Here is a 72,089-nt window from a genome sequence, read left to right as displayed (position 1 = left end):
CTTTTCCAGTGTCAGTTATTTTGAGTATGTTCAGAGCATGTCTTCTCTGAGCCTTTGAATAGAATAATAGGCTTAAGATCTAAAATCAGAGTGTCTTTTGAAAAACCTGGGATTCAATTTTCACTGTTTGTGTAATCTTGGATTTGACATTTTTAATCTAGGATATTGGTCCTCTCATCTAAAATGGGAACATAAATAACATGACCAACCATAAGGTGTGTAGCTTGGGGAAAAAATTGTTTTTGCAAGATTCTTTGGCAATCAAATCCGATAAAATCATTCAAAAATACATAATTATAAGGTACTGGCTACAGGAGTAGTAATTTGTTTCCAAGGCTGTCTTTCTGGATCCAGGGTTCAGCCACAGGACCTCAGGACAACTTCATTTGTGAGCACAAGTCCTGGAGTTCTTTGGGGCATCGAGTGGGCCCGACATGCAAGGAAGAGGGTAAGAAAGAACCATGAAGGGGTGAAATAGAAAGCGGAGTCCATATGGGCACAGGACCAGCTCAGGGCTCCCTGGCCACGTGGTACTGCTGGCTCCAGCCATCCCCATCACCAAAGTGGAACCCAGAAAATTTTGAGAAAACACACCTTAAGATGTAAGGCCAGAGGTTGGGGCTTTATTTGTCCTCATCTGAGGGTGTGGTATTGTAATGAGGATCTAATAAAATTATGCAGATAGAGCATTCTGCTATGCCAAACCAAAATTAATATCTAATTTATGTCACATTTTACTAATTTTTATGTTACCATGTTGTAACTGTCATTTCTTTATCTTTCTGCTACTTTATAAACTACTTTATTAACTACATGAAAGACACCATGAATGCTTGCCATGCACCTCAATCCTGCCACTTCTCCTTCTTTCTCTACCAGTACTGCTTCCATTTCTCCTACATATTCCCACTGATGCCCGTGATATTAATATACCAAGCCCCTCAAAGAGCCAAGGTTGTGTGCATGAGTGGTGGTAAGATTGATGCCGTTGCCGGAGGAACAGGGTCCAGCTGCTTGCTCTCATGGTTCAATGATGAGATACAGGTGAACTGGGAAAGAAGCGAGTTTATTTTTGTAACCAGCCACAGGGAGAAGGTCGGAGTAATTTACCAGACCAACTAAAAGTTATGAGTTTTTCCTTTAGTATATATAAATGAATTTCAAGCTCTATGCCTACATGCAGGAATATTTCTACTTAGCCTAAATCTAATCTTTAACTAGTGGTCTGTGGGCTGGAAAGTTTCTTAATTTTACGTGGGTCCTGGTATGGTTTGTATGTGCATGAATGCTTTTATCACTCAATCAGGATTGAGGATGCGAAAGCCCAGGTAGGGTCTTAACGGGTTTGTTTCTGCATTCCAGGTCTCCTACTCAGGCACCAGTTTCTCTAGTTCTTCAATGTTTAACTTACACATTTATCATTACAGCAAAGGGCTTATGGAGACTTGGTTGCTTGTGGAGATTCAGCCTGCCACAATGACGCCCTTTAGTTTTTTATTTTGGTCTCTTTTGGAATACTAAACCAGTGCTGCCCTCAAATTTGTTTGCTTGCTTTTAAATCCTTTCTCTTCACTTTCATTCCTGGCTCTGTATTATAGAAAGTTGACTTTTTAAAATGTGGTTTCCAGGCTTCCTTGCTTCCAGGCTTCCTTGCCAACTGCATCTGATTAAGTTAAGCCAGGGGAAGGCACAGGTGAAAGAGTGGAGAGAGAGAGAAAAGGAGAAGGGATATGTCTCCCTCTCTCCAATTCAGGAGCTATCTTGGGTAGTGGCTGCACCCTCTCCAAGGCTCATCTCCTTTCGGAAAGGTCCTTTATCTGTGGTTCCCCCTGTGCCACGCAGGCCAACATTGTTCCAGCTTTTACTGCATGGCCCCAGCTCCTAGACCCCACCTTCTCATCACTGTCCTTCCTGATCTAGAAGGAGTAACAACTTTCTGCATTTTCTAATCTCAGAGTTGATTCATCTTCTGCTTGGTTGCTTTAACTGCATTTCTAACACTTTGTAAATTACCCTACATGTTGAATTCTTTCTGTGTGGTCACTTGGTATGGTTTCAACTTTTTGGCTGGACTCTGACTGACACAGCATCCTAAAATATTGTAGCGCTTTCAGTAAAAAATAGGTTCTCCAGTTTCTAAACTGACTTCTTATAAATGCCAAGTTATAAATCCATGAGGGATAGGACCGAGGCCTCCTCAGGTGAAATATAGCATTACACATGCAGAAATGCTTCTCTCCTTTAACCTCTGAAATGATTGGTACTGTATCAGGCTTCTCTGCTGGTCCTAGAGGGCAAGTTCTTTCCAGGAGATTCCTGAGACCCCTGGGCAAATAGATTTCTGTTGGGTCTATCTAGTAGTCAGCCAGACATGCAGTCTTGACTGGAACATACATAAAAAACATCAACTCAAAAGCACCCACAAATATCCACATACATATACATATATGAATAGTAGTATGTATATGTGTGTACATGCAAATCATATTATGCATACACACATAACCATCAAGCACTATTGTTTTCACTCATTTGTTCAACAAATGTTTATTGAGTATCCATTGTGTGTCAGGCACTGTGTCAGCAATTAGGACTAGTGCAGAAAACCAGACAAGCAAATTTCTTGCCTTCCTGGAGCTGACAATGTAGTGAGATACACAGGCAAGAAACATGTAAACAAACAGAAAACACTAGTGGTTAGTGCTGTGAAGAAGCAAATAGAAAGCTGTGATAGACAACAAGTGGATTGGGGGTATGCTCAGAATTGAAAACAGACTTGGACTTGTTCACTTCTGGGCTTCCTATGTTTTGAGCCATTGTATTAATCATGTCTTTTAATTCTGTATTTTTAATGTTTTGACCCCTTGGGGCCTTGCTGACCTTGAAAGGACTGCCCTTCCCAGGACTAGCTAATTCCTAGAGATATCACCAGGAGCATGCCTTTCATATGCAAATTAACCAATCCAGAGCCCAAAGCCCCAACGACCTTTATTGGGCTTGTGCACTGTGGGCCATTATTCCCATGCCTTAATCACCCCATGACCAACTAGGGACAGCCCCAAGACCCGAGAGCCCACCAAAATTATTCAAACTAGCCCATTTAAAACCTGCTTACCCCATCTCTCCTGTCTTCCTTGTCTTCCTTCAGAAACCAGAATAGACTCCTGCTCATATTTTCCTCCACTCCATCTGTCTCTTGAATAACCCTGGTATTTCCCATGTGCCTCCAGCCCCATGGTGTGTCATGGCCCCTTGTATTGGGTTCTGAGCACACTAAAATCTCCTTTCAACAGCAGTCAACTCCTGATCTGTTCAGAAGAAGAATAGAATCTACATTTTAAATCAGCCATGAGCCTTTTCTTGTGCCTTTGTTATGGTATTGTTACTGTAATCGCTCAACAGATTCACCTTGCCTGCTGCCTAGACAGAGCCAATGTATGAAGACAGGGGAATTGCAATAGAGAAAGAGTTATTCACTTAGAGCTGGCTGTGGAGGAGACTGGAGTTTTATTATTACTGAAATCAGTCTCCTTCGGCATTCAAGGATCAGGGTTTTTAAGGATAACTTGGTGGGTGAGGGGCCAGTGAGTCAGGAGTGCTGATTGGTTAGGTTGGAGATGAAACCAGAGAGAGCTGAAGCTGCCCTGTTGCACTGAGTCAACTCTTGGGTGGGGCTACTGTCAGGCCTCTGAGCCCAAGCCAAGCCATCGTAACCCCTGTGACTTGCACCTATATGCCCAGATGGCCTGAAGTAACTGAAGAATCACAAAAGAAGTGAATATGCCCTGCCGCACCTTAACTGATGACATTCCACCACAAAAGAAGTGTAAATGGCCGGTCCTTGCCTTAAGTGATGACATTACCTTGTGAAATTCCTTCTCTTGGCTCATCCTGGCTCAAAAAGCACCCACTGAGCACCTTGCCACCCCCACTCCTGCCCGCCAGAGAACAAACTTCCTTTAACTGTAATTTTCCTTTACCTACCCAAATCCTATAAAACGGCCCCACCCTTATCTCCCTTCGCTGACTCTTTTCGGACTCAGCCCACCTGCACCCAAGTGAAATAAACAGCCATGTTGCTCACACAAAGCCTGTTTGGTGGTCTCTTCACACGGACACGCGTGTAATTTGGTGCCATGACTCGGATCGGGGACCTCCCTTAGGAGATCAATCCCCTGTCCTCCTGCTCTTTGCTCCATGAGAAAGATCCACCTACCACCTCAGGTCCTCAGACCGACCAGCCCAAGAAACATCTCACCAATTTCAAACCCGGTAAGCGGCCTCTTTTTACTCTCTTCTCCAACCTCCCTCACTATCCCTCAACCTCTTTCTCCTTTCAATCTTGGCGCCACACTTCAATCTCTCCCTTCTCTTAATTTCAATTCCTTTCATTTTCTGGTAGAGACAAAAGAGACATGTTTTATCCGTGAACCCAAAACTCCGGCGCCAGTCACGGACTGGGAAGGCAGCCTTCCCTTGGTGTTTAATCATTGCAGGGACGCCTCTCTGATTTTACACTCACGTTTCAAGGGTGTCAGACCACGCAGGGACGCCTGCCTTGGTCCTTCACCCTTAGTGGCAAGTCCCACTTTCCTGGGGCAGGGGCAAGTACCCCTCAACCCCTTCTCCTTCACCCTTAGCGGCAAGTCCCGCTTTCCTAGGGGGCAAGAACCCCCCAATCGCTTATTTCCACACCCCAACCTCTTATCTCTGTGCCCCAATCCCTTATTTCCGTGCCCCAACCCCTTCTCTGCTTTTCTGGAGGGCAAGAACCAACCCCCCAACCCCTTCTCCGTGTCTCTACTCTTTTCTCTGGGCTTGCCTCCTTCACTATAGGTAAGCTTCCACCTTCCATTCCTCCTCCTTCTCCCTTAGCCTGTGTTCTCAAAAATTTAAAACCTCTTCAACTCACACCTGACCTAAAACCTAAATGACTTATTTTCTTCTGCAATGCCGCTTGACCCCAATACAAACTCAACAGTAGTTCCAAATAGCCAGAAAACGGCACTTTCAATTTTTCCATCCTACAAGATCTAAATAATTTTGTCGTAAAATGGGCAAATGGTCTGAGGTGCCTGACGTCCAGGCATTCTTTTACACATCAGTCCCTTCCTAGTCTCTGTGCCCAGTGCAACTTGTCCCAAATCTTCCTTCTTTCCCTCCCACCTGTCCCCTCAGTACCAACCCCAAGCATCGCTAAGTCTTTCTAATCTTCCTTTTCTACAGACCCATCTGACCTCTCTCCTCCTCCACAGGCTGAGCTAGGTCCCAATTCTTCCTCAGCCTCCGCTCCTCCACCCTATAATCATTTTATCGCCTCCCCTCCTCACACCTGCTCCGGCTTACAGTTTCATTCTGTGACTAGCCCTCCCCCACCTGCCCAGCAATTTATCTTAAAAAGGTGGCTGGAGCTAAAGGCATAGTCAAGGTTAATGCTCCTTTTTCTTTATCCCAAATCAGATAGCGTTTAGGCTCTTTTTCATCAAATATAAAAACCCAGCCCAGTTCATGGCTCGTTCGGCAGCAACCCTGAGATGCTTTACAGCCCTAGACCCTAAAATGTCAAAAGGCCATCTTATTCTTAATATACATTTTATTACCCAATCTGCTCCCGACATTAAATAAAACTCCAAAAATTATATTCCGGCCCTCAAACCCCACAACAGGATTTAATTAACCTCGCCTTCAAGGTGTACAATAATAGAAAAAAGTTGCAATTACTTGCCTCCACTGTGAGACAAACCCCAGCCACATCTCCAGCACACAAGAACTTCCAAACGCCTGAACCGCAGCGGCCAGGCGTTCCTCCAGAAGCTCCTCCCCCAGGAGCTTGCTACAAGTGCCAGAAATCTGACCACCAGGCCAAGGAATGCCTGCAGCCCAGGATTCCTCCTAAGCCGTGTCCCATCTGTGTAGGACCCCACTGGAAATCGGACTGTTCAACTCACCTGGCAGCCACTCCCAGAGCCCCTGGAACTCTGGCCTAAGGCTCTCTGACTGACTCCTTCTCGGCTTAGCAGCTGAAGACTGACACTGCCCAATCACCTCGGAAGCCCTGTAGACCATCACGGATGCCGAGCTTTAGGTAACTCTCACAGTGGAAGGTAAGCCCGTCCCCTTGTTAATCAATACGGAGGCTACCCACTCCACATTACCTTCTTTTCAAGGGCCTGTTTCCCTTGCCTCCATAACTGTTGTAGGTATTGACGGCCAGGCTTCTAAACCTCTTAAAACTCCCCAACTCTGGTGCCAACTTAGACAATACTCTTTTAAGCACTCCTTTTTAGTCATCCCCACCTGCCCAGTTCTCTTATTAGGCTGAGACACTTTAACTAAATTATCTGCTTCCCTGACTACTCCTGGACTACAGCTATATCTCATTGCCACCCTTCTTCCCAATCCAAAGCCTCCTTTGCGTCCTCCTTTTGTATCCCCCCACCTTAACCCACAAGTATAAGATACCTCTAATCCCTCCTTGGCGACCGATCATGCACCCCTTATCATCTCATTAAAACCTAATCACCCTTACCCCACTCAACGCCAATATCCCATCCCACAGCACGCTTTAAAAAGATTAAAGCCTGTTATCACTCACCTGCTAGAGCATGGCCTTTTAAAACCTATAAAATCTCCTTACAATTCCCCCATTTTACCTGTCCTAAAACCAGACAAGTCTTAAAATTTAGTTCAGGATCTGCGCCTTATCAACCAAATTGTTTTGCCTATCCACCCCGTGGTGCCAAACCCATATACTCTCCTATCCTCAATACCTGCCTCTACAACCCATTATTCTGTTCTAGATCCCAAACATGCTTTCTTTACTATTCCTTTGCACCCTTAATCCCAGCCTCTCTTCGCTTTCACTTGGACTGACCCTGACACCCATCAAGTTCAGCAAATTACCTAGGCTGTACTGCCGCAAAGCTTCACAGACAGCCCCCATTACTTCAATCAAGCCCAAATTTCTTCCTCATCTGTTACCTATCTCCGCATAATTCTCATAAAAACACACGTGCTCTCCCTGCCAATCGTGTCTGACTGATCTCTCAAACCCAAGCACCTTCTAAAAAACAACTCCTTTCCTTCCTAGGCATGGTTAGCGCGGTCAGAATTCTTACACAAGAGCCAGGTCAACACCCTGTAGCCTTTCTGTCCAAACAACTTGACCTTACTGTTTTAGCCTAGCCCTCATGTCTGTGTGCAGTGGCTGCCGCTGCTTTAATATTTTTAGAGGCCCTCAAAATCACAAACTGTGCTCAACTCACTCTATACAGTTCTCGTAACTTCCAAAATCTATTTTCTTCCTCATACCTGACGCATATACTTTCTGCTTCCCGGCTCCTTCAGCTATACTCACTCTTTGTTGAGTCTCCCACAATTACTGTTGTTCCTGGCCCAGACTTCAATCTGGCCTCCCACATTATTCCTGATACCACACCTGACCCCCATGACTGTCTCTCTGATCCACCTGACATTCACATTTCCCCAAATTTCCTTCTTTCCTGTTCCTCACCCTGATCACGCTTGATTTATTGATGGCGGTTCCACCAGGCCTAATCGCCACACACCAGCAAAGGCAGCTTATGCTATAGTACAAGCCACTAGCCCGCCTCTTAGAACCTCTCATTTCCTTTCCATTGTGGAAATCTATCCTCAAGGAAATAACTTCTCAGTGTTCCATCTGCTATTCTACTACTCCTCAGGGATTATTCAGGCCCCCTCCCTTCCCTACACATCAAGCTCGAGGATTTGCCCCCACCCAGGACTGGCAAATTAGCTTTACTCAACATGTCCGGAGTCAGGAAACTAAAATCTTAATCTCTCCCACTCTAGGTTCCCACGCTGCCCCTAATCCCACTTGAAGCAGCCCTGAGAAACATCGCCCATTCTCTCTCCATACCACCCCCCAAAAATTTTCACCGCCCCAACACTTCAACACTATTTTGTTTTATTTTTATTATTAATATAAGAAGGCAGGAATGTCAGGCCTCTGAGCCCAAGCCAAGCCATCGCATCCCCTGTGACTTGCACGTATATGCCCAGATGGCCTGAAGTAACTGAAGAATCACAAAAGAAGTGAATATGCCCTGCCCCACCTTAACTGATGACATTCCACCACAAAAGAAGTGTAAATGGCCGGTCCTTGCCTTAAGTGATGACATTACCTTGTGAAGGTCCTTTTCCTAGCTCATCCTGGCTCAAAAAGCACCCCCACTGAGCACCTTGCCACCCCCACTCCTGCCCGCCAGAGAACAAACTCCCTTTAACTGTAATTTTCCTTTACCTACCCAAATCCTATAAAATGGCCCCACCCTTATCTCCCTTCCCTGACTCTCTTTTTGGACTCAGCCTGCCTGCACCCAGGTGAAATAAACAGCCAAGTTGCTCACACAAAGCCTGTTTGGTGGTCTCTTCACACGGACGCGCATGAAAGCTACAAGATCAGATGAGCCAGTTTATCCATCTGGGTGGTGCCAACTGTTCCATCAAGTGCAGAGTCTGCAAAATATCGCAAGCACTGATCTCAGGTTTTACAATAGTGATGTTATCCCCAGGGGCAATTTGTGGAGAGTCAGAATCTTTAATCTTTACATGACTGCTAAACCATAATTTCTAATCTTTTGGCTAATGTTAGTCCTACAAAGACATTCTAGTCCCCAGGCAAGAAGGGGAAGTAGGGGTGTTGTTTCCCTTTTGTTTCAGTCTTTCTTCCCTCAGGCTTTTTCTGAGGGTAAAGGAAACTGTCCCCCACCCCGCCATCACTCTTGGTGGTTAGGGATATCAGCCTCAGTCCAAGCCAGGCTTTCTATGACATTTTCCTGATTTGTCTGGAATGAACAGGTGAGCAGCAGCTCTCTGCCCCACTCCCCTCCCGGAAGAGACTGGGGCTCATGGCCCAAAGGCCACATGTGGCAGGCTGGCCAGTGTTCCTAGCCACACATCCACAGTGTCTTCCCCTCTCCTGGCTGAGGGCTCTAGCTCCATGCGAACCCCAGGGAACAAACAGCAATTAAGTTTCTCTCCCTCTTGGAGAAACCATTTGCATAAGAATAAGAGCTTCTTCCCTCAGGCATCTTTCCAACCCTGCACTTTGAGGGTCTTTTTTTTTTTCCTTTTCTCAACCCTGTCAGCAGTTAACACAGCCCTGCACTTTAAGTTGGGGTTTTTTTTCTTCTTTTCCATGGGTCAACAGTTGTGTGAAAGGCTTTTGTTCATGTGCATCCATTTGAAGAGACCACCAAACAGGCTTTGTGTGAGCAACATGGCTGTTTATTTCACCTGGGTGCAGGCGGGCTGAGTCCAAAAAGAGAGTCAGCGAAGGGAGATATGGGTGGGACCGTTTTATAGGATTGTGTAGGTAAAGGAAAATTACAGTCAAAGGGGGTTTGTTCTCTGGCAGGCAGGAGTGGGGGTCGCAAGGTGCTCAGTGGGGGTGCTTTTTGAGCCAGGATGAGCCAAGAGAAGGAATTTCACAAGGTAATGTCATCACTTAAGGCAAGGACCGGCCATTTACACTTCTTTTGTGGTGGAATGTCATCAGTTAAGGTGGGGCAGGGCATATTCACTTCTTTTGTGATTCTTCAGTTACTTCAGGCCACCTGGGCGTATACGTGCAAGTCACAGGGGATGCGATGGCTTGGCTTGGGTGCAGAGGCCTGACATTCCTGCCTTCTTATAGTAATAATAAAAATAAAACAAAATAGTGTTGAAGTGTTGGGGCGGTGAAAATTTTTGAGGGGTGGTATGGAGAGAGAATGGGCGATGTTTCTCAGGGCTGCTTCAAGCAGGATTAGGGGTGGCGTGGGAACCTAGAGTGGGAGAGATTAAGCTGAAAGGAGGACTTGTGGTAAGGGGTGATATTGTGGGGATGTTAGAAGAAACATTTGTCGTATATAATGATTGGTGATGGCCTGGATACGGTTTTGGATGAATTGGGAAACTAAATGGAATAACAGAAGGAGAAAAACAGGTATAAAAGGTCTAAGAATTGGGATGACTCAGAATAGCTGATTAGAGAGTGCCTAAGGAGATTCAGCATAGTCTTGCCAGCAAAGATTATTTATTTACTTCAAGAGTTAAGAGTGGCAGTTTGGGGATAGCTCCAGGAGATATCAGCTGTGATGGCTTGGAAAAACAGTGTAAACCGGCAGTGTAAACAAGAGCAGGGCATGTATGAGTAGTTGAGAACGGTGAATAGGAGTATGACTAGACAGAAGATAGTAAGGATGACAAGCTTTTTGGGGACACAGTCTAAGTTGGTCTGGTGTCTGGAATAAGACTGGGGCCTAATAAAAAGAAGCGTCTATACAGGAGCTTAAATGGGCTGTATCCTGTAGCATTCTGAGGACAGGACTGAATTCTGAGAAGGGAAAGTGGTAAAAGTATTGTCCAGTTCTTTTTAAGTTCGTGGCTGAGCTTGGTGAGCTGTGTTTTTTAAAGACCTTTAGTCCATTCTACTTTTCTTGAAGATGGAGGTCCATAAGGGATATAAAGGTTTCACTGAATACTAAGAGCCTGAAAAACTGCTTGGCTGATTTGACTAATAAAGACTGAACTGTTACCAGACTGTATTGAGGTGGGAAGGCTATACTGAGGAATTATGTCTAACAGAATGGAAGAAATGACTGCGGTGGCCTTCTCAGACCCTGTAGGAAAGGCCTGTACCTATCCAGTGAAAGTGTCTACCTAGACTAAGAGGTATTTTAGTTATCTGACTCAGGGCATGTTGAGTAAAGCTAATTTGCCAGTCCTGGGTGGGGGCAAATCCTCGAGCTTGATGTGTAGGGAAGGGAGGGGGCCTGAATAATCCCTGAGGAGTAGTAGAATAGCAGATGGAACACTGAGAAGTTATTTCCTTGAGGATAGATTTCCACAATGGAAAGGAAATGAGAGGTTCTAAGAGGCGGGCTAGTGGCTTGTACTATAGCATAAGCTGCCTTTGCTGGTGTGTGGCGATTAGGCCTGGTGGAACCGCCATCAATAAATCAAGCGTGATCAGGGTGAGGAACAGGAAAGAAGGAAATTTGGGGAAATGTGAATGTCAGGTGGATCAGAGAGACAGTCATGGGGGTCAGGTGTGGTATCAGGAATAATGTGGGAGGCCAGATTGAAGTCTGGGCCAGGAACAACAGTAATTGTGGGAGACTCAACAAAGAGTGAGTATAGCTGAAGGAGCCGGGAAGCAGAAAGTATATGCGTCAGGTATGAGGAAGAAAATAGATTTTGGAAGTTACGAGAACTGTATAGAGTGAGTTGAGCACAGTTTGTGATTTTGAGGGCCTCTAAAAATATTAAAGCAGCGGCAGCCACTGCACACAGACATGAGGGCTAGGCTAAAACAGTAAGGTCAAGTTGTTTGGACAGAAAGGCTACAGGGTGTTGTCCTGGCTCTTGTGTAAGAATTCTGACTGCGCTAACCATGCCTAGGAAGGAAAGGAGCTGTTGTTTTGTAGAAGGTGCTTGGGTTTGAGAGATCAGTCAGACACGATTGGCAGGGAGAGCACGTGTGTTTTTATGAGAATTATGCGGAGATAGGTAACAGATGAGGAAGAAATTTGGGCTTGATTGAAGTAATGGGGGCTGTCTGTGAAGCTTTGCGGCAGTACAGCCTAGGTAATTTGCTGAACTTGATGGGTGTCAGGGTCAGTCCAAGTGAAAGCGAAGAGAGGCTGGGATTAAGGGTGCAAAGGAATAGTAAAGAAAGCATGTTTGGGATCTAGAACAGAATAATGGGTTGTAGAGGCAGGTATTGAGGATAGGAGAGTATATGGGTTTGGCACCACGGGGTGGATAGGCAAAACAATTTGGTAGATAAGGCGCAGTTCCTGAACTAAATTGTAAGGCCTGTCTGGTTTTAGGACAGGTAAAATGGGGGAATTGTAAGGGGATTTTATAGGTTTTAAAAGGCCATGCTCTAGCAGGCGAGTGATAACAGGCTTTAATCTTTTTAAAGCATGCTGCGGGATAGGATATTGGCGTTGAGTGGGGTAAAGGTGATTAGGTTTTAATGAGATGGTAAGGGGTGCATGATCGGTCGCCAAGGAGGGATTAGAGGTATCTTATACTTGTGGGTTAAGGTGGGGGGATACAAGAGGAAGACGCAAAAGAGGCTTTGGGAAGAAGGGCGGCAATGAGATATAGCTGTAGTCCAGGAATAGTCACAGAAGCGCATAATTTAGTTAAAGTGTCTCAGCCTAATAAGGGAACTGGGCAGGTGGGGATAACTAAAAAGGGGTGCTTTAAAGAGTATTGTCTAAGTTGGCACCAGAGTTGGGGAATTTTTAGAGGTTTAGAAGCCTGGCCGTCAATACCCACAACAGTTATGGAGGCAAGGGAAACAGGCCCTTGAAAAGAAGGTAATGTTGAGTGGGTAGCCTCCCTATTGATTAAGAAGGGGACGGGCTTACCTTCCACTGTGAGAGTTACCCGAAGCTCGGCGTCCGTGATGGTCTACGGGGCTTCCGAGGTGATTGGGCAGTGTCAGTCTTCAGCCGCTAAGCCGAGAAGATCTGGGAAGGAGTCAGTCAGAGAGCCTTGGGCCAGAGTTCCAGGGGCTCTGGGAGTGGCTGTCAGGTGAGTTGAACAGTCCGATTTTCAGTGGGGTCCCACAGAGATGGGACAAGGCTTAGGAGGAATCCCAGGCTGCGGGCATTCCTTGACCCAGTGGCCAGGTTTCCAGCACGTGTAGCAAGCTCCTCTGGGAGGAGGTTCTGGAGGAATGCCTGGCCGCTGCCGTTCAGGCATTTGGAAGTTCTTGTGTGCTGGAGATGTGGCTGGGGTTTGTCTCACAGTGGAGGCAAGTAATTGCAACTTTTTTCTATTATTGTACACCTTGAAGGCGAGGTTAATTAAATCCTGTTGTGGGTTTGTGGGCCGGAATTTAATTTTTGGAGTTTTATTTAATGTCGGGAGCAGATTGGGTAATAAAATGTATTTTGAGAATAAGACGGCCTTTTGACATTTTAGGGTCTAGGGCTGTAAAGAGTCTTAGGGTTGCTGCCAAACAAGTCATGAACTGGGCTGGATTTTTATATTTGATGAAAAAGAGCCTAAACGCTATCTGATTTGGGATAAAGAAAAAGAAGCATTAACCTTGACTATGCCTTTAGCTCCAGCCACCTTTTTTAGAGTAAATTGCTGGGCAGGTGGGGGAGGGCTAGTCACAGAAGGAAACTGTAAGCTGGACGAGGTGTGAGGAGGGGAGGTGATAAAAAGATTATAGGGTGGAGGAGCAGAGGCTGAGGAAGAATTGGGACCTAGCTCGGCCTGGCAAAGAGCAGCCTGGGGAGGAAGGGACAGGTTAGATGGGTCTGTAGAAAAGGAAGATTAGAAAGACTCAGCAACGCTTGGGGTGGTACTGAGGGGACAGGCGGGAGGGAAAGAAGGAAGACTTGGGACGAGTTGCACTGAGCACAGAGACTAGGAATGGACTGATGTGTAAAAGAATGCCTGGATGTCAGGCACCCTCAGACCATTTGCCTATTTTATGACAAGAATTATTTATATCTTGCAGGATGGAAAAATTCAAAGTGCCATTTTCTGGCTATTTGGAACTACTGTTGAGTTTGTATTGGGGTCAAGCGGCATTGCAGAAGAAAATAAGGCATTTAGGTTTTAGGTCAGGTGTGAGTTGAAGAGGTTTTAAGTTTTTGAGAACACAGGCCAAGGGAGTAGAAGGAGGAATGGAGGGTGGAAGGTTCCCATAGTGAAGGAAGCAAGCCTAGAGAAAAGAGAGAGTAGAGAAACGGAGGGAAGGGGTTCAGGGGTTCTTAACTTCCAGAAAAGTGGGAAAAGGGCTTGGGGCGCAGAGATAAGAGGTTGGGGCATGGAAATAAGGGATGGGGTGCAGAAATAAGAGGTCGGGGCATGGAAATAAGGGATTGGGGTGCAGAGATACAACGTTGGGGCACGGAAATAAGGAATTGGGGTGCAGAGATATAAGAGGTTGGGGGCGGAAATAAGGGATTGGGGCACAGAGATATGAGATTGGGGTACTTGCCCCTTCTCTAGAGAAGTGGGACTTGCCGCTAAGAGTGAAGGAGAAGGGGTTGAGGGGTACTTGCCCCTCCCCCAGAAAAGCGGGACTTGCCACTAAGGGTGAAGGAGAAGGGGTTGAGGGGTACTTGCCCCTCTCCCAGAAAAGCAGAGAAGGGGTAGAGACAAGGAGGGGTTGGGATACTTGCCCTGTCCCCGGAAAAGCAGAGAAGGGGTAGAGACAAGGAGAGAAGGGGTTGGGGTACTTGCCCCTTCCCCAGAAAAGCGGGACTTGCCGCTAAGGGTGAAGGACCAAGGCAGGCGTCCCTGCGTGGTCTCACACCCTTGAAACGTGGGTGTATAATCAGAGAGGCATTCCTGTGATGATTAAACACCAAGGGAAGGCTGCCTTCCCAGTCCATGACTGGCGCCGGAGTTTTGGGTCCATGGATAAAACGTGTCTCCTTTGTCTCTACCAGAAAATGAAAGGAATTGAAATTAAGAGAAGGGAGAGATTGAAGTGTGGCACCAAGATTGAAAGGAGAAAGAGGTTGAGGGATAGTGAGGGAGGTTGGAGAAGAGAGTAAAAAGAGGCCGCTTACCGGATTTGAAATTGGTGAGATGTTTCTTGGGCTGGTCAGTCTGAGGACCTGAGATCGTAGATGGATCTTTCTCACGGAGCAAAGAGCAGGAGGACGGGGGATTGATCTCCCAAGGAAGGTCCCCCGATCTGAGTCACGGCACCAAATTTCATGCACATCCCAGGGGATGCGATGGCTTGGGCTCAGAGGCCTGACACTTTTTATCTTCCTTTTAGATGATATTTTACTAGGCCAGGACTCCAGTTTTCACTGTTTATATTCTCTGTAAAGTTTTAATTATGATAAAGAATTTTTGAAGTTGTTCGTAGGCTGTAGCCAATCTGATGTGCTTTGCATGTCTTTCTATATGATCAGTAGCAAACTTTGCTACAAGCCTCCATCTTGGTTTACATCCTTGGGAGCATGACCTGTTACCTCATGGCAATGCTTTTTTTTAGTCTCCATCATTCTACAACAGCACCCAGGTTAAATCCTGGCTTTGGGAATGAGTCCTTTCTGGTTTGATATCTGTGTGACCTTTGCCATTTGTTGATTTTCTTTCCCTCAGTGAACTGTCTTGAATTTTCCTTTCTTTGAGCACCTGTGAGGTTACCTTTAATAAAAGTGTGGAAACCAGAAAATTGGCCATTTGGTGTGGCTAAAGTCAGGTAATACAGGATTTAAAAGGATTTTCTTAAAGAGCGCTCAGCTTAGTTAAAAGTGGATATCCAAGTTATAGGTATAGTTAAAAGGCCTTTATGTTTTTCTATTCTTGGATCTTGTTTTGCCAGAAAAAGGTTTCTTCTCGGCTGACTAAACTATTTTTCTCCATTTTGTGTTGCCACTCTTAATGCTTGCATGAGAGGCCCTAAGATAATTTCTTATGGCCTGTGACTTCTTTAGGAAAAACAGAAGAGGCACCTTGAATTTCATTTTGGGAGAGACCTCTGTTTTCCTCACAGAGCCCTGGGATTTAGAGGTAGATGGATCCCTCTCAAAATCTGTTTTGTCTTCCACCTGTACCTGTTTATTAGCCCCTAGAAACTGCATGGGTTCCTAGCCTTGCTCTTAAAGGGCTCTACCCAGAGGCCTGTAATCCAATTAGGATATTGGCAAATGAAAAATCTTATAGCTACTGGATCTTCTGCCTGTCTGTGTAGTTGTGTGTGTGATGTCTATAAAAAGAGCTCTAATTAATTGACTTAAAGAAGGATAAACACTTAGACAAAATATTTTTTAAAGGAAAGATAAAAGCAGTGGTACCTTTTGGTTCACATGAACTTAATCTTTGAGAAATAAAAGCAGCCTTAAAGATTATTGGTAAAATGCAGATGTCATCAAAATGCAAATTTTTTCTTAGGGTTAAAGGATTGTTTTGAATTAGATAAGATAAAGCTAACAGTTTAAACAAGTTATGGAAGGTTTCTATAAAATTAATCTTGCAAAACAAATTCTGTTGCAAAGATTGAAATTCAAAAAGGTTATAAATTTTTTTTGGTTTTTAAAAAATTTCTGAGTCATGATTTTGGCAAAATAAATAACTAGTGGAAATCTGGAATTCTATTTCATAATGTCAAGTATTTTAAACCTCTAAGATTTAACAAGCTTCCCAAAATCAAACTTCAGTTTCAAAATTATCCTTCCTAACACCTAGTTTTTAGGTGCTGCTGAGAGCCCTGGGAGAATCCAGAAAAGGTAAACAGGATTACGTGACATGTTTAGGTACATGGGATTTCCAAAATGATGTTTAATCTTCAGGTTATATTTTATGGAATATATTAATATATGTTCCAAAACTGTATGGGATTTCTAAAATTATAATGTCTCAGTATATGTTATCAGTCACAGTTACGTTTGTTATGCTAAGTTATTGTAAGCCACAGAGACAATCACATTTTTTTGTCAACCATGTTTCTGACTGTAATCACCCTGGACATTTTGTTATTCACAGACAATTGTTGTCGTGTTTATCCTCTTAAAAAGATGGTTTATAATCAGCTATAGAACTTTGACAGCTGTTCTCAAATGCAGCTTTCTGATAACTTTGGAGATTTTGACATTGGAATGAAGGAAAAATATACAAGACTCATGAAGAGCTGAAATGTTCAAGCAAAACGAGAGTTAACTGAATGGATTGAACTAATAGAAAACTGAAGTAATCTTTTTGACTTTTGCTTGGAATATTGCTGATCCTTGTTTTATTTTTCAGAATCAAGGGAATTTATTTTGAGCTATTTACAGCCTTGAATAATTGAGTAAGTTATATTCCTGTGAACAAAATTTGGAGCATGTTTGTCTCTATCTCTCTGCTTTGACTTCTCCAGAATTTGGAAACTAGTTGTGAGGATTTTTAACTTATGGCAATATAGTTGTTTCCATCCATGCAGTAAGAATCCATTTTCTTTTGCAATTGGACTCAGTTGGAGAAACTGGTTGTTTCACCAAAGCTTTGACTAGAAGGGTATGCTTCCCTTTAAGAAGACAGACTCAACTTGCAGAGCCTATCAGAGCCCTTGGGAAAACTGACTTCATATCTTGTACAGGGTTTCTAACCTGAAGTGAGTAAAGAATATCACTTTGTAACAGGCCCAGGAACCCCATGCTCTTGGGACTTCAAGAAGAAAGTTTACCCAAGTCACAGTTATTTGAGGGTAAAAACTCATGGCTGGACTTGGCTTTAGGAAGTCCTGTCTGAGATTCCTTGTGGAACAGGGTTCCATCAAAGCCAATATAAAAGGTCTACGTAAAAATAATTATTCTTGTTGCAGTTTATGCAAATAATCAGTCCAAGTATAAGACTCAAGTCTAATTTGCAAACAACTTGGTCTTATTATGATTTGCTTTTTAACAAAAAGGAAGATTTGAGAGAGACAAATTATGTTTCAAAACTTATCATAGATTTGTCATTAAATTCTAAACTCATTAGTTGTTTTTAAGTTTTTGCCTACATTTTAGACTAATGTTCTTTATTCCAGTGAGCCAACCAACAATCTCCAACTGCAGCTCAGAAGGAACAAAAGAGATTGGTAATGCAAAAATCCGGATCAACATTTTAATTCTGAGCAATGATCCAGCAAATCCTGCCAGGTGAAGGGAATAAAAAGGGTGCCCATAACCCAGAGGTTTCCTTTTTGGGAAAATAAGACCAAGGGAGCTAACCAAAGCCAAGCACTAGGTACCCAAATCTTAGCAAGCATAACTATAGCCACCAGTTATCTAGGCATGTCACAGGACATCCTTTTCTCTCCCTTGTTGGTGAAGAACTCAATTCCACAGCTTCACCTTAGCATTTGGTTTATGATAAGAAGTTCATGCAACCCACCCTGAGACACATTTTTGTCCCAAACTCAATTCCAAGCTCTGAGTCAAAGCCCTAGAAAAGAAAACTGGATCTGAGGGATTCAGAGGCAGATAATGGAAGTTAAAAGGCACAGTGCAGGTGAACATGACTCATTCCTGCCACTTAAGCCAAGTCTCCCATTTTTATGGATAAAGGCCATGCTAGTATCTATGGCATAAATGAGGCCTATGGGACTCAAAGGCTACTGACAGCATGGGAGATAGGGCCTATGTGGGTAAGAGCAGATATTCCCACTCCCTAGGCCCCCCTTAACATGGGCGAAAACTGCTCTGACACCTGTGGGGAGCAACCTGTCATGGTTGCCAAGACTCGGGGATATAAGGATGAAGAATAAAAAATGGACACCTCACTTTCTCTCCCTCATGTACCCCAGATATTCAATAGGAAGGGAAAGAAGTCTGGGATGCCTTGCTCCCCTCTTTCTAGATGAGTAGCCATTCATCTTCACTCTGTACCCCTTTTGAATGCATTCTGAACCTCTGGGACTCCTCTGAAAAAAACACTTATTTTTTCCTTTTTCTTCCTCTGCCCTCTCTTCACTGATAGGTAATTGTGTCTTTGTACTATAGGACACTCCCCTCTGATGCTTCCAAACTGGGAGAAGTTAATTTCCCAAACCTTGAACCGGTTGGTTTAGGATTAGGCTCAGTGTAAGGGAACCCAGAAGCCTGACATGCTGACAAAAAGGTAAAAGTTTGTTATTTCTTGTATTTATTTATTTATTTATTTATTTATTTATTTTGAGATGGAGTGTTGCTCTGTCACCCAGGCTGGAGCACAGTGGGGTGATCTTGGCTCACTGCAAGCTCCACCTCCCATGTTCACACCATTCTCCTGCCTCAGTCTCCCGATTACCTGGGACTACAGGTACCTGCCACCACGCCTGGCTAATTTTTTTGTATTTTTAGTAGAGACGGGGTTTCACTGTGTTAGCCAGGATGGTCTTGATCTCCTGACCTCATGATCCACCCGCCTCAGCCTCCCAAAGTGCCAGGTGTGAGCCACTGCGCCCAGCCAAGTTTGTTATTTCTTTACCAGTCAGGCTTCTGGCCTCCTTCTCCCTGTGCAAACCAGTAAAAGGCCTCAGGATTTTTGAGCTGTCCTTAGCCATCTCTCTTGCTTCATTTTGATACACGTTTTCTAATAACTCAGTTTGTCTCTTCTCACTTCCAGGCCATCAAACTTCAAAAGGTCATGCAACTGCAGACTTGGACAATGGCCTCTTGTACCAGGGACCCTTAGAGAGGCCTCTGAGGGAGATCTGACTGTCCCCAAAAAGTGCCTTCTGTCAGCAGGGAGCAGTTAACACTGGTCTTCATCCTTATTCTTATCCTTACTCTAATGGCAATTAGATGTACTTCTTTAGATGGGGGAATGATAGACACAGAAGGCAGATAAGGGGGAGGATTCCCAGAGAATATCTGACCCACCCACAGGTGTTTACATCAGATGATTTTGTGCAGATTAGGGAACCTGCCCAGGGCCTTGACTGGGCATGCCTGCAATGGACTGGGGGCCCATCTCCACTCTGGGAGAATGGGGTAGAGCCACCAGGGATTCATGCCTTATACAGGGGGAAGGAGCCTGGCCTCTTCAGCTCATGCATGGTGGCTTGGTATTCAGTCTTTGAGGTGGGAGCCTGTTGGCAGGACTCCCTTGCTGAGAACTTTTTTTTTTTTTTTTTGAGACAGAATCTTGCTATGTTGCCCAGGCTGGAATGCAGTGGTGCCATCTCGGCTCACTGCAACCTCTGCCTCCCAGGTTCAAGCGATTCTCCTGCCTCAGCTTCCCAAGTAGCTAGGATTACAGGCACCTGCCACCATGCCTGGCTAATTTTTGTACTTTTTAGTAGAGACAGGGTTTCACCATATTGGCGAGGTTAGTCTCGAACTCCTGATCTTGTGATCTGCACGCCTCGGCTTCCCAAAGTGCTGGGATTTCAGGCATGAGCCACTGCACCAGCCTAGTTTTTGTATTTTTTTAGTAGAGACGGGGTTTCACTATGTTGGTCAGGCTGGTCCCAAACTCCTGACCTCGTGATTTGCTCACCTCAGCCTCCCAAAGTGCTGGGATTACAGACATGAGCCACTGTGCCTGGCTGAGAACTTTTTTTTAATAAATTCCACTCTCTTCACCTTTCAACGTGTCTGTGTGCCTAAATTTTCCTGGTCATGTGACAGGAACCTAGATATTAGCTGAATTAAGGAGCAAAAGATCCTGCATCACTAATAGCCTTCCTTCCAGGTGAAAAGGAGACAGTTTCTGAGAAGTGACTTTGGAGACTTTGAAGTAGAGTTCATTTTCTCTCTTTTATTTGCTGCAAAAGGCATAGTCCAATGGGGCCTCCACCTAGGGCTACATTACGAAGGGGAAGAGTCTTAAACTTACTTTTACAAACACAAGCATATGAAATACAGCCAAAAGTCACAGCTCATTACATCAATCTCACAAAATTTGGAGAAAGGCAAAACAATCTGTTTCTAACTCTTGTAAACCAAAAATAAAATTCTAAGCACCACAGCTAACTGAATGTACCACTCCTCCTGGCCAAGGGCATTCTAAAGTAAACCTGAAACACTATTTCTGGCCATTTTGGAAAGTGAGGGTTGGACATGCCTCATTATACCTTCCTCCCTTTGCAATTTACGCACAGCTGACCAGCATTAACATTAAAACAGAGACCTTCAGACCTATAAAACAGACTCATTTTAGCAATAAGACACCAACATGACAGACAGCAGTCCCTGAAAAAAATTGAAGTATTTTACCCCAAAATATATTTTTTTGGCATACTTTGAAATGACCCTGCAGAGCCGTCTCTTGTGGAAAAAATATACATTCTGTAGAGAATCCTTTTCCCTTTCCAGGTCTTTTTCCTGATCCAGGAGAGAAGTCTGATAAGAAACATTTACAATCTATTCTCTCTGAAGCCTCCTACCTGGAGACTTCATCTGCATAATAAGAACCTTGGTCTCCACAACCTATTATCTTAACCCAGACACTCCCTTCTATTGATTCCAAGTATTTAGATAAACTCTTTCAACCAATTGCCAGAGAAAATATTTGAATCTAAGACCTGGAAGCTCACCTCTCCCCCACCCTTGAGTTGTCCCACCTTTCCTGATCAAACCAACGAATGTCTTACATGTATTCATGAATGTCTTATGTCTCCTTAAATTGTATAAAACCATACCATAGACAGACCACCTTGGGCATATGTTCTTAGAATCTCCTGCAGCTGTGTCATGACCTGTGGTCACACATATTTGGTTCAGAATAAATATTTTTAAATATTTTACAGAATTTGATTCTGTTTATCAATGCTGCTTTCCATATTGATTGACTCCTGTTTAGTGGAAATCAGTATCATGTAATGATACTGGTTAACCTTTAGGTGCTTTCTAGTTGCTGCAGGGAAATTCAAATGGAATGTAAGCCTGGGAGGATGAAACACAGAATGACAAATAAGACAGAATCAAAGCAAAATATAGAAAGCACTCAAAGGGGAGATAAACTATCAATGTGGGCTGGATTTTTCACTGAAGGTCTCATGAATTCAAATGGTTCTTGAATTCAAATATTTGATAGGCAGAGAGATGAGAAATAACATTAGAATTCACAAAGGCTTATTTTAGAAAACAAACAGAGACAATAAGGTATGCCAAGAAAGCTGCCTGGGACAGTGTCTTTCACTTTTCTATGCCCACCACTCTTCATGCATAGCATCTGCCCATGACAGATATCGAACAATGTTTAGTTTACAATCAGACAAGCCAAGAGTGTGTAAGATGAGTTAGATGCGAGGGTGTGGCTCCAGAACCCTAAACTCTGATTGACTGATAAGCTTTGTCCTTGATCTGGAATGACTTGATCACTGGGAATAAATATGAATTCTCAAGCAGGAGTAACTGCTCATGGGGATTGTAAAGCAGATTAGTGTAAGACAAGACAGGAAGATTTTTCAGTGTCCGGGAAGACTCTGGCCCCACCCACTACTGATCCAAAACCTTTTAGCTGAAGTCTACCATTCGCTCCTCAGCAGCAGCAGTTCCCAGTGCAGTTATTGGGCCCTTTTATTTGGGTGTGGTCTTCTCTGATGTGTGGAATATGAATGACAGGGGTTTGGCACTTTTGGTTTACTCTTTTGATATCTATCTAAGTAATAAACTGGCTAAATCTAAAAGTGTCTTCTTGCATCTTTACCAGTGTAATCAGTCAGGCTTTGACCTTGGCCCTAATGTCTTGTATATGTAAGCTCCACACCCTTCCAAAAAAAATGCCAGACTGCACATCCATCATGTGGGTGCAACTCAAAGAAGAACAAAAGTTCATGTTGTACTTTGCCAAGTTATAGGTCCAGGATTAGTGTCTTGGCTACAAATCATTTCCCCATTGCTAAATGTTTACATTGTTAAAAGAAAACTTGAGACAAATTAAATTGAAAAGAGTTTAATAGAGCAAGGAAAAAAAAGGTTAATGAATTGGACAGCCTCCAGAATCACAGCAGATGCAGAATGACCCCAGGGATACCTCGTGATCACAGCAAATTTATAGACAAAAAAAGGGAAAGTGGCGTAGAGAAAACAGAAGTGAGGTTCAGAAACAGCTGGATTGGTTACAGCTTAGTGTCTGCCTTATTTGAACACAGTTTGAACAGTCAGCAGCATATGAGTGGTTGAAGTATGGCTGATGGGATGGGCTGAGACTCAGCTGTTGCTATAGAAGCATATTCCTAAGTTAGGTTTTCAATCTTATCTACCCACTAAGGTAGGATACAGTTCATCCACAAGGACTCAAAAATGGAGTTACAGAGGCTTTCTCAGGCCATATTTAGTTCGATTTAACAATTCCCCATTTTTGGTTGGTCTCTCCATTTAGAGAGATTGACCAAACTTTAGGAATTGACACCATTCTCTGTCACCATCATGAAAGACTTCTTCAGTCTCATTACGGAATTCACAAGACTTCTTTAATGTCAGTAGGAAATTCACAAGTCACAGCTTTGTACCAGCTGAATGTTTCTTTATGTTGTTGCTGACACAGTTGGAGTGAGACCATTTAACTCTCAACGGATAGCCACGTACAAGACATTTAGGACTTGAGAGATACAGTGCACCAGGGGGACTATTATTAGGACTATGAAGAGGATTATACCAAAATACCAAGGCGTACTTCTTAACAGGAGTTCTTGTGAAAATGAGCTGAACCAAATTAACCAAGTGAAGGTTCAGACAATATAAGCAGTTCGACAGTCTTAGGGCCAAATTGGTCATAGTCCTTGCTCAGAGAGTGAGAACAGTTAAGGATCATAGCGCTCCGTAAAGTGGCCTGATTTAAAGAGGATCTCATTTTTACTGTTACCCTGGTAATACAAGCCATAATAACTTGGAAAGCCTCTAGAAAAAATATAAAGATTAAAACCCTTGGCCTCTGATTATAAGTACTATCATGAGAATTTTCAGGAGAAGCTATTTGAAAGGAGCAAGGAAAATTGCTTGTGCCCTTTTAGTTTTGAAAGTAAATCTCACCCTAGCCAATTTACTGGAGCAGTATCACATAGTAAAAAGTGTGTTATTATGAAAAGGCCCCAAAGTTAATTGGATGGATTCAGATAAGAGATCCTCTTGTACTTGATTTGAAACCCCCACCACAGGAATGACCTTTTTACTCCAAGGGATTTGTTGGCTTATTGAAGTGGAGTTTATGGTAGATAGGGTAGCTCCGGTATCCACCATGGCTGTACGTGACTCCCCATTTATTTTAACCTTTGTTTCTCCATGTTTATTTAAAGGTATTATAGGGAGAAATTTACCAGAGAATCCCTTGGAGCCTCATCAATGTTGATTTTTATCAGAAGGGCTGAGGTCTCTTGGGTTCTTTTTAGGGTGGAAACAGTCGGCCTAAAGGGAGGCTTATTGGCATACTGAAATAAAAGCAGACAATCTCTTTTCAAGTGTCTTGATTGTCTGCAATGAAGGCAGACATCTTGCGGTAAAGAACTTCCGGTTCTAGGTCCTTTTGGTTGTGATTTAAAATGAGAATGAGAAGGTCCCTTCCACACCTTTGCTCCCAGCCCCTGTAACTATTGTAGTTGAAGGGTCATAAGTTTGTTAGCCTTTTGAGTTTTTTCTTCCTCTAGAGTCATCTCCAAATGTTCAGTTAAGACCACCAATTCAGTCATTCCTGTAACTTCCTATTCCAGTTTATGTGTTCTAATCAAACTGTTAAGTTCAGGATGGAGTCCATGTATGAACAGAGCAGTTAACGCCGTTTCAGTCCCTGCAGGAAATACTCCTTGCTATACTTTGAGCCCTACATGTTTCACGGTGTTTCTAAGCGAGTTCTGTAATCTGAAACTGGTTCATCCTTTTTCTGTTTACAAGATTGTATGATGGGCCAATCAGTTTTTTGTGGACAAATTTTAGGAATTAAATTTAAAGGGTATTTACCAATTTTTAGAGCTACTTTTTGTCCTTCTCATGAAGAACTTTTGGAGGGGTCTTTAATATCCGCCTCAGGTTTGTCCCAGTCTTCTGCTGCCATCCATTCCCAAGCTTCACCAGGCCCCAACATCATGTGAATAAATTGATAAAGGTCAGGAAGTCCTGGATTGTAAGCTCGTATGAGGATTCTGAATTCCTCAGTAAAGTTTTGAGGATTTTCACTTGGATCAAGAAAGTACTTCACAATGGCTCTAAGCTTAGTTTTGGACCATGGAGTGAAAGTAGTTACAGCAGGCAGGCCCGGCTGGTCAGAAGGTCTCACTTTGTAAGACATCTGTCTGATTTCTTTTTTTTCATCATCTTCAGGGTGAAAGGGTAATTTACCAAAAAGGTTAGTGGACTCAGACTATGTAGGTAGAGATACATAAAGAGAAGGAATAGTTGAGGTTAGTTCAGTCAGAGTACAGTCCTCTTTTATCACATTCTTGGTCTTTTGCTTAAGCTTTTCATTTGTTTTTTGCAAAGAATCTTTTAAGGAAGCAATGTTTGATTCATGTCGTCTTTTAGAGGCCTCTGCATACCAATGAAAGAATACGTCCCACTGTTTTCATGGGGCTTTTGAATCCCCCCTTTTCTAATGTGCCTCACAAATAATTTTATCCAAATTAAAACTTCCCCATTGTGGCCATCTTAAGTTTTCTCTAGTGCGGTTAACCCATTTTTCTAAAAATGCACATGTTCTGGGTCCATAATTTTTATACATAAAATTTACATGGAGTCCTAGAAGGTGGAGTCCCAGACTCTTTGGATTCAAAAGATCCCATTTTAAAAATAAGGTACCTTCCTGAGGCCTGAGACCTCTAACTGAATCCAATTCAGTTAATTATCAAATCCAATTCAATCCTGGACTCAGTCCAGCCTAACTATTGCTCAAATAAACACATAGAGCTCAGAACACAAGTTGGTGGAGCTCGGAATCTGAGAGCAAACTCACCCATGACCTCTAGCTACAATCAAGAAAGCAGTGAGCACAATAGGCTCCTCAGGTACCTCACCTGGTCACCTGGTGTTCCTGGGGGTTGCTGGAGTTTTACTTTTAATCCCACTCTGACACCAGATCTGTTAAAAGAAAACTTTAGACAAATTAAATTTAACAGTTTAATTGAGCAAGGGAAAAAAAAAAGATAAAAAAATTGGGCAGCCTCCAGAATCACAGCAGATTCAGAGTGACTCCAGGGATGCCTCATGGTCAGAACAATAAAAGGAAAGTGATGTATAAAAAAACAGAGGTGAGGTACAGAAACAGATGGATTGGTTACAGCTTGGTGCATGTCTTATTTGAGCATAGTTTGAACAGTCAGCGGCATATGAGTGGTTAAGTATAGCTTCTGGGATTGGCTGAGACTCAGCTATTGTTACAGAAGCATACTTCAGTCTTGTCTACCTACTAAGGTGGTTATAGTTCATCCACAAGGATTCAAATATGGAAGTATGGAGGCTTTCTCAGGCCATATTTAGTTTGATTTAACAACATGCGCTATGATTCTTTTGGTAGTACAGGGTGGAGGAGGCCTTTTTACTGAGGTGCGTGGGCTCCTGACAAGCTTGATGTTTGCTAAACACTGTCTCCACCTTCTCCACATCTTTCTAGGGTTGAGGCTGCTCTTTTGTGCTTTGAGTGCCCTTGTTCTTCGTTTAGTGACAAAGAGCACAGGTCCTGAAGCCAGCCTGTCTGTATTCATGGCGCAGCTTTTCCAATGGGGAAGTTATTTACCTTGCTGGGCCTCAGTTTCACCAACTATTTTATAGTTGGGCTAACAAACTTCCTTCCTTCTAAGGGTGTTACAAGTAATAAGTTAACATATGCAAAATGCTTACAAAAGTTAGTACCTGGGAATGAACACTCAAGATACGTTAGACTATTATTATTATTATCCCCTCTCTATCTTTACTTTTAGCTATCCAGCTTCATAATTATAACCTCAGTCACAGCAGCCACAATCACCAAGCTCATGAACTACTTTTCAACACTTTAATTTTGAGTGATGTTTGGGGAGTTTTATTTGTAATTTCTCTTTAAAGAATTTTACCTTTCTTTAGCTTGTACACAGAATAGAAGTAGGAGAATGGATAATCACTGCATCCAGTGAACAAATTATAAGATTTTTTTGATATAAGATTTTAAATTTGAGACAATTTCAAACTTACAGAAAAGATTTGAATACAGTACATAGAACTCTTTTTTTCAGAACCATTGGAGAGTAAATTGCTAGCCAATGTCCTATCACTCACAAATACTTCAGTGTGTGTTAAAGGGTTATTAATGCTGCCATATATGTTTGTGTGGATTAAGTGAGATGATGTATGTGCAAACCCTTGGTTTACGGTTAAGTATTGTATTAATGAAATCATGTTTGTCATTCCATCAAGTCTAGAAAAATTCAGGATTTATTTTTTGGCTGTCAGAAAAAACTGAGGAACTGGGGAAAAAGTCACAGGCTCTATTTCAATGGTCTTTCTTTTTAAGTCAAGATAAGCAACAACAGCTCTGGCCTCAGAAATCATTTCAAATATCACAGGTTATGAAAATATGGCTGAAAAAATCTGTTACTATGAAAATGTGCCATCAAAATCAAATAAGAAAAAAATCTATTTTACAGGTTATTAGTCACAGTCAACACATTCTATTTAGATCTGAACTCAACCCAGTGAGATCATTTGCAACCTGGACCTGTCAGTTGTCTAATGCCATATAACAAAATACTCCAAAATTCAGTGGTTCAAAACAAGCACAGTGTACTTTTTTCATGATTCTTTAAAAATGCCATATAGTTGCTTCATCTGTTTCATTGATTGATGTTTACTGGGGCACTGGGATGGCTGGAGAGCCAGAATACTGGCATTTGTGATTGGCTTCAGCTATGAGCTCAGTGGAGGCAGTTTGCAAAGCATCTGGTAATTCATGAGTTCCAGGAAAATGCATTCCAAGATATGAAAATTAAAACCCTAGATGTCCTAATGTTTAGCCTCAAAAGACACATGGCATCTCTTCAGCCACATTCTATTATTCAAATGAAGCCATAGGACGTGCCCAGTGCCAAGAGGAGAGAAAATAAACTCTACTTCTTGGTAGGAGGAATTGCAAAGAATGTGTGGTCATATTTAATTCACAACAAACCCATAATAAGAAGATTATCCAGGCTTTTGAAGGATCATATGAGAGACAGTTAATAAACTTGGTGGCATCAGCCTGGAGAGAAGATAAACCAAGAACCCCTTAAGAGATTGTTCAGATATTTGGAGGGCTATCATCATGAAGCAAGAATAGATATGAATTTAGGATTGAATTTAAGAGGTTTTTGAAATGTGACTAGAAATTACAAGAAAATAAAGTTTAATGGCTCCATACTGAATCCTACAAATAAAGGTTAGCTAATACCAAATTTACTGTGGAAAAGGCTCTTGTAATAGATAAGAATGGATGAGATTATCTTCATTACACTTTCCAAGTCTATTAGGTTGGTGCAAAGGTAATTAATTTTGCACCATAATATCATCATATGACTCCAACAGCCTCCTTAACCTAAGATTTAATTCAAGAAGAAGATACTTAAAACTGCAATAAACAAAGCACTTTAAACCTGATTAAGCTTCTCACATATCATTTCTGGGACTCTATCACAAAAAGTATCAAATTCAATAAATGTTGATGCACACATTATTTTCCCCCATGGGTCTCAATATTTTAAGGTTTTGACTGCCAAATCTATAATAATCTAAGTCAAAAGTACAGCTACTTAAGCCTCAACACTAATTAAAATATTTAAAACATTTCTTTTTTTGAAATATTTAAAATCATTCACAATGCTTCAATATTTTAAAGAGTTACACTATCACAGGTCCCGACATCTGGAATCTTTGGAATGACAATATGGATTAGATTATGTCTGATATGACTTCAGCTTCCTTTTCTTTCTTTCAGGGTGGAATTATTAAAGTTCAAACCATGGGAAACTATGAATGTTTGTGGAATGCGATGTTGAACAAGAGTAACTTTCAAAGTGGTGCACAAATGCCCTCTTGTGGCCATTTCAGGGACTGTGCTACAGTTTACAAAACAAAAGCAACCTAACAGGCAATGTTAGTGATGGCCATCTTTGTGCCACATCCTGTGCTAGAAGAAAATAATGAATTGAAAAAGGAAAAAAAAATATGTTTAAAGAGGAGGAAGAAATATTGTTTTTAGTTTTTGTTTTACTTCTCAGATGATAAGCCAGCTAAAAGAAATACTACCTCAAATGCTGCAGAAGGCTTAGGACCTTTTATATTGAATTTGGGGTTATGGAGAAACTCAGAGGCTTAGAAACTTTTATATTGGATTTGGGAATATGGAGAATTTAAGAGTAAAGACAAAGTACTCAAATTGGCTGATGTACCTTGAAGACCTGGAGGCCTCTAATCTTAGGAGGTTTCATAGCATCCCCTAAATATTCAGCAGTATAGCGGGGATATTCAGGATCCTTCTGTCACACTGGGATTTTGATAAACCAACAGACATTTTGGTCAACACAGGCTGCTACTCAGCCCTCCCTGCATTCCCTAGTCCATGAGTGCCAACTCCAGAAATTCCAACATATTGTCATCAAAAATTGTGGAAAGCATTTAGAAAGGACAGAACTAAGTTTATGTCCTGGACAGAAACTTAGAAAGCAGCACTAATAATAAGATATACGGGTCACATTTGGATACCTAAGGTCAAGCATTGTCACCTCCTCAACACAACCAGAAGTGTTTCCAAGAATCTCCAAAGTGGTGCCATAGCTAAATGTAATACTTCAAATGGTCTTGCCCAGCACAGAGCAGAGCAGGTCTATCAGCTTCTTTGAAGAAGACATTAGAGTTTATTAATGGCCCCAGATCACATTAAGCTTTTTTAGTTCAGATAATGGCTGCCAGAATCAAGTTCTAACACATCATAAACAATATTAAAATATCAGGCTAACAAAAAGTAGCTTAAAAGAATAAAATTGTATTGGCGTGTGAATATGCATCAGACAAGCCTAGTACTGGCTTAGCCTAGGAGTATTTATTTGACCCCAAGTTTATTTTCATTTTACCTATTGGAATAATTACAAAACCTGCTACCATCTATTGACACAACTTTCCTATAAGGCTGTGCTCTGAAAGTTTATCTTTCTTCCATGGTCTTCTGCTGGAAGGTGGAAGAGTCAGAAGAGATAAGAGATAATAAATACTTAGGCATCTAAGTATTTACCAACATATTTTGTTTTTTAAGAGTTCTGGATGAAAGTTCAATTCAAAGATATATGACCCCTTGTGTGTGTAATCATGGCCATTATGATGATATAATGGAAGAGGCTTTGTACCAGAGTCCCTGCATATCCAAGAGGGATACATTCCAAGACCCCCAGTGGATGCCTGAAACCTCGAATAGTTCTGAACTTTATATATACTATGTTTCTCCTACACATTCTTACCCATGATAAAGTTTAATTTATAAATTAGGCACAGTAAAAGATTAACAACAACAGCTAATAATAAAATAGAGCAACTATAACAACATACTGAAATAAAAGTTATCATGCACTGTGGCTGTAACTTTTGCAGCTTGAAGTGTGACAGAAAAACTAGCACAATTTTTTCTTCTTCTTCATAGTTTCACAGATAAAGTATTTGTTCTTACTATAGATCTTAGCAACTTCAGCATATTATTTTTTTCTTTCCTTATTAAGTCAAGAACTTTTATATTTTCACTTAAAGGAAGCACTTCATGGCTTCTCTTTGGCATTTCCAAATTGCCAGCATCACTGCTTTTGTACTCTGGGGCCATTACAAAATAAAATAAGGGTGACTTGAACATAATCACTGTGATACTGAGACAGTCAGTGTGATAACCGAGTTGGCTGCCAAGTGAGTAACAGGCAAGCAGCATCCACAGCACGGGTACTCCAGACAAAGGGACAAGTCATGTCCCCGGGCATGAGATTTCATCATGCTACTCAGAGCAGTGTGATATTTAAAACTTATGAGTTGTATATTTCTGAAATTTTTCGTGTAATATTTTTGAACTCCAGTTGACCATGGGTAACTGAAACCAAGAAAAGCAAACTGGGGATCAAAAAGGCTACTGTACACTAGAGATTGTTCTGAGCTATTGTTAACAGGAATGTGCCAGGTTTATGTAAATATATTTCGTTTAATATTTAAATTCAGATTTATGTTCATATATTTGTATTCAACATTTACCTCCAACACTATCCTTTCCCCTGTCTTGCAATTTTAAAACTTCACTCACTCTTTGTTCCTCCCACAAAGTTGCGCCTCTCATCATTGAGGAAGCATCCACTTCTGACTTTCTGCACATGGGGGAGATCCCTCACCATCACAACCAAGCCATAAACAGACAGGAGCTCTCTGAGCATCAGTTTTCTCATTTACCCAGTGTCCCATGCAGATGGCCTTTCCAAATACTATTTAATAATATTGCATCCTAATAGTGTCCAACTATTTTAAACCAAATCGTAAATCACACATTTGTATTATGCTTTCTGGTTGTCCAGTTACCTTTATTTACTGGGTTTATTTAAGCTTCAGAGGAATATATACTGATTTTATAGCTAAAGCTCAATTAGATTAAGCTCATTTTACAGACTGGTCTCACAGTTTAGACTCAAAACTAAGCCTACAAAGTTCAATCATCTCATTGCCGTCTGTGATTAAGCAACCGCCCTTTCCATTTCCACAGGGGATCCTCTGACGTGGTTTTTACAAAATCCTATCATCACACCCTTCTGATTCCAAAGTACAGAATAGTGAAGGGGTTAAACCTGCTCTATAATAAGCACTCCATAAATATTAGCTGTTACTGTTGTAATTAACGTCAAGCTTTACTATGCTCATGCACTTTTAAATTGTCTTTATATTTGTTTCAAAATCTTAGACATAAATTTCATCAAAGATGAGGTCACATTTCCTAAAGTCTTAATTATCTGCACCAGTGATCACTGAACTTCAAGGCCCTGATGAATAAAAATTGTTTGTATCCCAAGCTCCCTCCCTAAAAGAATTCTAGGTGTTTAGAGAAACCTCAACACATGCCCCCAGGTTCCTCCTTTCGACTGTATTACTTAGGTCCTCAGCACAGAGACTTCACCAGTCTGATAACTGACACAGATGCCTTCAGAGTCCCTTGGCCCCATAGATTCGAAAGCCTCCAAAATGGATTTGGCTGCTATAAAACCCCAGCAGGGAAGCAGAGCTCCAAGCTGGTGAAGGTGAGTGTGTGGGGTTCCACTACTGAGAGAGGCAAAGGCAGGTTTCACAGTTGTCTGGGGGTGGCCATTTGGGGGCAGATGAAGGGTGAAAAGTTGGGAAGAGATTGTGCAAGAAGAGGAAAACTTCACTTAAATAAGTAAGCATCTAAAACAAGGGAAATAACTGGTTCCTTCTGGAAAAAGGATTCTGCTTTATATAACTCTTGATTCTATAATTTATACTCACAGGTATCATCTCATTGAATCTTTATCCTTTATCAGCACTATAATAATTAAACAAGTGTTTATGGAATGTTAATATAAATCAAATGTGGTGCATGAAACAATAATTAGGATAGTAATGATGGTATCAATAAAAAGAATAATAACCAACATGTTGGGTGTTTTTGATATATCAGATATATTTCTAAATATTTCACTGAAATATTTCCTTAGATTACCACAACAACCCTCTGAGGTATGTGTTAATATTATATATTGCTTTTAAAAATTAAGGCTGTAAAGCTCAGAGAGGGTAAATGCCTTGCCTAAGGTATTTAGTGGTAGAAGTAGAATAAGCTGTGACTCCTGAGATAGATATCAAAGCAACCATTTCTAATATGCAGGCAAGACTGCTAGAATTAAACGGACATCCGGTGCTATGAACAACCAGAGAAAGAAGCAAGTAAGTCTACTAGGATGTGTGTATGCAAGATTTCACCAACAGAAAATGGTGGAGGGGAAGGCATTCTAGGTAGCGAGAACAGCATAAACAAAAGCAGGCATTAAGTAGAATTGAAGACTGGCCCCACACATTGAGGAACTTAAAAATTGAAACAGGAAAATAGGACAGAAACAGATAGCAATGCCAACAATGTGCAGCAGGCATTTCCCATAAAGAAATGAGAAAACAATAATTCATATGGGTTAGACAATAATTCATGTGGCCCCTAAATGCAGCTGACGTGACCATCTTCCCTTAAGAGAGTTTGGAGGGTCAGTCACCAGGAGAGATCCCATTTCCTCCAGGATGGACACCCACCTCCTGATGTCCTTTACCCATAAAAAAGAGCATTGTAATGAGGTGAGGAAAAGATAAGATTTGGTTTCAGGAGGTTTGGGTTCAAGACCCAGGTCTGCTAGTTCCTAGTGCAGTGAGCTACAGCTCAAAGAAAACAACCTTTTTCAGTCTTTGCTTTCATATATGTCAAAAATCACTTCAATAATAAAACATTTGTCTTACGTAGCTAACATGGCATTTTGGAAATTATTAAATAGTGTGAAGCACAGGAAAGCCCTTTTGTAAACTAAATTAAAAATACGAATATGAGCCCCCCTCCAGCCCATTGAAGGAGGAATATACAGTAAAAAGAAAAAAATCAGGTAAAGTATATGAATTTTTAATTAAGCAGAACTAATGTCAAAATTCATTTCTGCTTTTTTACTGCTGAATGTTTGATTTTCAGTAATTTAGTAACCTCCCTTTACCTTAGTTTTCTCATTCGTAATAATTCTTTTCCATATGACAGATTTGTTATGGGAAATAAATCAAATGCAATATATGAACAGAACATTGGACTCCTAGTAGCTGCTTAATTCATGATATGCAGTATATGGAACATAGCTAGCATAGTGGCTGGCATAGAATAAGTGGTGAAAACTGTGGTTAAGAATATGGATAAGAAAACAAGAAGAGGAGGAGGAAGAGGAGCAAGAGCACATGGGGGAGGAGGAGGAATATCACCAACAGAGAATGGCACATCCTAAAGCAGGGACATGAAAGCTGTCTGCGGTCATCATAAGAAAGGAAGTGGTGACAATTTAAGCAGTTTATGTAGTTTGAAAGTTTGAGCCTAACTATACCTTGGCTATTTTTAGGTAGCATGGAGAATGTGTCTGCATTGTCACTGCTGACTGTGGAGAGTCCCACGTCCATGTTTGACTATAGTGATGACTCTTTGGAGAGGGGTCAAGTCTGCTCTTGACATCTTTTCCATGATCATCTACACAGTGACTTTCTTCCTAGGCTTGGCTGGCAATGGCCTTGTCATTTGGGTAGTTGGATTCCACATGTCCTGCACAGTCAACACGGTGTGGGTGGTACCTCAACCTGCCCGTGGCTGACTTCATCATCATCTTCCCACTGCCTCTCCAGCTGGTTATGGTAGGGCTATAACCCTTTGGCCAGCTGCTCTGTAAACTCAGTAGCACCATGTCTATTTTTAACTTTCTGGCCAGTGTCTTCCTTCTGACCCTCATCTCCATGGACCACTGACTTGTGATCCTGTGGCCAATCTGGTCCCAGAACAATTGCACACCAGCGAAGGCAACTCTGGGGCCCTTGAGGACCTGGCTTTTGGCAATTTGTTTCTCTGTTCCCTACTTGATCTTCAAGGAAACTCGTGGTGGAAAGTGTCACCTCTTGGTACAACCAGTATGATCTGCGGAATGAAACTCAAGGAAGTCACCAACTTTGGAAAGAGATTATCATTCCATGGCACCAAACGCTGGTCACAACAGCCCACTTTTTCTTTGGCTTCTTTCTCCCTCTGGCTATCATCACTGGCTACTACATCCTTGTAGCCTTGAAGTTAAGAGAAAGGCAGCCGGTTAGGTTCAGCTGACCCTTCCAGGTCCTTGCGACTGTGGTAACCACCTTCTTCCTCTGCTGGTTGCCCTTGCAATTGTCCCTGTGGCTGGACTTCACATCCTTTCAGGAAGACAGAGAGGGCCTGAACCAGGTGGCCTTACTCCTAAGCCTCCTGGCCTTGTCTATGGCCTTTACCAACAGCTGTCTCAATCCAGTTCTCTATGTCTTCATTGGGCATGATTTCTGGGAGCACTTGCTCCACTCCCTGCTAGCTGCCTTAGAACAGGCACTTAGTGAGGAGCCAGACAGTGCCTGAATCCCAGCTCCCAGGCAGATGAGTCCTTTATAACATGACCCAATTTCCTACTCCATTTTCCGACCACTCAATCCTCTTCCCAAACAGCTCTACCGTAATCCAACATCCAACAGAATTTAAGAGAATAAACCACAACTTTTAAGTGAGCTCTACGTGCTGGGTCATGTTTTAGAATACAACCTTAAGTGCCTGGAAGATGGAGGCAAGAAACAAACAAGGTCTCATTCTTTAGAGGAAGACAGTTCACCAAGACTCAAACAGAAAAAAAGATAGTTATCTTGTGACAGAACAAGTCAGAAAATAGGGTCAGGACCTGCAGCAATGACTTTATGCTAGAATCCAGAGCACTAGCAGGAAACTGCTTAAATTTTACTTAATCAAAGTCAAGTTTGGACATACGTGTCAGGTAAAACCTAGCAGAGATGAGCTACCTTAATTTTAAAACTTCAAGGGATAGCTCAATGTCATCAAGATCCTTTTGATGACTTGAGGGTAATAGGATGTTTTTGAACCAAGGAACTTGAAAAATGGGCCAACACTCTGCTTCTGTGTATGTTACATGCTAAGCACTTGGTGAATGTGTAATGAGGAAAAGGAGTGGGGTAAAAATTAGCAAGAAACCTCAGTCGTGCCCAACATTAAAATGAACCTTTATCAATGGGTATCAATGGGTACAAAGTTACAGTTAGGAGAGATAATTCTCATGCTCAGTTGCAAAGCAGTGACTGTACTCAACAATAATGTATTATAAGTTAAAATAGCTAGAAAAGAGGAGTGTTGAGGTGATGGATATGGTATTTACTCTGATTTTATTGTCATTTTATATATATACATATATACACACACATATACATATATATAAACATCACACTGCACCCCATAAATATGTACAATGATTATGAGCTAATTAAAAACAAAAGAAAACTTGTTTTTTTAAAAAAGAACCTTTCGTTGTAGTCCATGGGCATGTTTCAAAATCTCAACGCATGTTCTTGCACACACACACACACACACACACACACACACACACACACACACAATTTTCAACAATCTTTATAAATATAAGGATTGTAAATCCACTCTTCATTTTTCTCTAATAGGAGTAATTCTTTGCATTCTGGAAATGGTCCTGGTTCAAAGCCCAGAGTTACTAAGGAGGTACTCCGCAAAAGATAAATGGTAAAGATGCATTTTCCTTCTAAATTCAAGGTTCCTTGACAGTTTTAACTCTCCACCTCCCAGGCTTACTTGGGACGCTAACGTATATTATGAAAGTGGCTGCCATCTGGCTGCCTGAAGTAGACTCAGAAGCTGGAGTCACCACCCCTTCCATCTTACAGCAGGTAGAAGAGGAGTCAGCTCCCATTCTTGTCCCAACCCATAAATAAATGGACAGTGATAGACTTCCCCTTCTATAGGAACCACAAAGCTGTTCATAATAGAAAAACTGGGAGTCACTAGAACAAGTATTTATAAATCAATATAGGACCAGGGTACCAGGCTCTGATCATTTTTTTTTGCTATTCACCAGAGTTCTGATATATTAAATGACGGGTTTAGGGAGGGCACGAAGAGGGAAGCTTAATGAACACCAAATCTGCCAAGGCCTAAAGAAATGGGAGCCCTTCATATATCTGATATCACAAATTCCCTTTGGGTTAGAAGTAATACATCTCCTGTGGAAGTGATAGTGATTCAGCTTTTTATTTTAGCTTTTGTTAAATCAATAAAGAGAAAAAACCTAGAGGGTAGAAAATAGATTGAATACTAAAATGAAGACCTAACTCCTTAATGGATAGGAAGGAGGTAAGACAGCAGGCATTTGCCATTTCAAAGAGAGCCCTGTCTTATCAAGAATGATATACGTGGGTAAGCAGCAATCTCAAGATTTGGGCCTATGCCAGGATAGATAAAACCTAAAAGGATAAACATTTGAAATACATAATTTTAGAAACTAAGGAGAAGAGTTCCTGGGCAAAATTAAATGAACTAACCAGTCATGATAGTTGTTCCTCAATTCAGACTTATTGCTAAGAAAACACTTGAAAATCTGTAAGTCAAAGTTTCAGAGACAGAACTAAATACAAAAGAAATAGAAGTTGGAAGGAGAGCACAGCCATGGTCCTGGCAAAACAATTGTGAGTGCTGGGATGGGAAGTGGGATAAGTGGCCCCAAGAGTAGGTAGATGAAGGATGCAGGCTAAGCCTGAGAAAGCCCTCAGGGAGAGTAGGAATTTTGCCCAGGCCTGGAGAGATAAGAAGAACCTAGGAATGTCTAAGTGAAGAAGCAAGAAAGGCAAAAGGAATTCCAGCTACACATCGTCTCTGTGGCTTCCATGGAAATGTTGTCAAAAGCACAACTACCAGTTGGATCTCATATTCATTTAAATTTGTGCCAGAAACACCCAAGCAACTAAGATAATGGTATTTGGTAATCAGAACAACAGCAGGGCAGATACTGGGGTGAAGCAGCTAGCAAGACACCTGCCTCAGGTGCAAAATCTAAAAGGACACCAAAATCTCAAGCAACCAGGATAAATAAAACTTCAATGTAGTCAGAATTAATACGAACACATCATGATAAACAAAATGTGACATTTTAAATAAAGACAGGATTCAACCCTGTGCTTGAACAACTTCATCTCACTTACCCCACCCTCATACCAGTTCCTAGTAATTAGCTAGTGTTTCGTCCTCAAAGGAAGAGAAAAGGAAGCTCATTCCATTCTATATAGTAACTTGGAACAAAGACGAATGCATTTTTTTAAGATATGTTCTCAACAAGGGTTACAGCTAAAAATATTATATGAAATAACCAACATTGAAGGCCACTTTCAATGAATGTTGGAAAACATTGTTTATGGTGACAAATAAATGCTGAGTAATAAATATTTTTTGCAAAAGAATTTTCAGTTAAAGCCAGTGCTGTGAACGAAGGAAACAAATGGATGCTTTACCTGTACTTTGGGTCAGCAGTGTCCCAGGGGCTGGAAATCAGATCTTTTGTCTTCAGTGACTCATTTTTCTGTATATGAATGTTCAACTTCTGGAACTAACAGGGGAGAGTAATAATGGGAAAAGAGCAAAAAGCTAAGAAACCAAGGAAGGTAGGACTAAATTCCATCTGGGGAGGCAAGAAAAGTTTCACAGAGCAGATGTGTCTAAGCAAGACATGAAAAATTAAATAGGAAATTGATAGGTAAAAGAGAGAGAGAGTATTGGTGTGAAAGTTAGCTTCATGAGATACTTGGGATTATGAGAAACTGAAAATTCTAAAGCTGTGGGAGTTCTAGGTTTTTGCAGGGAATGGTGAGAGAGAAAGAGGGCTAGGCAAGGTCAGATTTTATTCTATTTTTGCAAAATTACCACATTTATTTACATGGTTTGAATAATACAAAAAACTTTCTTAGCCTTTTTTATTTACCCTTGGATCATTTCTATATGTAAACAAAAGTAAATACAAAATAAATTGTTTTATTCCTCCTCTTTCATACACAAATGGTGGCATACTATATAAACATCCCAGCACCTTACTTTTCCCCCCACTTAACAATATGACCTGGAGCTCTTTCCGATTAATACACAGGGAACTTCTTCATTAACCCTGTTTCAGTTGTATATTTTTCCAGTGTAGGGATACATTGCAGTTTCATTACTAAGGACAAGATTTTGGATTTTAATGTCTTAATCAGAAGAACACACGTGTTCCCTAAAGGCAGTAAGGAGCCACGAGAAGTTTTCGGGTGTTAAGTGGTGAGATGAGAACCATGTTCAGGGAAGCTTATTCTAGCAACTATGTGAACTACAGGGAGGCAGGGCAGGGGTGAATAGTGGTGGTGGGTAGAGAAGGAGTAAGAAGAGACAAACAATAAGAAAAACATCTATAATTTCTATCTTGGTTCTTCTTTGAAAAGGAATTGAATTATGTATTGTCGATCCATGAAGCAGCCTGCTGTTGTGGAAAGAATTTAGGACACAGGGCCATTTGTTTCTAATCCCTGTTCCCCTTAAGAGTAGCTGACTAACCTTAGGCAAGACATTTTTTCTGGGCAGGGGTTTTCAAACGAAGGGTCCCATGTTCGATAAATCATAAGCTTCCTTATGGCTCTAACATTCTAGACATCTACAGATCCCTGTCTCCCCTGACTCAACACTCAATCTTCTAAGCTTTTCCTTTGGGATCAAAAAAATTGGAGGTCTCAAAAAAAAAAAAAAAAAGTAACTGGTGTCTGACAAAGAATGCGGAGAGCCACAGATGCCCTGAGACTGACAACTGCCAATTTCTAAGCTCCTGTCAGTTTTCTTCTAGCAAATTCCCCTGATCCAACAAATCTTCCCCAGTGGGACTTGCTATTTCATGAGCCCCAAGACAAAACTCTTGGCACACAGCTGGCATGCACACAGCATTTCTAGGATAAGTTATTCTGAACTGGGCAAAAGCAGCCAGACTGTTTCCCTAGATTCTCATAACTATCCCAAATTTACCAACTCTCAGATTTTCTTTTGGTAGCACACACATAACATACAAGTGGCCATCTTAATCATGTTTAAGTATACAGGTCAATGGCATTAAGTACATTTACATTGCTATGAAACCATCACCATCATCCATTACCTGAACATTTTCATCCTCCCAAAGTAAAACTCCTGTCTAGTAAAAAATAATTCCCCATTTCCCCCACCCCTTAGTAATCGACATTCTACTTTCTGTCTCTATAAATTTGACTATTCTAGTTAGCTCATATAATTGAAATAATAAAATACTTGTCTTTTGTAACTGGCTTTTTTTCACTTAACATAATGTCTTCTAGACTCTTCCATATTTAGCATGTGTCAGAATTTTCTTCTTTTTTCAGGCTGGATAATATTCCATTGCATGTATATACCATATTCCATTTATCATTTCTTCTTTTGATGGGCATTTGGGTGTTTCTACATTTGTTTATTGTGAATAATGCTATTGTGAATATGAGTGTAAAAACTCTGAGTTCCTGATTTCAATTCTTTGGGTATAGACCCAGAAGTGAAATTGCTGTGTCATATGGTAATTCTGTGTTTAATTTTTTTTGAAGAACCATGATACTGTTATTCATAGTAGCTGTCCATTTTACATTCCAACTAGCAATGCATAAGGGTTCCATTCCTTTCCAATACTTGTTATTTTATGATTTGTGGTAATGGCTATCCTAACATCTGAATTTCCTTTATGATCTCTAACTTTTTTCTGACATCCCTGTTTGCAGAGCAGAATGGGAATGCTCAAGGAGCAACATTATTATTCCATTACCATAACCATTATTAGGATTTAAGTTTTATACTTTACAAAGTTTATTTTTATATATATATTATTTCATGTAATATTCACAAAAATACAGGAATGTGGTCAGCATAAATATATCCATTACGCAGACAAAGAAACAGGTTTGGTGTTTATTTGAAGTGGTCTCAATGTCATACAGTGAGTCAGTAGTTGGGATTAGAATCCAGATCACTGGGATCTCAATTTATAGCTCTTCCCAATACCCACGAGAACAAACTCATCATCAGGCTATTTCCCAGTAACCTATGACCATCCTCAAATCTAAGTGACCTATACTGGTCTAGGTAATTGATTAGATCGATCACATTAAAATGCTATTTAGGGAAGCCCCCATGTCCCTGATCCAGCCTTGTAAATGACTGGGTCTATATTCTCTTCCAGGAAAAACAAAAGGTCATGAGGTCCCAAATAACAAGGAACAACTGAAATAGAATTATATCTGCCTGTCACCTGGTCCCAGCTTACTCAGCTGCTAAAAACATTTGCATCTTACAACTGCTTATCAGTGAGAGCCTCAGATGAAGCCACTTACATCGAACAGTGGTTCTCAGCGCATGGTCCTCAGACCAACATCAAGGTCCTCTCCTGGAAATTTGTCAACAAATTCTTTTGCTCCCTTGTAGACAAACTAAATCAGAAATCCTGGGGGTGGAGCTTAGCAATTTGTGGTTTAATTATCCCTCCAAGTTAGTCTGATACATGCCTAATTTTGAGAAACTCTGATAGAGAAGAAATAATGCTTGTCTTAAGATGAAATAGACCATGATTCTAGACAACTCTTGTTAACAGGGTGGCTTTGGATCAGATACTTCATATTAGTTGCTCTGTCTTTTAAAACTTAAGAGTAGCTACCTTACAGTGTTGGTGAGTATTAGATAAGTCATGTGTATTCAAAAGCATTTTGTACAAAGAAAGCTTTCAAGGTATGTGTTCTCACCACACACAAACAAAATAAGTATGTGAAGTAATGCTTATGTTAATTGGATCTATTTAGCCATTCCACAATGTATATATATTTCAAAACAAAATTTTATACGCGATAAATATATACGATTTTTATTTGTGAATTAAAATAAAAAAATTTTAAAAGGCCTTAAGCCAGTGTAAGGGATTATTGTACTTGACTGGCTGAGTCTCAGGATACCTGAGGGAAGCTGCCCACTACCCCAACAGCCCCTATTACTAGAAGACCATGAGGCACACCACAAAACCCCACTCCAATGGCTCCAGAGCAGACGAGCTACAGACAGCCTTAGGACTGTGGCATAACCTGATATACACATGCACATGCATGCACACACACTGAACTAGGTCAGAGTTTGTATTTTAGGACGATGAAAGTGCTAATACAAGAAAATGAAGCAGCAGGTGGTTGAAGCTAAAAATAAAAGTCTGCCTTGAGCCAACAGGGGACATGGCAAGGTGAAATCATAAGAAAGTAGAAATTTTAAGAAAAATAAGAAAAATAATATAGAGAGGCTAATATCTGGAAAGAAAGAGCAGAGGAGGGATAATGCAGAGTTACCTTAAAAGACCAGCAAGCCAGTGGCCCACAAAAGAGAGAAGAAAGAGTAGCCGATCCCAGAAGCAATCTCAGCTTCTGATGACTTCCCAGTGCCAACTTGAAGCCCTCCTATTGAATGACTCTTTCTTTTAAGTCTCTGTTTCTTTAAAGCCAAAAATCTCAGTTCAATGCATTTTTATTATTATCATGTTTAGACTGCAGAAGAGAAGACTTACATTGGCAAGGACATAGAAGAATGGGTCATTGCCTGCAGTTACATGATGAGCTATCATAAAAGCTAGAGAATGGGCTTTTTCCATATATCTCCAGACACCTACTCCAGGAGAAAGAGATAAAGGTTGTAATCCATGAGGGCTTACACAAGGAAGGCTTTCTAACAACTAAATGTAATCAATGATGATGTTCGCCTCATAGTACAGTGATTTCTGTGGCAATGGCAATGTTAAATTTGTTAGAGGGAAACTGTATAAATGCCTAAGGTCTCTTCCTAGAGTAAGATTTGATATTCTGTTGAGGAATGACAAAATTGGGTCCTGAAACTATCAACAATATGGGTTTGGGTATATCTGAGAATGGCAGCAAAGAGAGTATCCATCCTCCATAATATATTGGAGCTCACTAAAGATAATAATAAAATGTGGCAACTGGGGTTGAGATGGAGATAATGTGGCTAAACTGGATAAAACTGAGAGGATGGAAAAAATTGCAGAGGTCACCTGTTCATCATAACAGCCAAGAATGGAAGCAATTAGGGGACTGACTTCTTGGATTTAGGCAGTAATTTTTTGTTATTTTGGTCTTGATTGTGCATTTGATGAATTCCTCAACCTTCTACCCACAACTTTATTCTACAGCTCCTTTTACCTCAAGTGGGAAGCAAGTGTTCTTGCTTCTTACTTGATTTCAGCTTTAGCATCCTCATCTGAAAGGTGACAGGATCAACTGGAGGGCCTCTGCAGTATTTTAGAGCAGCCTTAATATTGGATAAATCATTGTATGACTCAGTTGCTTTTGCCCACTCTTTTCAAGGTTCTGGCGCTGTACTAAACTCAATTATAATTCCTCTCTCTTGAGACAGAGGTCTCCAGGCTGAGTTCACTGTTTCTGATACCTCCTATTAGCTTGTTCCCTCTCACTTTACAAGGGCTTAATTAGCCATTATAGGAGACTCTTTCCAAAGGCAGGCTTTGCAAAATGATTAGTGCTATGTGCCATACTTCAAAAATAAAATTGCATTTAGGATAATTTTCTCATATTTTAAAATGTTACTTTCATGATAAAAAATAATACAGGAAAACATTCTTATTGCTTCAAAAAATCCAAACTGTACTACACAGTGAAATTACTGCTTGACTCTGACCCAATTATATTCAAGTCTTCTGTTAATAACCATTTGCAATGTTTTATACATAAATGGGATCATCCTGTAACTTATTTATTTCACAATACAACATGGGGCTCTTTAACGTCAGCAGGTAAAGATCTAACTGAGAATAAGGTAATAATTTTTAAACACAATTTAACTTGGTTCAGTCATTTACTTTTTAAGCACCTACTATGTGTTTGGCACATCATTTACTTTTTAAAGACCTATGATCTACTGGGTACTGGGAAAAGGAAGCTGCAGACTCTGCATTCCAGGGACCTCCTGGTTCACATGGAAAGCTATAATAGAAGCTTTTCAGCGGTACTGGGAACACAAAGGAGAGCCTGATTGATTAGGTCTCAAAGTGTCCAAGAGTTTCCAAAAACAGAACTGAGAACCTAGAACGAATGCAGCTTACTGGGTAAACACTCTCTTTGGGAATGATAAAGTCTTTCTCACTGTCTAAAATCTGTCTCTTTCCTGAAAGACATTTGGCAAACCCTACACATTGCATTTTTCCTAGAACAGAATTTGCCCATTTTTAATCATAAGTGAACATACTATTCATTCAATGAAAATAAGCCTTTTTAAAGTACTTTGTGATAAGTACTATGCTAGCTTCTGTAGCAGCCCTAAAGATATATAAAACCAAATTGCCACCCTAAAGAAGCATTACATTTATTAGGGGGATATAAACTCGTAAACAAATACACAACTCAAAAAAAAACAAAATCTTTGCATGCTAGAGCCTACAAAGTAGCTCCTTGTTCCACAAGGAAATACCATACAGATGTATCCTAAAACCCTTCCACTGTGAACTTTGATGGAACTTTGAAAAAGACTCAGATGTTCAGCAGATCTAATTTAAAGGGCTATATGAAAATATGTCTGGAAAAAAATTAAAGTTAACGAGGACCTCTGGCTCCTTATCAAATATAAAAGGAGACGACTGGGTGGCATATAGCCTCCAAATCATTCATCCTTAGTCGGCTTCAGAGATTCTGAGCCCTGACCACTCTATTTTCTCATTTACATTGAAATACCCTGAAATGCTCCATTCTGTCCTCCCAGTTCAGGCTCCCAATAGTTAACATCAAATTATTTCTCACCTACCAATGTTCCCTCCCAATTGTAATCCATTCAAATTCCCACCAAAACAATATTCCTAAAATACAGCTTTGATCAGGTAACTCGTAACTCTCCTGCTTAAATATCTTCGCTATGTGTCCTTTATATGTTAAGTGAAGCCCAAATTTTGTAGCCTGGTATTCAAGCAAGACCCTTTCCAATCTGGTTTGTAGAATTTGGTTTTCCTCCTTATTCTCTGACTGCATATGCTTCATTTAAGCAACAAAACTTGGGAAAAGGCCATATCTCATTCACTTTCACATTCTCCTCATACTAAGTAGATACTTAAGGGATGTTAGACATATAAAAAGGTTTTCTATAAGCTTGAGGTCTTCTTTACTGCCCGTATCCACTCCTGCATGCATTGAATGTTAAGTCCACTGTTCACAACAGTAAAAGAAATAGCAAGTTTCCCTGTGTAAAAGAAGCCCAAGTTGCTCACGATGTAATCAGAACAATGATGCACCCCTTTTTCTCCTTTTCCTGACTTACAATTGGTTTCCTACTCCTGCTTGCTGCCAAGTAAACTACTTGTCTTGAGCTTTGCATTGGAGAGGCGTGGGGGACAGTTGATTCAAATTAATGTAATTTGTTTCCTTTCTCACCCCGATTTTCTAACATAATTTATATCTGTGAATTGATAACAATTCACATAGCATTTTCAAAAACTTATTTCATTGCATCCAAACTATTAATGTCTAAAAAGCCATCACATTTGTTTTACAAATGAAGACACTGTGGTTAATTGCCCTTGTGAAGATCACAATATTATTCATTCAATATAGTTTATTCAGAGTCTGCTACCATGTGGTCAGCACACTACGGAAATACATAGAAAGGTTTCTAAACCCATGTTTTAATGGGAAGGGGCAGCTGATAAAAGAAGTCTTCTCAGAATAGCTGAAATTTAAACTGAGATACAGATGAATTTGTTCATAAGCAAGGAGTAAATCACAAAGGATCTCTTATGCAATGCTAGGGATTTGCATTTTATCATAATTGCAAAAAGGAATTTTAAGTAAGGGAGTTGCACGATTAAACTGGGAATAGGGAGGCCAAAGGGTACAAAGTTATACAGATGAAAAAGTCTAGATATCGGCCAGGCACGGTGGCTCATGCCTGTAATTCCACTACTTTGGGAGGCCGAGGCAGGTGGATCACAAGGTCAGGAGTTTAAGACCAGTCTGGTCAACATGGTGAAGCTCCATCTCTACTAAAAATACAAAAATTAGCCGGGCATTGTGGCGGGTGCCTGTAATCCCAGCTACTCGGGAGGTTAAGGCAGGAGAATCTCATGAACCCAAGAGGCGGATGTTGCAGCAAGCCAAGGTTGCACCAGTGCACTCCAGACTGGGCGACAGAGCAGAACTCCGTCTCCAACAACAACAACAAAAAAGAAGTCTGGATATCTAACATACAGCATGAGGACTATAATTAATAATATTTCATTGTATACCAGAAATTTTCTAAGAGAGTAGACAGATGTTAAGCGTTCTTATCATTTTTTTAAAAAAGGTAACTATGTGAGATGATGAATGTGTTAATTGGCTTGACTGTAGTAGTCGTTTAACTATGTATATAAAAACATTATGTTGTACACCTTAAAATATATAACAATTTTTAAATGTTTTCTTAAAACATATATATTATATATATATAGAGAGAGAGAGAGAGAGAAAGAGAGAGACAGTTGAGCATCTCGTAGTGCCCAAAAACAAAATTTTCAACAAACACAATAAACACAAAATAAAAGTATGTCAAAGTGCTATAGGAGCCAGTCTGAAAGCTCACGCAATGGAATGACCAAACCTGGAACAATTTGAACACCAAAATAAATAGTGTATTATTGAATTATAATCAAAATATTAAATACATATTCACGAGACTTTGTACTTATCTATCTCAATATTTATACTGATATAAATCTTTTACTAAGTACATGAATATATCAATAAAGAGAAAGAGACATATGTTCCTTATAGAGGAATTTGAAATGGTTTATGGAGATACTCTGTTCTCAAAGAGTTGAAGCTTAACTCCTCATTTCCCAATGTGGGCTGCACTTACTGGCTTTCTTCCAAATAATGGGCTATGAAAAGGGGATCAAAATTAGTTTTATAATTGAGAAACACCACCTGGACCAGATGATAAAGTTTAGCATCACGGGTGACGTCATATTAATAGCATGTATCCATAATATCTGATGAGAAAGGTATCTGATCTCTTTAATTTAGAGGTTCTTTCCCCAAATCCCTAACTCCAGTCTACTCATGAGAAAAACATTTTTAAAACATTGAGGGATATTTGAAAAAATACCTGACTACTCCTCAAAATTTGTCCAGGTAATGAAAAATGAGGAATAACTGATTTTCCTTAATATTTTCTAATCTGTGACAGAAGAGACTAAGGACAATCAGTTATTTTTTCCCACATTTAATGGTTGTGTTTTCTTAGTCTGTTCTGTCACAGATCAGAGAGACTAAGGAAACACAATCACTAAATGTGATGTTATATCCTAGATGAGATCCTGGAACAGGAAAAGAATACTAGTGGAAAAACTACTGAAATCACAATGAAGTATAGTGTTTAATTAATGGTAATATGCCAGTGTTTGTTTTGTAGTTTTGAAAAATGTACCCAGGTAATGTAAAATGTTAAGAATAGGGAAAACTGGGTTAGGGATATCCATACATTTTCTGTACAAACTTTACAATTTTTTGACAAATCTAAAACTATCCTAAAATACATTCATATTTTTAAAATAGCAGGATGCAATGAACAGTTAGGCAACTTCAACAAGTTGATAATCATCTGAATGGAGGAAGACTCAGCAAAACAAATATGGAGATAGAGTCAAGTAGGTTTAATGTGGTTTGATGACTGATATGATTTGGCTGTGTCCCCACCTAAGTCTCATCTTGAATTGTAGTTCCCATAATCCCTATGTGTCATGGGAGGGACCCTGTGGGGAGGTAACTGAATCATGGGTGTGGTTACCCTCATGCTGTTCTTGTGACAGTGAGTAAGTTCTCACAAGGTCTGATAGTTTTATAAGGGACTTTTCTCCCTTTTGCTCAGTACTTCTCTCTGCTGCTGCCATGTGAAGAAGGATGTGTTTGCTTCTCCTTCTGCCATGATTGTAAGTTTCCTGAGGCCTCCCCAGCCATGTGGAACTGTGAGTCAATTAAACCTCTTTCCTTTATAAAATACGCAGTCTTGGGTATGTCTTTATTAGCAGTATGAGAGCAGACTAATCCAGTGACTATGTTAGGGGAAATAGGAGGCTGGTGAGGGAAAGAGGAGACAGGGATCACAGTGTTGGTGAGAGGCAGATCAAGTCATCAATCCAGGTCCTCTCCCTCTTCAGGACCATGAGATGGATAGCCTATAGCAAGTAGGAGAGACCATGGGGAACCGTGGGGGAATACTGTAAGGCCGAGAGTGATGGAAGATGAATAGAAAGATGAATGTAGATGAAAGATGAATTAGGAAAGTTGATGATGGATTAGATCAAGAGCCATGGAAAAGCAAAGAACAAGACCCCAGGAGACTCTAAACGAAAGATTTGAAATAATGGCTATGCTCTCAAGAGAACTGGAGAAATTTGGGAAAGGATAATTGTTAAAAAATAATCAGATATGTTTTATAAAGTATAAAAGTTTGAAATGATATCAGGTCATTATGTGGAAATGTTTCACAGTACAGTGAAGCCAACTAGAGTCTGGAGACATATACAACACATGTAGAAAAGTGAGAAAAAGTAAAAAAGATCATATGAATTGGCAAGAATAAATTCATTAATAAGACATAAGAGGTTTGGTTAAGAGTATGGGACCAGAAGCCAGAATCTACTGAAATTGTTTTTATGATCTTCATACACTCTCCCTCTTGCTATAGTTGTTCCACAGCATTCTATATTTCCTTATCTGAAATGTGGTTATTCATTAATTGACCTTTTGTCCCCAGATATACTCTACTACCTTTAGCTACAGAATTCTTCTTTGATTTTCATATGTTACAAGAAACATTTGTTTTTTCTTCCAGTAAACACGTTTCTCAACTGGATGCTTCCTTGTCTTATGTTTGAGCATTTAGTTAATGATTGCTGTAGGGGATCAGTGCCAGATTGAGAGAAGAGCAAAGCTTCTGGAAAACGAGACTTAGAGGTCTATCAGTGAAAAGAGCTGATGGGAGGCATGCATAAAACTCTTGTGGGTCCAAGACAGGTGGCCTCCAACACGGATGGCTTGTCCCTGTAAGAAAAGTTAATGTGGCTGGGCACAGTGGCTCATGCCTGTAATCCCAGCACTTTGTGGGGCCGAGGCGGGTGGATCATCTGAGGTCAGGAGTTCGAGACCAGCCTGGCCAACATGGTAAAACCCCCTCCCCACTAAAAATACAAAAATTAGCCAGGTCCCACGGTGCTTGCCTGTAGTCCCAGCTACTCAGGAGGCTGAGGCAGGAGAATCACTTGAACCCGGAAGACAGAGGTTGCAGTAAGCCGAGATCATGCCACTGCACTCCAGCCCAGGCGACAGAGTGAGACTCCATCTCAAAAAAGAAGAAAGAAAGAAAGAAAGAAAGAAAGAAAGAAAGAAAGAAAGAAAGAAAGAAAGAAAGAAAGAAAGAAAGAAAAAAAAAAGAAAGAAAGAAAGAAAGAAAGAAGAAAGAAAGGAGGGAAGGAAGGAAGGAAGGAAGGAAGAAAGGAAGAAAGAAAGAAAGAAAGAAAGGAAGAAAGAAAGAAAGAAAGAAACAAAGAAAGAAAGAAAAGAAGTTAATGTAAGAGCAGTTTCAGAAGTTTCCTATAAATTGAACATACAATAAGGAAAGATTACACCAATATAAGGAAAGAGAAAGGGCAGGTAGTTGATCCCAAATTTGACATGAGCCACCATATGGCAGCAATAGTAGCAGTAGGCACGGGCACTTATTAACCCCTTGTTGTCCTGGTGTGAGCTATGAGCCTTATGCAAAGGCATTATCCTCTTAATTCCTCATAACAACTCTGTGAAGTATCTACAGGTCCACAGTCCCTAATTCATCATTTCAAACCCCACAGAGGGGTATGTTTTGTTTTTGTTTTGTTTCAGAAGTTTTTCTTTTGTTTCATTTTGTAACTCATTTGGCAGCAAATTCTGTCAAGAGATGATTTAAGGATAATTATTTTCTCTACATGATACGTTTTGCCGAAGAATTATTGGTGTATTTGATTAAAGGGTGCTGTGCCAGGCACCACTGGGCTTTCTGAACTGCATCATATAACTTTTTAAAAATTTACAAAAAAATTTGAATTTTAAACCCCATCCAGCCTGAGGGTATTTAGAGGAAAAATTGTGAAAATTGAGGGTCATAAATATGAAGTTTAGCTCAAAGTTACACATAGGTTTGAACTGAGGTCTGTCATTCTGCAAAGATTAGACTTTCAATCATTAAATGACATGCTGGAAATGTTATTATCTTTACAGCTGGCACCAGAATTTATTTTAGGGAAAGAACTGTCTTTTTTGGGAAAATATCCTGAAAAGAACTTGTTAGATATGGTATCTCCAGAGCCAAGGTGTCATCTGTTTCTGTTCTAGACAAGGAAAGAAACTGGTTGTTTCATTCCTGGCTGGAGAGAGTAGAAAAGAGAATGAAGATGGAGTAACAAACATTTGTAAGTTTGGCTACTGCTTGGCGGGAAATGACCAAGAAAGACTTCCAGTTAAGAGTAGTTATAAAGTCTGACATGTTTTTAAAATATTTTGTTGCCTAGTGTGTGATGCAATTCTTTGCAATCTTATTAAAGTCTACTATGCCCACAAATGCTTAGAAGGCATGGATTTCGCACATATTATCAGGTGCCACTGGATCTAACAGTGTACTTGACTGTGTAGATAAAAGGTCATGACATCCAGGAGTTTAGTAAAGGAGGCAAATAAGAAAAATGAAAAATTAGAATTTCCAGTTTAATGTGCTATAACAGAGACGCTTAAGTGCAGGGTTTACATAGATGAGGGGGCAACCCTTTCTTTGTGGCAGTATTAAATTAAGAATCCTGGTTTCTTGGAGTTTAATCCAATGTTCTAACCATGACATTAAGTTTGTATACACACACACACACACACACACACACACACACGCACACACAAATCAGTAAATACCATATCTGTTAATCTGTTACCAGGAACAAGAAAACTGAAATCTCTGTGCTTCAGTTTCCTTTCTTATAAAAGAGAAATAACAATGATATCAGGATTAAAATGATGAAAATAAAATACTGCAGTGACTGATGAATAGAAGCTTTTGAAAAATATTAGTAGTGGCTATAGTGATAATGATGAGGAGGAGGATGTAATCAATGTAATTACTAAGTGATAGCTTTACAAACTGCTATGAGAGGCAAAGGAAAGTGAGTAAATCTTTCCTAATTGCATCAAGCACCACAGACATTTTACCCAAGCTGTAGAGGATGGGTACAGCAAATAGGTACACATGCAACCTATTTGGAGAACAAGCAGTGGAATAAAAACAAGAGGTCATTTATGAAAAGCCATGAAGTTCCCTAAATAATGAAAAATAAAAGTTGAAGAATTAAGTTGCAGCTATGTCAAGGAGGTCTCCAAATGTCAAGGAGGTCTCTAAATATAATAAGCTGTATATCTCTAGTTTCTGTCATTTTTTTCTTACTAGTTAAACTTTGGGCACAGAATGTGAAAATCAACAGGTGCCAGCCAAATATCCCCATTCCAGCATGTATTATCAACATCCATTAGAGCAGTTCTCTTGAGTTTTGTCATCACTCTTTACTCAGGTGAATAATTAGTCCTTGAATCAGAGGGGAGTAGGTCATAATATGTTTGCCTGAGTTCCCAAAGATAGACATGCATAAATATGTACTCAGAGCAGTAAAGAAGAAAAGGAAAAAATGTACACAAGGTTGAGCAATGTAAACACATTCAATATGACTAATAGTCTAGCACGGTGGCAGGATTTCTCTGGTCAATGCACTCCTCATCTCCCGGGGCAAACAATATTTATTCTGTCAAGAATTGATCGTATGAGGCCTCAGTATATTTTCTATTGTTCTAAGTCATGGAAGGAGGGTGATATTATTACTAGCTAGCAATTATAATTCCTGGACATGTGAGGAATAATATTTTTGCACAATATTTACTTATGGTTTCTTGGTTTATTCTCACACCAAATGAATACTGTATGATGTGTGTTTTTGTAGTTGAGAAAACTGTTTTGCCTACTTATGTCACAGTTGAAATGGCAGATTTATAACTGGAGACAGGCCCCTTTCTCCATGGGTTTTTTTTATCCTCTTTAACTTGTTGTCTGCAAAGGGCCATTCCCTATCACAAATTTAGGGCCAGTTTTTAACTAGAATTCATCTTAGTATTGTAGTGATTTAAAAAACAAGATTGTCTAGGGTCCATAGGATATGTTTCTGTAGTGAAATATTTTTTCTAATCACAGATTAGGATTGGCAAACTGAGATGGAATAGAATAAAAAAATCTATCAAGAGTCCTCACATATAATAAGACTATGTTTTATTTTTTAACAACTGTATTTGTCTGCACACATATCTACATATAATGCATATGCTAGGCCATAACTCAAAATTTTTACTTTAGGTTCACAGTCAAAATGTTTAAAAAGCACTGTTTGGTGAAAAAAGCCCAGGCTTTGGCATCAGGCAGGCCTAAATCTAAAGTTATTACTGCTGCTATTATTATCTAATGAGTTTCTGTGACCAGATCCCAGCCAATTCCCTTCTCCCCACACTGCTTGTGAGACCCAAGAAAAAAATCCTTTTCTCATATATGAACCTTCCTTAACAGTGGTTATTGGAAGTTTCTTACTAGTCACAAAACTACTATTTAAATAATGATTTGAGATGAAAAGAACCAATATATTTTCATCTCAAATCAAATCAAATATGATCCAACCAATATCTATCAATGCTAAGACTAAACTCCATGAGGGCAGACATCATATCCATTTCCCTAGCACTCAGCCAAAAATTTTTGTACAGTAAGGACTTGATGAATATTTGAATATATTAATAGTTGAATGAATAAAAGGCCGAATGATGAACCAATGAATGGCTACTCAACCGGAGGCACTGGAGAAACAGAACTGAACAAGGCATAAACCTTGGTCTTCAGAAATATATACATTTATCACTTATGTTTTTAGCAAATATTTATTTAGTATCAACTGTTTTCCAGACACTTTGTTAGGTGCTACAATAAATAAAGCAACTGTATTTGCTCCCTAAAAATAAAGATATTACATAATAATCGTATGAATAGCTATAGAGTTGGAATTATTTTAAGTGCAATGAAGGGTTTTATGAAATCATACAATAGGAGGGAATAATCTAGATGCAGAAAGAAATAAAGGAAGACCCAGAAAGAATGGCTTCTTGAGAAAATACCACTTAACATTTTAACCTTAGAAGGTGAAAAGCTGTTTTGTATTATTTTGTTTTGTTGGTCCTAGTAAAGGGTAACAGAGAAATGACCAACGTAGCAAGGAAATGACCAGATTGAGCAAGGAAGAATCTCTTGGGGAATAAAGATAGAAAGGAGCCAAGTCATGCAGAACCTAAATCCTTCCTGAGCATTCTGAACAATGAGAAACTGGACAGAGACATGATCAAATTTGCAGTCCATAAAGATCCCTTGACCGTTCTATGGGCAGCAGCTTTAAGGAAGAAATAACAAATACCAAGAAACTCTTTGCAGGAAATGCAGAAACCCAGGGGGAAAGGATGGCATTATCTTAGATATGACAGTGGAAGCTAATGAGAAGTGTCCAGGATTGAGGTTATTTTGAACACGAATCCAAGAAGAGAACTTGGTAGCAAATTAAGTGTGGAAGATGATGCATAGAAAGGGGAAAGGGAAATATCAGGCAGAACAACGAGATTTGGGCTTGAGTGATCTACTGGAAAGAAAAGAAGCTGTAGGGAGAATAGAGACAAAAATATTGTGGTGAAAGATCAAAATAGTAGTATGGAACATATTAGATTTGAGGTAGCTGTAAAACATCCAAATAGTGATGTCAAGAACTAAACACTTCCAAAGCTTCCCTTTGATAAAAACCAAAGTCCTTACTCTAGCCTGCACTAGATTCAGACCCTCACTGCTTCCATTATTTCATCTCCCATTTGGCCCTCTATCACTTTGCTCAAGCCAGAGTGTCCTCCTGGATGTTTCTCAAACATGTCAAACCAGCGTCAGCCTCAGAACCTTTGCGCTTACTATTCTCTCTGTCTGGAATGCACATCCTTGGAATAATTGCATAGTTCAAATCCTCATTTCCTTCATGTCTCTGTGTGATATCACCTGAAAAGCAAGACCTTCTCCGATTACGCTATGATACATATCTCCTTAACCCTCCAGCACCCTTATCCTTCCTGTCCTTTTCTCCATAATATTTATCTGATATATTTTATAATCACTTATTATTTTTTGTCACTTGCCTCCCTCAACAAAAAGGCAATGGAAGCTCCATGAAGACAGAGATTGTTATTTTTATTTACTGATCTGTCTCAAGAGATAAATACAGTTCTTGTCATGACTTGGGAAGGGTTTGAGATTTTATCCTACTTGGAAGCTAAGAAGTTAGCCTGCCACATTATAATGGTTTCTGGCAGAAGGCACAGACTCCTGGCTCAGAGAAAAGGGACTTAATTATTCCATAGCAACAGCCAGAGTATTGGAATTTGTTCTGGTTTCCCAAGCCCCAATTCCCACAGGCCAATGTAAGGGGCATCAAGTGATAGTTGCAGGGAAAGTACAGTGTGTTAAAGGAAAGCAAGGCCAAGCTTTTAAAAACCCGAAATCTTTTGTAAAGGGCAATTAACATGGTCTTTGCCCTAGAAGGAGATATTAACTTTATTACACTAAACAGTAAACAAACCTGCCTTTTGGTGCAGAGGGAGACATTACGTATTTTCTAAGGTCGTTTGTTATATAAACACTCTTAAAAAGATAGTCTGAAACAAAGGTTATCAGTACCTCTACTCATAAGACACACCAAAACATGAGAGAGGATGGAGAATTCTCTTCTAATAACACATGGTAGATATCCAGCACATATTCTCTTTTACCCAGCACATATTCTCAGATGAAAGAGTAACCCTTTGAGTTAGGTGTTATTATTATTTTAATTTCCAGATGAATACACAGAAGCACAGCAAAAGTGGCTCCAACAAGCACCCTCTAGCTCCAGAATACACGCCTTAGGGAACTGAGTCCTCTCTCTCTCTTGCTTTCTCTTTCCCTCTCATCTGCCACTCCATCAGCTACTTTAGGTTTTGTGAATGAGTGAGGGAAAAATGGAGAAAAGAGAAAGAAGAATAAGAAAGGAAGAGTGGAGGAAAGGAAGAAAGAATGGAGAGGTTTTAACCCTACTTGGAATAAAATTCTTTCTAGTAGCTATCCATACTTGCTCATCTATCCAGAACTACAGAGTAGAAGGGATCTTTGAGCTCACCTTACAGGTGAGAAAACAGGCTTGAGAAGGGAATGACTTTCCCACAACCATAGAGGGAGTTAGGGATCAAACTAACCACTAGAACTATTTTCCTGACAGAATCTTTGTCTTGCATGTTTCAGGCCCACCTGGCTCCTTTCACCTTTCTTACACAGGTGACATTCCCAGAACCTGGAGGCCAGCCTATGACACAGAGTCAATCAATAACCAGGGAGATCTGTGATATAGCCCAGTAGGTGGGGCCTTGCTGCCATCTGCCATATGACCCTTCCAGTCCCAGGCTTCTGAAGAGACGTGGTAAGTGCGGTGCAGTTTTCAACTGACCTCTGGACGCAGAACTTCAGCCATGAAGGTAACAGGCATCTTTCTTCTCAGTGCCTTGGCCCTGTTGAGTCTATCTGGTAAGTGTTTTTGCATATTTTTCAAATTTAAATAAAACTGTTTTGACCTGTTGCTTTGTGAAGCACATTATCTTCTAGACTTTTGATGTAGTCTAGTCTTTGAGAGATGTTTTGGACCTAATGAGATGAAATAAAATCAACAGGTAAGAATTATTTTTTAAGAAGAATTTTTAACCTACTATAAGGAAAACAATTCTACTAGTAAGAACTTCCCAGAAATAAAATGGTTTTCCTCTATTGATGTGGCTGACCCTTTGTTGGGATATGGTAGAGAAAAAAGGGTAAAAATATTTTAAGTGTACTTCTCATTCTGTAAATGTGTAAGGCCAAATTACAAATTTTAAATTCTCATGGGATTGCATAAAGTAGATAAAATGGCTTCCAGTTATTCAGTATAAAAGGCATAATTTGACTGATTAAAAATTTATTTTTTTATTGTATAGTTCTCAGTGTACTTGAATCATGTATAGTTTGTCAGATTTATCCCTGAATAGCTAATATATGTGATATAAAGTGAATTTTTTATTTTCAATTCCTGGTATTTCTTATTAGTATGTGGAAATACAAAAATTGCTTTTTGTGTATTTACATTACACATTTTGAATGTTTCGAAAGAAAATATTCTGCTTGAATAGATGGTGCACATATACCTCCAACTGCATCTTGACAATGTTGACAGACAACTCTGAACCCGCAGAGCCAAGATCAGTTTCCTTTTTATCACTGGAAATGGTTAACATTTTCAACTTCACCTCTCATGTAGTGAAGCCTCCTGTGGAGAGCCAAATCAGCACTTTGCTAAGAAGAGGAAGAATATTGTTTATTGTATTTGCTGAATATTTATGGCAGCAGTCAGTGTTCCCTTTCCCCCTCCTCATGCATGTTAATTAATACAAACAGATGCCTGTGATGAGCACCTGCTCTTCAGTTTTTAGACTCAACTAGATTCTAAAAGCCAGTGGGCCCCCAACAACATCAAGTTCTGACTATCCCGGGGGAAATTCTCCAAGCTCATAGAGGCCTCACTAATTTTCATTACATTTAGATACAAAGAACTACCTCTTTGCTCAGATCACCTCAAAGATTGATGATATTAAAATTAATTTTCAGTAATATTTCCTTATTTGATTGCTATCATATTAGTTCCCCTTCCCTTCCATGAACTTATCCACAGTTATCATTTCCTATATGTTGTCAGCAAAACCTCTGCTATTTTCTGGGGGAATAGAGATTAGCTATTTTGACTAACTGTAAATTCAACAAACGTGAGTTAGACCCATAGTCCATATGATGCAATTGTTGGAAACAGCTCTTTGGGAACTGATAGTTAGTTGGCAAAAGAACTCTATTTTTTCAACAATACTTACAAAAGGGAATTTAAATGTAATTGAAAAAGCTAACTTTGCATCAGAAGACCTGGTTACTGCTTATGATAACTGTTTCACAGCTAGTTATAAAAACTCTCCATACTTTCATCTGTAAACTGAGATAAAAATTATACTTCACTAATTGTGAGATTAAAGATCTAGTAACTGGTTTTGAGAATGTTTGTGTGTATTCAAAAGATAATTTGCTCAGTGCCTGATTCATTTCCAGCAGTAAGTGCATAATTTCTATTTTCAAGGAAATAGATCAACTTCCTAAAACATCAAATCGAGATACTTTGGTCATAGCCAAAGTTTTAGTTAAACTTTTTAAGGTTTTGCCAAGGAAGGGGTACAGGAAAATCAGTCAGATACTTTTGGAAGGTTATAGAAATCAGAAAGGGTGGAGAATGAAAGAACCTGGTAAAGAAGTCACAGTCTGCAATGAAAGCAGAGAATTCTGATGAAGAATAGATCTGACTTCTTTCATTTGGGACCCAACTTACCATATCTGATTTATTTCTAGGTAACACAGGAGCTGACTCCCTGGGAAGAGAGGTAAAGAGATATTTGTAATCTCTTATTTCTCAGACTGGAACAGTTTGATCCAACAAAAATGCAGCCTTGCTGTCACCTTTCAGTTTAGCCTGAAGTTAAGAGGAGTATGAATGCTAGGGAGGGTTAATGTGAGAAATGCAAATGGTAATAGTAGTTCCAACCCACAGGCGTATATTGAAGGACAATTTCACTGATGTATAAGCAAGTTCCATATAGTCCTATAGTGCTTGCTGTGAAGGGGTTTTTATATAGACTAGTGATAGCTGTAGACAAGTATTTGGGGTGGAAACCTTCTCAACTTCACTCCAAGTAGCCCTTCATCCTTACAGCCAGTTTGACCATGTTGGCATGCAGCTCTCCCGATCACCAAGGTGTGGCTCTAATTTATAATGAACGACAGAAAATAATAAACTAGGTTCTCCTTCTAGAAAAATATTCTAACTCTAACCTTTTCATATTTTTTTGTTTAAGAGGTAATTTCAGTAAATTTGGAGACCAGAGGAAGAAGTGTCCCTGTTCTCAGTACATTTATATTTAGTCGGAGACAGCTGATAGACCAAAAGTTCATGAATGAATGCAGTATTACACTTGTGATAAGGGTTATGAAAAAGTTCTGCTGCCGTTAGGAACTTAGCCTAGTTAGAAAAATCAGGGAGGGTGCTCTGAAGTAACTGAGGGGTTATTTTGAGCCAAAAAAAAAAAAAGAGTGTTAGTAAAACAAAACTGGTGGGGAGATGTAGTAGAATAAAGTAGTTAAGAGCTAAAGCTCAGGAACTCTGACTAGGTTTGAATTCTGAATTTAGGAATTCCTTAGCTGGGTGGCCTTGGCTAATTTTATTGCTTTGTGCCTCATTATCTTCACCTGAAGAAGAATATAATAGTTCACAGGATAGTTAGGAGGTTTAAACAGAATAATATATAAAAAGCACTAGAACAGTGTCTAGGACAATGACAATTATTTGATGATTATAAACTCTTACTGGAGTAGAATGCAAAGGCTTCCAACACTGGACGATGCCTAGTGCCTTTAAGTGCCTAATAAAAGACCAGTGTGTGTGGACTACAGTGTACAAGGAAGAACGTGCCCCAAGATGTGGCCAACCTGAGAGATGCCGGCACCCGCAGTAATTGCAAACTTGAACATTATCTCACCCATCCGTGTAAACCTCACAACAACACTATGAGATAGGTGGGAAATGGTAATATCATCACCATTTTGCAGATGAACTGACTGAGTTTCAGAAGGGCCATAGGACTTACTAATATCACACAGCTTAGAAATAGCAGAGGCATGACTTAAAACAAGGTTTTCTGTCTCCAGATCGTAGGTTATTTCTCTTACAACACACAGTATCATTCTCCCAATCACAGTTATTCCCCAGAGAAATAAAACCATTTCAGAGATTTTGCTATGAACTCAAGAATGGAGAATAATGGGAAATGATTCTGTTTAATTCCATTTTTAGGCCAAATGTTACAATGAACTTAATGGATGCACCAAGATATATGACCCTGTCTGTGGGACTGATGGAAATACTTATCCCAATGAATGCGTGCTATGTTTTGAAAATCGGTGAGTACAAACTTGAGTTTCTTTTAAACTATGTATTTTAAGTTAGTTATCTTCAAGTGTACTGATAATATGAATCTCGCCCTGAGAAAAGCAAACTATTTACTTTTTTCCAAAAACAGTTATCTCTTTCTTATTCTCCCTTTTATATATTTAGCATTAAATATTATTTTTTAGAAGTCACTTGTATGATAAAAGCCTACATTTTTTACAGCAAAAGAGTCGATAGCTTGGATTTTTATAAATCTTATACACACAAAATACCTTTAATTAAAAAAAATTATGAGTGGTTGCAATGATTGTGTTTTTTAAAGCCCTCAGTTATGCAAATATAAATTGTATAGATTATATAACCAAAAATATATTTTTACTTATGGATATGAAAGCCAGTTTCAGTAAAGCTTCATTTCCTCAGTGACCATAAGTAGGTGATGTGATACAGAGAAATAGATTCAACACAGATTTCCTATCTCTCACCAACTGAAACCTTAGCATGTGTCAAGCATCACGCTAATATTCCCTGTCTTACTTGTGCTTATGACTAAGAAAACATCATGAGCACGTATAGGATGGCTTCTCATAACTTGGGGCAAATGCCAGAAGATGAGGTGTAAATAAAGTGCAACAGGAGTGAAGCAGAGATACATATTTTTTATTAAAACGGGCCAAGAAAGGATCCACGAGAAGAATAGAATGCCGGCTGGGTGCAGTGGCTCACTCCTGTAATCCCAGCATTTTGGGAGGCCGATGCAGGTGGATCACCTGAGGTCAGGAGTTCGAGACCAGCCTGGCCAACATGATGAAACCCCGTGGTGGCGGGCGCCTGTAATCCCAGCTACTCAGGAGGCTGAGGCAGGAGAATCACTTGAACCTGGGAGGCAGAGGTTGCAGTGAGCTGAGATTGTGCCACTGCACTCCAACCTGGGTGACAAGAGTGAGACTCCATCTAAAAAAAAAGGAAAAAAAAAAAAGAATAGAATGCCATTTAAATAGAGTTCTGAATTTTGGCAATATCAAAAGAGCATGCCAGGTTAAATAAAGGTGTGGAATGAACAAAGCAAATAAAAGGGATTCCACGAGTGACTTTAGTTTTTCTGAGATTGACTTGATATTAAAGACTTTGACTCAGGCTCAAATGACTGTGTAAATTTCCATTATATTCTACTGCATAAATTCCCTTTTCTGTAATGCAAACCTTCTTCTTGGGCTGTTTTAAACCATTTCGGAAAATTCTCAGAGTTTAGCAAGTATTGTGGAAATAGGACCTCTGGATGAGAGGTCTAATATCCTGAAGTTTTAGACTCAAAACATTAGGTATTCTACTTTGTAATGAATCTGTTTCCGTAATTAAGACTTGTAAAAGGAATTTGAAGCCACCTGTTAGTTTTCTCATGACCCATGTTCTTGACATTAAGCTCAAACATCGTATTTCCATCCAATGGGAGGAGAAAGCAAGAGAACAACAGCTTTGAGACTTGGGAAATTTCCAAGTGCCGCTCAACATTTACAGTGAAACATTAGAAAAATATTAGTAGAGGGCTGGAACACCCTATCTGCTTAGTCCCTGAAACCTCCGAGTTTCTGCTTATTCTTTCTATTTGTTCAAAAATATGTAAATATGGGAGGCACATTTGTATGCTAGAAAACATGACCTCTCTTCCTATATTTCTCAGATAAGAAAATTTAGGTCTAGAGACAAAATGTTGCTTTCTCAAATACAACATATTTCCTAATGTATGACATTGCCTTTTTTACTGTTGATTAAAAGTCCCAAACTTATTACCTAGTAACTAAAGCCAGACGCTGACCCTAGTTTGAGACAAGTAGATAATACCAAACAAGGGCTTGCAAATCAGTCTTTTTGGTGATTATGTGCTTGGCAAATATATTCAATAAACACTTTTTCTATTCCTTCTACGTCTTCATAGGGAATCTGTACCGGCAAATTCTTTTCCATAAACCTGCATTTCCAATAGAACCTTCTATAATGATGGAAATGTTCTACGTTTATGCTGTCTAATACGTAGCCACTAGCCACAAAACAGTGGCCTTAATGTGGCTAACACTAACTTAAATGTGGCTAGTATAACTGATCAGCTGAATATTTAATATTATCTAAACTAATTTACATTTACATAGCTATATGTGGATAGTGAATATATGAAACTAGAGTGAACAGCATAGCAACTCTTGTTTATTCTGTTTAGGTGTGTGTGCTTATGTATGCTAACTGATTTGGAAATCAGTATTAATGAGCAGTTAATGATTGTGGGACAAGAAAGCATTAAAAAATCTTAAAGAGTTTGGCTGGGCATGGTGGCTCATGCCTGTAATCCCAGCATTTTGGAAGTCCCAGGCAGGTGGATCACTTTTGTTAGGAGTTTGAGACCAGCCTGGCCAACATGGTAAAACCCCGTCTCTACTAAAAATACAAATATTAGCCAGGCATGGTGGCATGCACCTGTAATCCCAGCTACTTGGGAGGCTGAGGCAGGAGAATCACTTGAACCCGGGAGGTGGAGGCTGCAGTGAGCCAAAGTCACACCACTGCACTCCAGCCTGGGCAACAGAGTGAGACTCTGTCTTAAAAAAAAAAAAAAGAAAAAAAAGTATATGGAAGTCAGATGTCCTCCAGTAATAGAGAAGTAGAAGAATTTTTGTAAGCCCGTATATTCAAAGAAAAAATGGTTAGAAAAATTAAGGACCTGGAAACAGTCTTCTAGGGAACAATTATAAAATTTAGAGATATTTAGTTTAGGGAAGAGAAAACTAGTTTGGTAACGGTAGTGTGGGGCGAACAGAGAGGTTTTATCTGGAGGGGAGGATGTTTAGAACTGGCAGGAATCATGTGGAATAAATATGTGATTTACTTTTGTGAGACCTCACAGATATGAATCCCCAGAGCTCTAAGATGAAAGGTCAATCAATTAGAAGGTCCAACAATAGCTCAGGCATCAGCTGAGATGGAAACCTGGTGGCGAAGGCAGAGGCATCAGGAGCAAAAGATGCAACAATAGTTTTGAGTTTAATTTCAGGGGTTCACTGTAACACCCCACGAGATCTGTAAAAACCGTAAGGACAGATATTTTTCCTTTCTGTTGTATCCTTAGTGTATTCAACAGTAATCAATAAATATTTGATGAATTAATGACTAAGTGAATGTATAAATGAATGAAAGACAGAGAAAAGATTATAAATCTCAAACCTCTCTAACTTTAAATGAAGCTGTTATTTTTCCCCCTGTTTTTCTCCCATAGTCACTTTTTCATCAGTGAAGTTTAAGCTGATATTTTTTTTTAATCTCTACTGCAGGAAACGCCAGACTTCTATCCTCATTCAAAAATCTGGGCCTTGCTGAGAACCAAGGTTTTGAAATCCGATCAGGTCACCGCGAGGCCTGACTGGCCTCATTGTCGAATAAATGTATCTGAATATCCCCTGTTGTTTCCATTTGCTTTTTCCTCAAAGGTATGTTTGATTATACCAGGGTCAGGGGACTTTGGTAAGACTCAGAATAGACCAAGTTTTAAAAACACCAGGAATCCTGTAATTTCAGACAGGGTTTCCCTCACAATTCCTTTTCTTTCCTCATCTTTCTCACATCCTGAGGTCACTGCCTTAGAAAATGTGATTGCAGATATTAAATGGCAGAGCACAGATGATCATGAATACAAGTAATTCTTTGAGGACTGGACTACTATTTTAAGGAACAATTGGAAAATACCCAGTCCAGAAACATGTTACCCATCACAGTCTGCTGATTGGAATAACTCCTTTAGGCTTCCTTGGGATTTGATTGAGCATCTATTGTGGCTGGCACAGGTCTATGTGCATGGGCATAGAGCTGCCTATATGGTGGAATAGAGTTTAGTCTTTGAGATTTTCCACTTATCTCAGAATGTAGATTTTGGGTCAGACGTAATTGTCTCAAAAAGATTTGAATCATTGAGAAAACAAACAAAAAAAGTACATTTTCTTAACAAGGCTATGGAGCAGCTTCTGGACTTAGCCTTAGTTCTTCCCCAGCAGGGCCAGTTTCCCATTAGTTACTAAGGTGAATGGTGGTAACGTAGAGCCTGTGGTTGTCCCTGATAACCCGGGGCTTGGATGGAGGACTTCCTCTTGTGCTTCCCTGGGAGATCTGCTTCATAGGGCCTGATGGGTTTGTGCTGTGCTAACCTGAGGCGGGTAGGTGGGGAGGCCTGATTCTGGATTAACTTTGGGAATGGTCTCTTCTACTATCAAACCATTCCCAAAAGATAATCTGACAAGGAAAAAAGTGACTATAGACTGGATGAACTGATCAAGAGACCTTTGTGCAGCACACTTTGGTTTATGTGTGGGCCAAAACAACCCTATAAGATTATCCTTATCTTATGAGTAAACTTAGAACTAAGTGAAATCACCTGCCTAATATTGCAAGCAAACAAAGCGACAGGCTTAGGTTTTTATTATAATACAGGACTGACTTCAAATCTAATGCTTCTTCCATTAAGCCACAATCACCTCACGTGAGTTACTCTGCCTATTTTTTCTATAGAAACTTTAGATAACACCTTCCTATTAAAAAGGACTATGTGTTTATATTCAGGGAAACAAATCAGATAAAACTAAAGAAGTTCCCCAAAAGAAAAAAAAGGTATGTACAGCTATTAAAAGAAGAATAAGGAGGAGGAGGAGGAGGAAAAGGAGGTAGAGGAGGAGGAAGAGGAGGTAGAGGAGGAGAAGAAGGAGAAGGAAGAGGAGGAGGAGAGAAGAAAGAGGAGGAGGAGGAGGGGGAAAGGAGAAGGAGGGGCAGGGGGAGGAAGGGGAGGGGGAGGGGGAGGAAGAAGATGAAAAAGCAGCTTGAATTCCCAAACTCATGAAGAACTAGCCTAGAATGGAAAACTGGGTAGAGAGCTAACAGAGCCTGAGATAACAGCAGGTTTTCTAATATACAGCAGGAAATAGATCACCCATTGAACCAGAAATAACCAGTCAAAAGCTATTGCACACTTGCCAAACACAGTTGCCTGACACTCTAAGGTTTAGGTTAATTTCTTGTGATATTCAGAATATACACGTCTTGAGGTTTAAATCTGACCACTAGAGGATGCTGTAGTCTGCCAAGTGCCTCAGCCAAACCCCCGTCTAACAGCTCTCATTAAATATCACGCTAACAGCAGTTACGGATGCAAGATGGCTTCCAACACCTTGTCTGTGATGCTAGAGGACACTCGAAGGACATCCCTAATATTAAGGACCTTTGCCATGATAAACAGAATTTAAATAATTGAATGCTACAAATTTTCATGTCCAATTGAACCAGTCTACAAGTCTGGAGAGACAAGACTTGGAGATTATAAGCAGAAGCAACCCATTAACCCAAATTGTCTATCTTTAATGGTTCTGTTCTCTCTCTGACCCATCAGAAAGCATGTGGATTGCTATGTTCATGTATGGTAGTTTATTAGGCCATTCTCCCATTGCTCTAAAGAAATACCTGTGGCCTGGCATGGTGACTCATGCCTGTAATCCCAGCACTTTGGGAGGCCAAGGCAGGTGGATCACCTGAGGTCAGGAGTTCAAAACTAGCCTGGCCAACATGGTGAAACCCCATCTTTACTAAAAATACCAAAATCACCCAGGCATGGTGGTGGGCACATGTAATCCCAGCTACTTGGGAGGCTGAGACAGGAGAATCGCTTGAACCCAGGATGTGGAGAAAGCAGTGGGCAAAGATTGCACCATTGCACTCCTGCCCGGGTGATAAGAGTGAAACCCCAACTCAAAAAAAAAAAAAAAAAAAAAAAAAAAAGAGATACCTGAGACTGGGTAGTTTATAAAGAAAAGAGGTTTAATCGGCTCATGGTTCCACAGGCTATACAGGAAGCATGATGATGCAGCATCTGCTCAGCTTCTGGGGAGGCCTATAATCATGGTGGAAGGTGAAGGGGGAGCAGTCAGGTCACATAGGCCAAACAAGAGCAAGAGAGAGGGGATGTGCTACACACTTTCAAACAATCAGATCTCAGGAGGACTCACTCACTATTGAGACAGCCAAGTAAAAAGGGCTCCCTGGAGAACCTCCGACCAGCCTGAACTGGGAGAATGACGTGGAGCCACAGAAGTTCATGCCCTTTGCAGAGGGGAGGAGCCTGACCTCTTGAGTTCCTGTGTGGTGGGGCAGAAGCTGGATAACAGGCTTCCTTCTCACTCTACTGAAAGTTTGAAAGTTTTTCTCTTTTTCCTTTCTTGCCCAATAAATTCCGTTTTTCTCACCCTTCTATGTGTCCACAAGCCTAACCTTTCCTGGTTGTGTGACAAGAACCCAGTTTTTAGAAGAACTGAGGAGGAAGTCCTGTAACAGTATCACAGGAACAGCACCAAAGGGATGGTGCTAAATGATTCATGAGAAATTTAGCACCCATATGATCCAAATTACCTCCCACCAGGCCCCACTTCCAACACTGGAGATTTTGACACGAGATTTGGATGGGGACACAGAGCCAAACCATATCAGGTAGCTGTGTTTTAAAAGAGATGATTTACAAACCAGAATATGTTTAGAGGAAGGAAACTACCAATACTGATAAGAATTTGAAATTTTGCTCCATGATGAGTGGTTGGAAGAAGCAGGAATATTTGGGCTAAGGAAAGGAAAACCCTTAGAAGTTGGTGGGTCTTTTCAAAAGATTTAAGGGATTAAAATGTTAACACCATGAAAGCAGAAATTTTATCCTTTTTTCACTGCTGTATTACAGGCTCAAAACAATATCAAACATCTAGGAGGTACTTAATTAATATTCTTTTTGGTACATAAGTGAATGGGGAAGAGGAATGAACATGATCTGGTTGGCCCCAAAGGGTAGAATTTAGACTAATTGGGTAGAGATTAAAGAGATACTAATTTTCATTCAGTGGGAAAATGTACACTATAATGGTTAAGATCAGAGGCTCTGATTTAGAGAGGCTGAGTTTGAATCTGGCTCTGCCTCCATCAAGCCCTGTGTCCTGGGAGAAGTTGGAGAATTTCTCAAAGTCTCAGTTTCCTCATCTCCAATAGGGGTTAATAATAACAATTCCCTCATAGAGCAAATAGCACAATGCCTGCCATATAGTATGTGCTCAAGAATAATTAATTATTGTTATTGTTATTATTCATCTTATAATCCTTTGGGCTCACTAAAACAGTGACCAATTGTCTCCTGGTATATAAGCATTTCTATGACAGAAATTTTACTTCCTCAGGTAATAATTTGTTGCATTATTTATTTCTTTGGGTAATAATTTGTTGCATTATTTACTTCTTCAGGTAATAATGTGTTGCATAATTTTGTAGAAAACATTCCTCAACTGGGTATAAGATTAGACTAAAGTCTCTCTGCTTTTAATTGTAAAAAATTCCAGAATTACAAACCATGCCTCCAAAATAGAAATTCGAGAGTAATGGCTGAAGACGAATTTTGTGGACTAAGAAGGGTTTTGTAGCCCTGTAAGGGAATAGGGCTCACACTATTAGATTCCCCATCCCTGGATAAAAAAAGAACTATAATCCTCATTAAATACAGGACCACAGAACTGCAAGTAAACTCCAAGAGGGCATAGTCACAGGGCCAATACATTTCTGTACAGTTTCCTCTATTGGTTTCAGAACATTTGAAATATGAAGCTATCTGGTAGGAACAGTGTATCGAAAACAAACAAAAAAAATTGTCCCATTGGAGAAGAAAATGTGTTTGAAATTAAACATTTTAAAATATAATTTATACTAAGCCTCTTGAAAAATAAGAACTTGAAAAATATTGTCCTTTTATTTCCATTTCTCTGACCCAATTTATCCCTTAAAAACTTTAGTTTATTCCACCTATGTACAAATACAGTTTAGTTGCATAACAAGGGAAGCTATTAAATTAAAAAACATGCAAAGCTTTTACTTTTCCAAGCCCTAGCACTGCCAACAATTTTGCTTTTTTTTACTCTCACAATCCAGTGCAGAGAGATCCTTTGTTTTCTTTCATTGTTTAAACAAAAGCTAACTTTTAGCTAAAAATATGGAATATGTATATAACAAAATGAGGTTCACAAAAACGGAATAACGCAGATCTTTTCCTTTTAAACAAATCAAAAGTCACTAAAAAGCCAAGAAATAGTGAAAACAAACAAAATAGACTGATTGGAGATCAAGTCAAAACCTTGTTACTTGGTTGGGATGCTATTTGTGGCTAGGTGCCTTTTAGATGGGTTCAAAATAAATAAATAAAAATGGAGGCTACAATTTAGATTACCCCATGGTCAACTGCCCACAGCCATGTAACCAAAATTTTAATCATCCTGGTTTGCCTGAAATCTTAACCTTGAACATAAACAAAGCATAGACATTAGCATTTTGTCCTTTTCTGCATGGTTCAATGAAATTAAACCAGTAGCTACAGATAAGTCAGCTTAAACAGGCTCTGTTGCCTTAAAAACAAATATATGACAGCTAATCATGAAAAAGGCCAAAATACTTCCTCCTCCAGGTTCTATAAATTGTGCTGGAACTGCTGTTAAATGGAGATTTCATGCATTCTTCAACTTGAGGTTTCCCAGTTCATGAACTATTCTTTTGTACTCACAATAAACTCTTAAAATTCTTTGTGATTTAACTTTATTTTTGACAGATAATGGATAACTCATTCAACTCATTTAATTTGTATTCATGAATAAAAGGTGTAATACAAAACAAATAGTAATTTTTTGGCTCCATATAGTCCGTGTTAAAAGAAGAGAAGAAATAAGAGAAAACTAGGAATTAGAAGTCACCAGAGGAAAAGTTGTGTTAGAAATAAAGAAAAACTTAAAATGTGTAACTGTGGAAATTAGAAGGAAAAAGGCAGAAAGAGCCATGCATATTATTAAATGAAACAAAATGTAGACATAAACACCTGAATAGACAAAGAATGAGAAGTAGAGAGAAAGACCGTGAAATTTTGGTAAGATTTATAGTAAGTATGGTTGTGGAAGCACAGATGCACAATAAGTTATATTTTGAATGTTTGTGCTAAATTTCAGGGTTTTTTTTAAAAAAACAACACTTTTTTTACTGAAAGAATTCTATGTGCTTTTCTTGAAAGCTTACATCTACATTTTTGAAATTTTTTTATATTCTAGGGACCTTTAAAATACTTAAAAGAATGACTTAATAAAGATTAACTTTCAAACCTTAAAGATGCAAATTAGTACAAAGTGAAAGTTAATAAAGAATAATAAAAATTATAGGAGCTAACCTCCAGGTAAAATTCTATGTGCCAGATCCTGTATTAAATATTTCCCATGCATCCTCACAAGGAGTCCTGGGATCCTCATTTAGGAATGAGAAAACTGAGGTTTTAACTCCCTCAAGGGTTGAACCACTCAAACTGTAGAGCTCCTTGGCCCTTCCGTGATGTTACACTGTCTGTCAATCTCCTTTACTGCTGCTGTTGCCTCTGCTTTCTGTAACAGTTAGCACTGATGACCTCCCTTTCTTTGAAAAATAATTGCTCCAAGTTCCCTGAACATGTCATGCTCTCTGGCCTCTGTCCTACTTCTCTGATTGAATCATCCTTTTTGTTTTACTTCCTCACAATACAAACACACACAGGGAAACACATGCATTCCCCAACACATACACCAGATCCATCTGTCTAACTTTTTATTGGCTAGCAGAACACAGGTACAACCTCCTCTGGGGACCCTTTATTAATTCTCTACATCTGAGTCAAGTGCCTTCCACTTTTTACTCTGTCTCTGTGTTTGCCAATTTCTGAAATGTCTTTTTAAGATCTCTGCTACTGCAGAAGACCTGGACTCCCCAAATTTTTCTAACTTTTTCCCTTCTCTTAGTTTTTTAAGTATCCTAAGGGTGGTATTGGGATGGAGTCAATAAATTTGCTTCTTAGCCAAATACTATCCAAATACTATAATCCCTTTCCCCACCCCATGCTCACGAGAAAATCAACTGGTATCTAGCAGATAAAAATCAAGGACCAACAAAATTTTCCATGGAATCTAGACAATGGACTCTATTTCTAAAACATACTGTCTTTCCAATCCGATCTCTTTTCTTCACCCTCTTCTGACATGGTTTAATGTAATAGACCAGGGGTTCTACCTGCCCGAGTTTACTCAGCCCATCTTGCCTCCAACGCATCCTCCTACACGCCCCACTGAATAATCCCAATTCATCCCGAACCACAGAATGCTTCTAAACTACAAAATAATTACAGTAGTGCTGTCATGAAAAACCTGTCACAGCTACACACTGTCTACTAAAGAAAGTCCTAATCTCTTCTGGTGATATAGGCCCTCAATAATATTAAACCTCGAGTGTTCCAGTCTTTAGGCATTTTTCCTGCTAAATCATCTTTATGCACTCCTTTTTCATCTATCAAAATTTTACCTACTCAATAAATATCACACGCACAAGTGCTGTCACTTACAGCAGTGGTCCTCAAACTTTAGAATGCATAAGAATCACCCGAAGAGCCTCTTTACAATTTGGATGAATAGGCTACAACTTCCAGATACTCTGGATCAGTTGACTTGAGGTGAGGCTCACTGATTTGTCACCTAACTCAGCTGTGGGGTGCTCCATGAATTTTTCTTGCTTTCTCAAACTAATCTCTTCCATATTCCCATAATAATTTGATGCTTCTTCTCTAATAGTAATTGCAGTCAACCTGAAATACAAGAAAGTGTGTGCATATTTGTTTGTTTATTTTAGTTTCCCAAATAATTATCTTTGTATCCCGCATTATACAATCACAGCACATTATCAGTATACTGCTTCAATAAATAAAGTTATTTCTGTATCAAGAATACTGAAGCATTGAACATTTTTTAAGAGTTAAGTTTTACCTTTCATATTAGCTGAAAATTCCTGTTTGAAAATTGATCAGAGCAAATGTTTAAAGGATTTAACAAGATGTTTTCATTTAATGAGGTTGTAATGAAATTTTGAACAGTAAAACCCTGAAAAGGAATCGGAACATGTTCATGAGGGAAAAAAAGTCTTTACTAATTCAGTGCTGATTTTTTATTTTTTACTTCACTGAGTATTATGTATCTGTATTTTTATGATCTTCAAAAGCCAAATTAGATTTCTTAAAATTTCATAAATAATATCCAACATAGATTTCACCTTTGCAACTACAGTTTTACTGTGCTAGAATAATTAACTAACTTTGTTTTTGTTCCTGTTAAATAATATTCTCTCTAGTGTCCCAAATATCAGGCATCAGAAATCTTTCTTCTTTACCTATTAGAAAAAAACAAAAAGAAAAAGGAATCTGCTATATTTCATTTAGAAGGCTTTTAAAATGCTAATTAGAAGCTATTGATAGTACGGAATATCACATCTATTCAAGATGATGAGTGCTTCGGAATTAATTCTTTTAGGGCCCAGTGCAGATAAACCAATTGTCTATAAACCCCACTCTGATTATGTTACCTGCTGAATTCCATGTCTGAAAACTCAAGAGACTCTAAAATAAAGGTCAGGAGAGGACTACTGTTTAGATTTATGAAGATATATCACACCCCTCTTTAAAAATAGGGTGTATAATCTGTAATGAAAACAACTTAAATTTTATCAAGGATCTGAATGATAAGTTATAGAAACTTTCATAATTATGATAATGCAATCACCTTTTCAGCTGGAAAATATCACCATCATACATTCTTAAGAAATAATCTTTATATAAATGTTGTATAATTCTACAGTTCAGTGAGTTTTTACAAAGATATATGCTTTTGAAATCTCATCGTAATTTGAAAAAATGAAATATTTCTATCACCCCAAAAAGTTCCCTTTGCTCCTTTGTAGTCAACACTGCTCCTTCCAACTCCAGACAACCACCAATCTGCTTTCTATCACTAAACATTGTTTGCCTTTTCTAGGATGTTACATGAATGGGGTAAACATTATGTATTCTTTTGTGTTCACCTTCTTTTATGTATCATTTTTTGGAATTCATCTGCATTGTTGTATATAACAATAATTTATTCTTATTTTCTTCCTCAGTAGTATTCTATTTTTGAAGATACCACAATTTGTTTATCCATTGATCTCTTGTTGGGTAATTGGGTTGTTTCCAACTTTTTATTTTAACATTTCTCAACTATTATGATTAAAGTTGCTATGATTATTCACATACAAATATTTGTGTGGGCATACATTTTTATTAATCTTAGGTAAGTACATAGTACAATTGCTGAAGCATATTGTAAGTGTATTTTTAACTTGATAAAAAAAATCCTGCCAACTGTTTTCCAAAGTGGTAGTATTATTTTGTATTCCCATAGCAATGTATGGGAGTTCTAGTTACTCCACATCCCAACCAACACTTGATATTGTCAATCTTTTAAACTTTAGCTATTTTAGCAAGTATGTATAGTGATATTTCATTGTAGTTTTAATTTTTATTTCTCTAATTACTAATGATGTTGAGAATCATTTTGTGCATTTCTTCAGTGAAGTATTAAAATCTTTTGCCCATTTTTAAATTGGTCTATTTGTCATATAATTAAGTTGTGAGTGTTCTTTATTTTCTCCCAGTATGTCATTTTGTTTGTTATTGTGTCAATGGTGTTTTTCACAGAGCAAAAAATGTTAATAAAAATGAAGTTCATTTTATCAGTTGTACATATATGTTTCATACATTTTTCCTTGTAACAAATCTGCACATGTACCCCTAAGTTAAAAATGGAAATTTAAAAAAATTGCCTACTCCAAGGTCACACAGATTTTGGTCTTTGTTTCTTAATATAACTTTGTACTTTTTAAAATTAAATTTAATTTTTTTTTGACAGAGTCTCGCTCTGTCACCAGGCTGGAGTGCAGTGGCGCAATCTTGGCCCACTGCAACCTCCGCCTCCTGAGTTCAAGCAATTCTCCTGCTTCAGCCTCCTGAGTAGCTGGGACTATAGGCACATGCCACCACACCCCGCTAATTTTTGTATTTTTAGTAGAGACAGGGTTTCACCATGTTGGTCAGGATGGTCTCAATCTCTCGACCTTGTGATCCACCCACCTCGGCCTCCCAAAGTGCTGGGATTACAGGCGTGAGCACTGCGCCTGGCCTATAGTTTTATCTTAAGGTCTATGAACTCTTTTGAGTTCATTTCTATACATATAGTATACTATTCTATAATATTTGAGATCCATTTTTTCCCATGTCATCATATTTTTGTTTTCTGGCACTATTTGCTAATATCTCCATTTTAAGGTGAAAGAATAAAAGAAAAAAAATAGTGTACTTTTAATGTTCTTAGATAAAGAGGATATGGTATTAATTGCATAAGGAAGTAAGAAAAGAAAAATGAGGAACAGAAAGAGGTAGAGAAGGATAGCAGGAGAAAGGAAAGAAAAAGAAAAATAAAAAAAATGGGAAAAGCAAGGAAGAAAAGAAAAAATCCAAGCATTTCTCTGAATCAATAGCCACATTTTTATGCTTTCTATTCTAATAGTTTTTAAAGTCAAGCTCTGTTTCCACGACTACAGATACAAAGAAGTTACTACCTATTGGTTCAAGAAAAATCTCCAAATAGGTAATATCTCAATCCAAAACAGATCAAGACAAAACTATAAACTATTTAGTTGAAAAAGGCTCTCAATATTTTGTGCTGAATTTTACAGATGCCATAGGATTAAAGATAGTCTGTAGCTGCAAACAGTCCATTCAAAAGCAAGTGTCTATGTAGCAAGGATATACAACTTGTAGGGGAGGAAAAGATTGTTTTCTTTACCGGTTGCAAGGTTCTTGGCTGTGGCACCTGTAACAAAAGATAGACTAACAGAAAAAAGAATACGAGTTTATTTA

The 72,089-nt window shown here is 39.6% G+C and overlaps 2 protein-coding genes and 1 long non-coding RNA gene across 6 annotated transcripts in view; 2 read left to right on the top strand and 1 right to left on the bottom strand.

Moving 5' to 3' along the window:
• The window catches only part of SCGB3A2 (secretoglobin family 3A member 2), an 11,755-nt gene extending 4,003 nt beyond the window's left edge, over positions 1–7,752 (bottom strand). Inside the window, exon 1 of one of the 2 annotated variants that reach the window (XM_031011631.3) lies at positions 7,514–7,752. In XM_031011631.3, the coding sequence (XP_030867491.2) occupies positions 7,514–7,627 (114 nt within the window). In that variant the 5' untranslated portion in view covers positions 7,628–7,752. Of the gene's footprint in view, positions 1–3,115; positions 3,682–7,513 lie in introns of those variants that run through there. The other variant, XM_063706853.1, reaches the window with a different exon arrangement.
• On the top strand, positions 4,787–9,313 carry LOC129533659 (uncharacterized). Its single transcript, XR_008679963.2, has 2 exons — positions 4,787–6,104; positions 7,834–9,313. It is a non-coding gene; the product is annotated as an uncharacterized lncRNA (long non-coding RNA).
• A 37,620-nt stretch (positions 9,314–46,933) lies between these two features.
• SPINK1 (serine peptidase inhibitor Kazal type 1) lies at positions 46,934–61,705 on the top strand. 3 transcript variants are annotated; one of them, XM_055387394.2, is made up of 5 exons: positions 46,934–47,053; positions 54,529–54,774; positions 56,665–56,696; positions 58,163–58,269; positions 61,579–61,705. In XM_055387394.2, exons 2-5 carry the CDS (start codon positions 54,720–54,722, stop codon positions 61,622–61,624), a joined length of 240 nt encoding a protein of 79 aa, XP_055243369.1. In that variant the 5' UTR covers positions 46,934–47,053; positions 54,529–54,719; the 3' UTR covers positions 61,625–61,705. The 3 variants fall into 3 exon arrangements, with proteins under 3 accessions (XP_055243369.1, XP_004042819.1, XP_055243368.1); XM_004042771.3 differs by having other exon boundaries at positions 46,956–47,017; XM_055387393.2 differs by lacking the exon at positions 46,934–47,053 and having other exon boundaries at positions 54,496–54,774.
• Positions 61,706–72,089: the final 10,384 nt, after the last annotated feature.

This window comes from Gorilla gorilla, chromosome 4 (assembly GCF_029281585.2).
Source record: "Gorilla gorilla gorilla isolate KB3781 chromosome 4, NHGRI_mGorGor1-v2.1_pri, whole genome shotgun sequence".
Classification (NCBI taxonomy): domain Eukaryota; kingdom Metazoa; phylum Chordata; class Mammalia; order Primates; family Hominidae; genus Gorilla; species Gorilla gorilla.
This window is presented reverse-complemented; position numbering and strand designations above follow the sequence as displayed.

What these genes read in the sequence shown, in the direction of transcription:
- SPINK1 (XM_055387394.2), top strand. Translation starts at nt 54,720, where the DNA reads ATGAAGGTAACAGGCATCTTTCTTCTCAGTGCCTTGGCCCTGTTGAGT. An exon ending in GGCCCTGTTGAGTCTATCTG is followed by an intron (nt 54,775 to 56,664) that starts GTAAGTGTTTTT and finishes ATTTATTTCTAG; the next exon opens with GTAACACAGGAGCTGACTCC. An exon ending in CTGACTCCCTGGGAAGAGAG is followed by an intron (nt 56,697 to 58,162) that starts GTAAAGAGATAT and finishes TTCCATTTTTAG; the next exon opens with GCCAAATGTTACAATGAACT.